We start from the raw sequence: 72,089 nt of genomic DNA, 5'->3' as shown, positions 1-72,089 counted from the left end.
CAAGCCGATGGATTCCTTATGGGTCACTAGAATTTTTGTCATGACATTTCAATCAAATAATTAATGGAATAATTGAGAATAACACTACTCTTACAAAGGATTATACAAAGGACTCTACAAAGTGACGTGGCAGGTGACATGGCATGCCACTCATCTGCCACGTCATCACTTGCCACGTCATCAGAAAATAATTTAACCCAAAATGTATCAATCTTCTTCTCCACGCTTCTCTTTCGCGCTCTTCTCATTCCCTACCGTGTTCAACTCTGCTCTTCTCCAGTCCATCACTGTCTTCATCTTCATCTCTCTTTCTCCATCGCTCTCTTCATCTTCGCGCTCTTCTCCATCTCCTCTCTTCTCTTCATCCTCTTCACCATCTCCATCGCTGTCTTCGCGCTCTTATCTCCATCTCCATCGTTGGTCTTTGCGCTCTTATCTCCAGCGGTGTAATACCTGAAGCGGCCATAGAACTGCTTCGAGGGTAGATAGCGAGGTTGAGGTTCCCACGCGGTAAAGACCATACAGAGTTTGATGCTCACGAAAGTCTTTAGTTCGCAGGTCCTTTTGATTTCCCTCTTGCTCTGTGGGAATTGAAACCCCTGTTTGCGTGTGCTACCCCCGTACCTGTGATTGAGCCTACACTCTCTCTATTCATGAAATATTTCATGTTGATTTTAGATATTCTTATAAGCCAATGGCTGATTTGTTTTGATTGTAAACCTGCTGTAGAGTAGGTCTAACAGCACGCAAACCATGTTATTATTTGCATTATGGCTCAATGAAGTTAGACCATTCCGGTAGTTTCAGTTTTACATTTTGTGTGCCAACTTTTCTGCAGTGCTTTTCCTTAGAATTCTGCAGCTCAAAAACCATAACCAATTATATATATTTAATCTAAAATAACAAAAAGTAGGAGCAAATTAAGTTTGAAACGTTCAAGGATGTATTAAACATAGTTAATAAAACCTTCATAATCTGAGAATTTTTGGGTTGCTTAGGATTTTGTTTTTATCCTCCTTAAATGGTGTTTGTATCTGAATTGTTTCGTTGCACATCATAGTTGCTTGTTATTGTCATGTTGGCCTATAATTGTACTTCCACTAGTGAGAGCTAAAACTTTTGTTCCTTTGTGGGACAGTTTTTCTCCTCTGATTTTTGTTCTTCTTCTTCATGTTTCTGCCACATATTTTGTAGAATGACCTTATATTGATGTCTAAGATGTTTTATAACATCTGAAGCAGATAGATTTTCTTTGTCTATGACATACTTGCAGCTTAATTATGGTCATATGCCTTAATTCAATTCTCTCTTACATTTAATATATTTATTAAACGACATAACTTGTAAGCCATGAATCAATTTTTGGTGTGCGCATCAAGGATGGAGGGCAACTTATGTTTCTCGTTTTGTAAGACATCACGTCTTAACCAGAAGAATTTTTTGGAGGAGCTAATTTACAAAATTATTGCTTGCTTGATTTGAATGAGCACGGCTATTAAATTTTGTTTGTTATCATTTTAATCTTTGCTTGAGAATTGCCTTTCAGAAGTTTAAAAAGTGAATTTACCATGTACCTTTTGAAACTTCTTACTTCTTGTAAAATCCTGAATTTATTGGAGGTAATGACATAACTTACCATAAATTTGCTTGAATGGAGCTGTATATGGATGAAGGGGCTTGTGCATTTGGATAATGTATCACAGTGATAAATTTTTTTTAAGAGCTCATAAGGTTCATAATTATTTTGTTTATATTCCCATTTAGTTTCTTAGTTACATCATTGACTCATTCATGTTAACTTTTCTACTGCTTGATGACTGTAGTTTATGAAAGAAGATTTTTTCCTCTGGAGCTATCAACGTTCTGTTTCTGGGTTTTTTTTTTTTTCAGATTGGAGACCTAAAGGGCTTTTTGGATTATTCATGGCTTACACACGAAAATGCTGAGAGAGAACTTTAATGTATTGGACTTGCCATATGGATTTGGAGGAGGTAGGTTGTTGAGTCCTATTCTGCTAATGAAATGCAAAAATGTCCCCAGCTGAATGATTATACACTTATGTTGGGTGAGCTCTGCACATATTTTCTCTCCGTTATAAGTGTAGTTGTTAGCATCTGATCCGTGAAAACCAAGCATCATGAGGATTGTTGATGAGCATTTCTGAGTAGTGATAATGCTTACTAAAATGTTCATCCTGTTGTACTGTTATTTTTGTATGCTTCATGTGTGGATGAACATGTTTGTTTGCTTCCTTGTAATAAGATAACATTGTGAATTCATGTTGTCACCTTAGAAAAGCGTCCGCAGGTGATTGTTTTTAGATGGTTTTTATGCGTGGTTGTGTTTATAACTATTTAAGCAGATTGTTATGATTAGCATGGACCAGACAAGAAGTTCCACAGTTTTACACAGCCTTATAGAGCCCATCTATATTTTACAGCTTAAACGAATTGAACTACAGCAGAAATAATAAGATAAAAGAAGGATGTAAAGTTAATTAGAGAAAGATATGTACATATATATACTGGATAACACAAATATTTTTGTTGGACAAAAAATGATTGGCTCAATGGAAGGCAGCAGTATCGAACGAGGAGGTGCCCTTCTGACACAAATAATGACTTGAAAGAACCTTAACTCACTGCACTACATAGTGTTACGGCCTAAAGCATTCTCCAACGTGAAGTAAGGTCTTCGACAATATCTCTGTTATAGCTGTCCCAACCTTTCCTGTAAAGCAAGAGCCAACCGAAACTTAAGCATTAGAGTTTCGTAAAATATGAATCAAATATTAATGCAAAAGAATCCTAATCTTGTTAGAAAGAATGAAATCGTCAGCATGACATGCAATTTTAGGAAACATGAATTTGTTCATAAAGATTATCATACCTGAATTAATTTCAATTCCAAAGCGGCATAAAAGTAACAAAATCAAAGTTTTATACCTAAGATATTAAAATTGAATAGTATAATAGTTTCAATCACACCAAAAGAGCATAACTTCACATTCAGCGAACTCTCCAGCTGAAATCCATGATCTGCATGCAAGGATATTATACCTATTTGCAGCAAAACCAAATAAAAGGACTTCACATCAAACTTTTTTAACCACTAAATGGCATTTACAATTAGAAAACGTAAATACAAAGATTGTTAGCCAAGAGTAAATTATGGCTCACATGGATATTAAAGTCGTAAGGCATTGATGCAGAAGAAGCTTCCTCAGCTGAAAAAACTGTCAATAAGTAAAAAATTATATCATATCACACAAAACAAAACATGCTGAGTAAATTATGACAACAAATAAAGCATAGAAACGAATATTTTCTTTGCGTAGTTAACAGTTGTAGAATTTTGAAAACATAATAACATGATAAAATTTATATGGTACAAGAAATGGTTCAAAAAATGAAAGAAAATAATAAAAAAAACCTGCTTTTTGTAAATAAGTCATAACGTTCTATTTTCTAATTACATAGACTCAATAGTATACATGTACAAGTACGCTCTATTTGACTATTTCTATAATTTAAAATTGAAATCTAATATAAGTAGAAACTTTTTTTCTCAAACAGTTATAACCACATCAAAGATTAGAGTAAGATATCCTAAACTCACCTCCTCAGAGTTTCAAGAAGTGGCTGCTTGTCTGTTGAACCAACCATCTGCTCAGTTATATGAGTTTCAATAAGTCATAACAGGCCCGAGCTTCAGCACAGACAACAAAACAGAAACAAAAAATGCAGCTTACAAGCTATAAATCCATCAAATTCTCCCAAAACCAAACTTCCCTACAAAACACTGTACATACATCAAAAAAGGTACAGTATTCAAGCTGCAGCAAAAACAGATATCAAAGGCACTAATCACGTATTGAATCCCACATGCTTCGACATTCGACAATGCTGCAATTTATAACAAAAGCCATGTTATCTATCAATAAATAGAATAAAAATAGAAAATAATCAAACAAATTGATAATTACTAATTTTTACCTTCAACTTTTTTATCCTTTGTTGTTTTCCGCAATTCTCTTCTTTTTTATTTTACAAAGAATTTGTTCAACCTTCGACTGCTTTCTTTTAATGAGGACGACCTTTGCTGCGGACAGCCCGTGGACTGAGATATTACAATTCCCTTCTTTGGAAGTATCTTAACACTTTCACAATTCATTCTACTATTAGCTGACATGTTTTCTGTTTTACCATTCTTGCCAACACCTTCATTCGACATCAATTTTTTTCTTAAGATCATTGATCACTTCTATCACCATATACAATCATCCTCACTATTTGATGCTAAGTTTGCTACAGTAGAAATAAATTAGACAAGTGATCAAATCGTTGTCCTTCAGATTGATGCTCCAATTTATAACTTATTTTAACCCTGGTGTGACATCTGTTTATATTTTTCCTCCATCGCCTTAAATGTACTTTCTGGTACATGAGAAATTTCCTTGTGAATCAACACCACAATTGCATGTCGACATAAGATTCCTTTAAACTCAAACAACTGACAATTGCAACGAACATCACAAGTTGTTTCGTTAAAACATACCACAAAAGGGACCACGATGTCTCTCTCTCTCCAACCTGAACATCTTCTTTTATTATAATTCCATATAGGAATCATTCTCTTTGAAAGAAGATATTTCACATAGAGCTTAGCATAAGCTCTTGTTGAAACTCTTTGAATTTCGCAATGGTTATATGCATCTGAAATTGTTTCTCATACCATAACTGCTTATGCAAGGGATCCATGATTTGAAAGATTTAAAATTAGCCTCCGTTCTTTCTCCACTTTATCACGCAATGCTTCTCATACTGTTCCACAAATTGTTTTAAGGTGGTTTTCGAATTAACAATCCATCAAGAATGCATGCATACTTTCACCGTTAGTGGTAGACATACCTGCCCAGAAAGTATCTTTTACAAATGCTGGCACCCAACGCCGTCTTTCATTATACAATCCAAGTAACCATTCATTGGCCTGAAGGTTATGTTCTTCAATGACCATTCCAGCGTTCTTCAAACTCCTCATGTGTCAATGAATCATACACTGCATTTTTTAAAGAAAACTTCATAGAATCATATTGGGTATAACCTTTTAACTTTTCAGGCAATTTCTTCATTATATGCCACAAACACCATCTATGTCGTGTACCCGGAACACGATCTCAATCGCATTTTGCATTGCCTTATCTTGATCATTTATTATTGCCTTTGGAGCACAATTCATCATACATGTAAGCCAAGATTCAAAAGCATACAAATGTTTTGTGTTCCTCGTTAGAGATTAACCCACAACCAAATATGTTGAATGTCCATGATGATCAACACCAACAAAAGCCGCAAACGGCATATCATACTTATTGGTCAATATTGTAGTGTCGAATGTCACAACATCACCGAATTCTTTAAATGCAGCCCTACTTCTTGCATCACACCATAGAACATTCTTTAATCGACCCTCTTCATCTAAATCCATTATTAGAAGAAATTTGAATTCTCATTTTGCATCTTCAAAAAATATTTTTGAATTGCAGAAGCATCTCCAACACCAAGTCGTAGCCTCCTAACTTTTTCAATGTAGTTTTCTACAATCTTTCTGTAGAAAAGGCAAATTCTCAGGACCACCACTTCTACTACAAGAATTGAAATTTTTATTGGGTCTAATCCCAGCCCTATCGTTTACTTCAGTTTCCTTTTGACGTATGTTTTTATTATTCGATTGGCCTTGAAAAATCTAGTTTTGCTAGGACTGCTGAGTTCATGGTTATGATCAAGGACAACTGAACTTATTTGCCAACTTCCATCAGAACGTAAAGCTGCACCAATCCGGGCCTTACAATCAGTTTTCGTCACCGGATGCATTTTAAAAGCATTTCTAAGATACATGTCGACTTCCCACTGCCACAAGAAAGTGTTGCATATTTCAACTTTCCATCATCTCCTTTGTTTGAAGATCTTATAATGCTTCAAACCCATTTTATTCCCATAGCTTCTATAGTATTGGAAAAGTCTATCAAATGAATCAAAATTCATTCCAGGCTTAAGCTCCAATTCCTCTTCTACATTCTTTGCATTTTCTATTTCTTCCTAATTAGATATATAATAGCCAGAATTAGAATAATAATACTTAACAAAAGGTGAAATAATACCATAAAAAAATTATTATATTAATCAATAAAAAGAGATTACAAAGAAATTACCTCAACAGCATTGAATTGAGAAGAAGAGTTCTCTGATTTATTTTTACTGCATTCTTCCATCTTTAGTATTATATGTAACAGATTACCCTAAAAAAATACGAAAAAACAAAAATTCATGTTTATAATATGTAAAATTCATTCAATTAAAAATAAAATATTAGTACTTCATTGATCTTCTAGAGCAAAACCACATTCAACCCAATTCCTAGAGCAAAAGTAATTTCAGTTTCTAAACATTCTACCCACTGCCACCACTTTAACACATCGCTGCACCACCACATTTTCAGATGTTTGAAATTGATTCATGGCTTACAATTTATGTCGTTTAATAATATATTAAATGTAAGAAGAATTGAATTAAGGCATATGACCATAATTGAGCTGCAAGTATTGTCATAGACAAGAAAATCTATCTGCTTCAGATGTTATACAACATACTTAGACATCAATATAAGGTCATTCTACAAAATATGTGCAGAAACATGAAGAAGAAAACAAAACTCGAGGAGCAAAACTGTCCCACAAAGGAACAAAAGTTTTAGCTCTCACTAGTGGAAGTACAATTATAGGCCAACATGAACATAACAGCAACTATGATGAGCAACAACACTTACAGATACAAACACCATTTAAGGAGGATAAAAACAAAATCCTAAGCAACCCAAAATTCTTATTATGAAGGTTTATTAACTATGTTTAATACATCCTTGAACGTTTCAAACTTAATTTGCTCCTACTTTTTGTTTTTTTAGATTAAATATATTAATTGGTTATGTTTTTGAGCTGCGAATTCTAAGGAAAGCACTGCAAAAAGTTGGCACACAAAATGTAAAACTGAAACACCGGAATGGTCTAACTTCATTGAGCAATAATGCAAATAATATACATGGTTTGCGCTGCTGTTAGACCTACTCTACAGCAGGTTTACAATCAAAACAATCAGCCATGGCTTAGAATATCTAAAATCAACATGAAAATTTCATTGAATAGGAGAGTGTAGGCTCACTCACAGGTCACGGGGTAGCACGAAAACAGGGGTTTCAATTCCCACAGAGCAAGAGGGAATCAAAAGGACCTGCGAACTAAAGACTTTTCGTGAGCATCAACCTCTGTATGGTCTTTACCGCGTGGGAACCTCAACCTCGCCTATCCCCTCGAAGCATTCTATGGCTCGCTTCAGGTATTACACTCGTTGGAGATAAGAGCGCGAAGACAACGATGGAGATGGAGATAAGAGCGCGAAGACAGCGATGAGATGGTGAAGGCGTTGGATGAAGAAGGAGATGGAGAGAGCGCGAAGATGAAGAGAGCGATGGGAAGAGAGATGAATGAAGACATGTGATGGACCTGGAAAGAGCAGAGTTGAACACGTGTAATGGAGAAAGAGCGCGAAAGAGAAGCGTGGAGAAGAAGATTGATACATTTTGGGTTAAATTATTTTCTGATGACGTGCCAAGTGATGACGTGGCAGATGACGTGGCATTGCCAGTCACCTGCCACGTCACTTTGTAGAGTTCCTTTGTATAATCCTTTGTAAGAGTAGTGTTATTGATAAATTGAATGGTCAACAATTTTTCTTCTCTCTAATTTTCAATAAAAGGGAAATTTTCCTTAACCCCCATGTGTTTCATATAATTATCTAAGCACCCATGTGTTTTTGAAATAAATTTTTGTTCAACTATTAAAGACATTTTTACCCTTTAAACTAAAACTAAGAATCTAAATATTATCCCAGATCTTTTAAATGTCATCAAATTTTCACAAAATTTATCAAATTTTTTTTTTACCTAAAAAAACTAAAAATATTCCCTTTTACCCAATAATCTTAAAATCCAATTAAAATTATTAAATTCAACATCTCCCATTCTCCTTCCATCCAACCCACCACAAAACCCACCATGTACCATTGAAAAAGCCACATGCAAAACCACATTATCATCATCACCATGTATCTTCACCAAACCAATTTCATGTAATATTTTCAATTATAAATGGAAGCTGCTTTAAACAAAACTTATAATACCCAAGATATCAAAAGTAGGTTCCTAACTCAAAATAGTCAATTGATGTTAATTTTATGTTAAAAAAAGCATAAAATCTAACTAGGGCAAAATAGTCAATTCATTTGGAATGGTATGAATCAATTATCATAGAAAGGTATTAGGGGCAAAATATTCATTTTTCCTATGGATAAGCATTGAAAAAGTTAAGGATGAGTAGGCTTATTGCATTTAATGGCATTAATTAAGTAATAATTATGTTTAGTTTGAAATGACCAAAATGCCCTTATGTAAAGAATTAAGGACTTATGACTTATACAATTAAATAATTGTGCCAATAGCAAATTTTGGAAATTAATGAAATATTTTCCTTAAAGAAGGAAATTTGTTCAAGTCAAGGGAGAGAGCATTTCTTCAACCTTTCTTCCATTTTGTCTCAAATCTTCCATGAAAGCTTTCTCTCTCTAAGTTTAAAGGAGTTTTGCATAATTTTTCAAGGAGAACAAGATAGGAGCCTTGGATCTTCAAGTTGAAGGGTTTAAGATAAGGATTAAAAACCCTAGTTTTGATGTGATTTGAAGCTTTGAAGTAGATGTTGATGTATAATGTTATATATTGGATAAAGGTGTAAAAGAAGACAAAGGCAAAGTTTGTTGGAGGAATTTTTTAAAAAGGTAAGGAAGAACCTCCCATGACTTGTGGATTAGCTATGTTTTCTAGATTTTATTGAAACCTTAAATTAAGGCTTTAAGGCATATAATTAGTTGATGGCAAGTGTAGTTGAACTCATTTATTTTATTTATTGCCTTTAATTCATTTACATGAATTTATTGCTTTTATGTTTTATGAATTGTTATATTTTATGAGTTGTTATGTTTGATTGAAGAAATAAAGTGTGGATGTTGATTGTACAAACTCTGTAGTATTAGAGGCCACATGGTATTGAATGATTGCTATTAAAGTGTTGATGTGTTGTTTGCATTAGCTTACAATGTTATAACAATAATGGATGATTATGGGAATGAGATTTTACACTTCCTTTAATGTTAAGACTATTACGGGAGGTTATTTTGATCCATAAGTTGACCTTTGGTTACTTGTCAATAGAATTGATGTGGCTAGTTTAATATAAAATTCAGATTTGGTAAGCTTAGGGGTTATGTTAAACATGCTTTATTATTTCGAACATAACTTGAGTTATAAAATCAAAATGAGATGATTCTTGAAGCATTGAAATAAAGACATAACCTTATAACTTTTATGTTTATGCCAAGGCCAATTCGTTTGAGAAATAGATGCAAAATGACCTGAAGAATAAACTTTCTGGTTATTAGTTTAAGATTAACATGATCAATTCTTATGATTATGAATTGATTTTAATGTATGTTGTAATTAAGCCATGTACTAATGTTGAACCATTAGTTAGATGATCTTTGAAAGATATACATGGTCATGGATGCAAATGCATGATTAATGTTTGAAATGGCTTGAAGATGCAATGTAATATATATTTTAAAATGATGAATGTGAGCAAGAGGTAATGTAATGGATTGATAATCCCTAGATGAATTAAAAGTATTAAGCTCACTAAAATATGTATTTCCATGCCATAAGATGTTAAGATGCATATAGACATGATGGAAACTGCGTAAACATATCATCATATCCCGGTTAGGAAAGATGATATATGCTTTAGATGCTAAATAACGTGTAAGCATGCCTCCTGATGATATGAGCTCTAGATGAATTTGAGGCTAGTGATAGAAGTGCTTAGGACACTAAGAAAAGTCTGATCGGCTACACGTTAAATGCTTCATATGCATTTAGTTGCATTACATGAGTTATGATGTTATTTACATTATGAGATAATTTATGCTCATGTTAGATGATATTTAGTGTTATATCATGATATGTAATGTGTGGTACTATGTTTACATACTTATTTGTATTGTATGCCTTGATGTTTATATAGTCATAGGATAAAATGATGAAAACATATGAATTAGAAAAAAAAAGGGGAAGTATACCTAGATGTAAAGAAAATGATGTGTTAACAAATATGTTTAAATGAAGGTCAAATTGCAATTTAGAATGAATGGATCATTCCTTACTGAGCGATTACGCTCACCCTTTCATTGTTGATTGCTTTACAGGTAGACTAAAGCGAAGGATGCTAGCGATAGCAGGGCTACATGGGAGGGGAGATGATTTATTGTCATCTTGATGTAAATAATGTAAATGATAAATGTTTGTGAAACACCTTTGGAAGCTTCCATCCTAAAATATGTTTTGATTGTGTATTTCCGGATAAATTCTTAAAGTTTTCTGAAATTATAAGTTTGGATCTTGCGTGCATCTTATGTGCATTTTTTGGATATTATTATTATTATCCTTTGCATGTTTTTTTCTAAATACAACTCGTTTTCCAGACATGTATCCTCATGATTCTCATTGAAGGATATTCAAAGGATACCTGACTGGAGGGGGGTTTCACACAACTATTGTTTAACAATTTAAAGATAAACACAAAAAATTAAAAAAAGAAAACAATGGAAGTTGTTGTGGTGGCCATGGCCATCATAGAGCAGTAAAATTTGGCCACTAACGTGGTCACATGTATAAAATGAAGGGAGAAAGAAAAAAAAAAAATTATGGTTCTTTTTAGAAGCTAAAAGGTCAAATTTACACTTTTTTCAAAGAGATATATCAATTATACTTGTCTCATCCTAGTTTTGAAAATAGCCTCTATCATTTACCCTTAACGGAATGAAGCTACGGTCCTATTTTCAAACTAGTGGGTACTTGCTTAATATTTAAAACACCCAAGTTTTTCTTTATTTCCCTTTTTGTGTTGATTTATATAGAACTAAATTTGAAATCTCTATCAACTTTTGTGTGTGTAGTCATGACAATCTCAATCAACTAATGGAGTAAATTGGACGGCTAATAATACTATTTAATATGGTCATGGCAATCTCAATCAATTAATGAGTCAATAGTTTTTGTTTGTTTAGTTTACCTCAAACTTGAAAGGTCATTTATTAAGTAATATTAAACAAAAATGATTAATTTTTTTTTTTCATTTTTAATCAAATTATATAGAAGAACAAAGTTTATTTTTTAATTTTTTCTATTAAGGGGTCAACTCTTTTTTTTTTTTTTTTTTTTTAAGTCATGACAACATCAATCAAGTGGCGGAATAAATGGAATGACTAATAATTTTAGTTTTGTTTTTTGTAAGTGATTTGCTAAAATATTAATAGAAATTATTAGGCATTTAAAAATTTTATATAAAAAAGGATCACTGATGATGATATGATAGTAATTATTTATTTAAATTAATTTACTACAAATATATATATGCACTCACTCACACACATGCAGGGAATTAATTACTTGACATTAAAACATTAAATGTATATATCATAAGACAACTTTGATAATCTTTTAATCCATTATATTTATTTATATAGCAATTGATATTTAAAATCACAAGTCAATTACTATTTTGGTCTTAACAATCTCAATCAATTGATGGTCCAACCTTTTTTGTTTTTTTAGTTTACCATAAATTTGAAAGCTCAACTAAAGACTTTCTCATTATTCACTCGTTAACTTTTATAATTTCAAACAAATAATGGAACAAATTGAATGGCCACCAATTTTTCTTCCTCTAATTTTTAATAAAAGGGAAAAATTTCCTTGACCCCCATGTGTTTCATATAATTATCTAAGCACCTAGTGGTTTTTGAAATAGATTTTTGTTCAACTATTAAAAGACATTTTTACCCTTTAAACTAAAACTTAGAATATAAATATAATCCCAAATCTTTTAAATGTCATCAAATTTTCACAAAATTTATTTTTACCTTAAAAAAAGCTTTAAAAATTTTCCCTTTTACCCAATAATCTTAAAATCCAATTAAAATTATTAAATTCAACATCTCCAAAGCAGTAAAATTTGGCCGCCAACATGGTCACATGTATGAAAATGAAGGGAGAAAGATTAAAAAATAACAAATTTACGGTTCTTTTTAGAAGCTAAAGGTCAAATTTACCTTTTTTTTCAAAGAGATATATCAATTATACTTGTCTCAGTCCTAGTTTTGAAAATAGGATCCTATCATTTACCCTTTAACGAAATGAGAGCTAGGGTCCTATTTTCAAAACTAGTGGGTGCTTGCTTAATNCAATGTGAAAGCAATGATTTAGTGAACAAATACTAAGGCTTGTTTGTTACACTTTTTAAAAAATGTTATTGTGATAAAGTGTTTTAAGTTGAGTTCAGTTGAATCAAATCGAATTGGATTTGAATTTGAAAATGTCTTTGATAAAATATTTAAAAATTACATCAGAGTTAAATAAAAAGCCGAATAGTTATTTAGTACATTTTTAAAAAAAAAAATTTAAGGCAGAGTAATTGTTTGATACATTTTCCTAAAATGTTTATTATTTGATTTTGAATTTTTGTTTTTCCACTTTAAATAATATTAAACAGTTTGGTAATTTTTTTATCATTAGATTTTAAAAAAATTCTCCATAATAATTTCAGCTTTGTACTGATACATAATTTAAAAACTAGAAATTGAAAACATTACAATACCGGTGCCATAAAAGAGTCATACAACGTATCTGAATAAGAAATGATACTCATACTGTATCATAATAATGATTACAATTGAAAATGAAAATGAGTTGATAATAATCATACTGATACTGTATTATAATAATCATTACATAATACAATCATTGGGATGTATAAAGATGAATATATCAAGGATCATATTCATACACAAATACTAACCGATCCAATGGAAAATTGTGATAATATTTTAGCCCATTTTATTGTGATAATATTTCAGCCCATTTTTAACTACCGATGCCAATTCAAACGGTCAAGCCTATTAAAACCATTCACATATCTTCTATGATCCATCCATGAAGACAGCACCATGGCCACTGTATTTCATAAACTTCTTCAGCAAAAGAACCAAAATTGCAGTCGTAAGTCCACCAGCAGCCCACGTGAACAGGCGATCATCAACAGGTTTTTGAACCCTCATCTCTGCCCTTGGCGGCAGAAGATGATCACTTGAGCCTCAAGCATAAATCTATCTTGATGCTCTAACCCCTGAAGGGCTGGGATTAGTATTGGCAGGAGCCTCTTGTGATGCTCTAGCTACTGTCGGGCTGGGATTAGCATCGGCAGGAACCTTCTGAATTTCTTCAGTAATCCTTTCACCCACAGCGGGATTTGGAAGCCCTTCCTGGGAGGGCATACCCCCAGCATCTTGGGAACATTCTTCGGCCTCACCCTCCCTGTTGCCAGGGTGTTCTTCAGAGCACTCTAAAGGGCTGAGTTGAGGAACAGGGGGTGCCTTGCTTAAGATATATTCATGAATCTGTCATCCAAAAAAGTTAATTAGACCAAAGCATGCATAATGTTAAAAACACACAAGAAAGATTTGGCTAAAACATACCTCATCAATGAGCTTCTGACATTCAGGAGTCCCAAATCTTTGGGCAGCTTCTCGAGATTTGATAGCCTAAACACACCTCTCTTCTTTCTTATAATCTAGTGGTCCCCATGCACCATTTGGGTTGGTAGACATGAATGCAATTAGTGCTACAAGGGCAGTACGCACTGCAACAAGGCAAAAATTAAGAATAAACAGATGTTTGTGCATATGCCAAGTTGAAAAATCATTCAGCATTTTGGAAAATAGACTTTGCAGCATAGGTTCAAGCAAACCAAATTCATTCCAATATGAGGCAGATATCTAACCAATCTGCGAAGCATTACCAGAACTAAACAAAATTCTATGCAGGCTNTATGGTTGTCGTGTTTTTCAGGTAATAGAACACAATTTCTTGGCTGTGCAGACTTCTTTTATTTATTTATTTGAATCCCATTTTGTTTGTTGAAACTATTATTTATTTTTCTTTTCAATAGAGTTTTGGAGCATTGTTCAGATGAACAACAAGGTCAATGTATAGTGGATGAAACTTTGGCATCTATGGGAACTATGTTACCCAGGTAGGTATTGTGTGCTTTGTGCTGTTTACTTAATTCTTTAATTGTTGTTGGATAGTATCAACTGTCTATTAAGTGCTTAGAAACAAGTCGATTTCTCATAAAATGGTGTGTTTTTGCTTCTTTATTCCAATCACAAATAGTTTATTGTTGTATATGCCTCAAACTGACTTCTTTGAACTAGTTGATCACCAATCTTATTTGCCTTGATTAGACTTGTAGTTGTCTTTAGCTTTTACCACTGAGTTCATATACTTTGTTAAATAGTTTAGCATTGTTGGCCTTCATTCACCAATGGTCTTATGATCTCACCAGTTGGTGATGTAGATGATTCTTCATTATTTATTTGGTAGTTATCTGTCAGGATGGTTTGCATATCTAATTTGTACTAGACAGATTAATTGATGGGCTAACAGCATCATACAAATCTAATTTTAATGCAGACTTTGTTTCCTGCACAAGTTCATATAAGGACTTGCATGTGGAGTGTCTTTTTCAGGCAATGTTTGATGGAGCAAACATATGGTGACAAATTTGCTCTAGAATTGAGATTTTTTTGGACTTTTCTACTCACAAATCTAATTTTTTTTTTTTTTTTTTTTTTTTTTTTGAATTTTGGATTTATTGATTTTTGGATTTTTTTTTTTTGCTTTGTTTTTTTTTTTTTTCTTCTCTGATGTTGGATTGAGAATTTCATGCCNTAATAGCAAGCTTCTGATAAGCTGAAAAAGGAAAAGTATATAAGAGCAAGTAAATATTAATTGTAGAAAAATAAGAGGCCATTCCAAGGCTGCTGATTAAAGTACAGGAATAAACTTGTAGAAATGATAAATGCGTCTAATTTGAATAAGATTACCACTTAATCAACCCAGTATGTATATAATTCAACAGAACATCTTTTCCAAACTTCAATGAGAGGATTTCTCCAACAAGGCAGCACAATCATCTTATAAAGTAAAATAGGGCATATGGGAAGGATCAAAGGGCTATTTAGTCCTTGTTTCTCAATATTTTAGAATTGAGTTGTCTTAATTAAATTCAACTTTTATTTCCATGTTTTGTTAGGATTAGAATTATTACATAGTGTTGTGAGTAGGATTTGGTTTCTTAAGCCTATGAATAAAGGCGTCTAACATTGACATGCATGGTTGATGAATAAATAAGATTATTAGTTTCTCCATATAGATCGTTATTCTGGATTTCTCCTCTTTCAAGTTGTTATCCATAATCTATCCTTCTTATTCTCTCTATCTCTTCTATTTCTTTTTTCTGGTTCTGTATCACCGAGTCTCTTCTTTATCAATAGCCTAGTTGATTTAGATCTCTTACAATTCTCACACTAACCCACAAGTTTAACTAGTGTTTATGCAAGGATGGAGTGGGGGTACGGTCTGTGAATAAGGAAACAAATGTTTCTTCTTCATTAATTTTGGATAATTCAAGTTTCCACCTAGCTGGATATATCATCAGAGGCCACTGTACCCAGAAGCAAATAGATCTGTTATTTTACATAGATCAAGTACTTAAGGACGGGAGCGAAACAAATCCCACCATAATATTTCCTCCAATCACCCACCCAAAGACCCAGAAAAGAAAAGTCGTATTCTAGCACAATAACCTAATGCTCATTTTTTTCAAGTTATGAAACTGCTTCCTTTTAAAAGCAACAATAAAAGGAAAACAAATTAATGTTAATTCTGCCACAAACACAAAACAAATTCTCTATTACCATGGACTTGAAAGAGCATAAGGATAATGTGAAATAAAAGTCTTATCATATACACAGTTAAAAAACAAAAAAAAACAAACATTGAGAAAATGTGTAATAGAACAATTTGGACAAAATAGAAAAGAAAAGAAAAAGAAAATCTACATACCACTTTTATTTCAGATTTACTGGCATTTTTTGACACCCCTAGGACAGAACAGTAGTCCTGCATGTGAGACAATATTAGTCATTAGCTATGTAATGGAACAGTTAAACAGCATATCAATTGCATTACAAAGTATATCAAACATACATCTAAAGACCCACAAAAAGTATAAACTAACTAATAAAAAATAGAGATTCCATCATCCCAAAAGAAAGCTAAAGCTTATTCCTATACTCACCGCAACAACTCTAACAACAAATCGTGCTCCTCTCTTATTCTTTTGGATTAGAGAAGTGAACCAATGACATTTACTTGAGTGAATCACTTCGCAGTTTAACCAACTAATCATACAAATATTAAAATGCCAATATTTAAGAGTAATACCATACCACTAAATTATCTATTCAAACTTTTTCACATAAACGTTTTCTTAAATATTAAAATTCCAATATTTAAGAAAACTAAGTTTCTGTTTTTAAGAAGTTAGTTCAGTCAATTAAGAAGTCCATGTCAGATTAATGAAAATGTTGACTTGGGTTAGTTACTGTAGCTTTTCCTCTTCAGAAACAATGTGTTGTAGCTTATATAAAATGAATTAAAAAAATACACACAAAGAGGACAAATTAAAAAAATACACAGCAGATTATAAAATGCTGAGAGTATTTGGCTACGGCTATTACCCTTTTATAAGACCTTATCAAAAGCATAATTTTGCTTATCACTCTTAATAACTCTGTATTCATTAGATATAGATTGGATCAAACCCACAGGCTGCTAGAACACAAAGAACAAAATCCCAGCATACAATATTAAAAGCTTTAGTAATGTCAAATTTGAGACCAATGTTGTTGCCTCTGACCTTCTTCCCTACAAGCTGAACATTTTCGAAAACCATGCCAATACAATAGGAGAATTATAAAGCTTCTTATAAAAATCAACAATATACTCACTAATAATAACCTCATTTAAAACAGTGACTCCATCCATATCTAAGCTGTGCATTTTGGACCTAGCATACGTCACTTTAGCATGGGCATGAAAGAAATGAGTGCATTTGTCACCATCTTTAAGTCAAGAGACCTTATATTTTTAAAATAAGCCAATCAAATCCCACGCCACAACAAAATTTAAACGAAGAGAGAAAAAAAAACACAAACTTCAAATTAAAGCATTTCCAAAGTCGAACAACAAACAAAACACAAAAACAAAATAAAGAATCAACAGCAAAAACTAACCAAAGAGATCGAGAAGAAAAGGGGATCAAGTGACTGATGGAAACAACGAACTGAATCTGTTCATTGCCCCAACATTGAAAACCCTAACCTATCGGAGTCATCTCCGATCGACTGAACACTGTGTTGGAGTATTGCGAGGAAGCTTTTGAGGCCGAGATTGACGGAATCATCTGAGCGGAGACAGTGCAAGAGATCGAGAGGCGAAAGGCTGTGGTCGAACAGAGATTCGCAGAGGTCTGATAAGTGTTCTACTGCCATATTAGAAAGAGAGAAGAAAAAGAATAGTGTTCATAAGGAGGAGTGAGATGAAGGATTTCGGAGGAATGAACAATTATAACCAAAGGTATACCCGGCGCACCCATAAAAAAGGATTGGAATAGGTAAAGCCGTAAAGGTCCAATTTTCATGGGTCTTTAAGAGTGGACCCGTACCCTATTTATATTTGTACATATGACCCGTTTTTTCTGGTATACCGATAATAAAACCTTGTCAACTCACGATGATGATAACTTAATTAATAAGCTCTCTAAAAGTGTGAAACCAAAAATATTTATTGTTGATGAGTGATTTTGACACCAACCAAATACACGTGTGAAATATTGAATTGGTCCAGAAGACACACGTGGATAAAAGAGTGAGAGCAAAAACAATGGAGAACAGCGTTTAAAGTGATTCAGATGCTAAGGAAGCAAATCCTACGTCCACTGATTTTGTATTAATGATAGTGGTCAGGTCACGTTCAGCGAACTGACTTACAAATGATTATACAAGAGAGAGAATGCTATTTTTTCTTTAGAGAAATTAGCTAATCCCTTAAATGAGAGAGGAGCTCTCAATTTATAGTGGGATGGATTAAGGTTATGATTACTAAATCTGTGAGTTAGTGGGATTATCCGTACAAATCCTTCTTTATGTCTCATTGCCCACCTTCTAAAGCGATTTATGCGATTTGGTGCAGTGATTAGACACGTGGAATCACTCTAGCTCCTGGCTGATCTGACGCGCACCCACTGCCCTGACAAGAGCATGCCGCCCCTGTCATTGTGTGACGTGGCTGCCTTTGAATGGCTGTGGACATACCTAAGCTCTGACTTTTCATGCTGACTGGGTCTTGCGTCAACCCTACTTTTTCAGGCATAACAGAAGTCCCCTAGTTTTGAAAATGCGAGAATCGGACCTTGGAAACTATAATTCATGCCGTGACAAGATGCCTTCGAGGAAATTCTTGTGATTCCAACCTGTTTGAAAAGAGGTCGAGACTGCGCTTTTGTGCACGCGACCGATACGATCTTCGCTTAAGGATGAACGACCTGATTTTAGACCATTCCGGTGCTTTGATTTCGGTTTTCCGAAGTTCACGACTTAATTATTCTTGGAATTCTCCCTTGGACAAGGGATTGGACTGTTTCGGAACTTAATACTCGTCGAGAGTCACGTCGTTTCATGACCAATGGGGTAGAATCGAGGAGTCACGTTGCTTCGTGACTGGTCAGACGAAGAGTGCTCTACGTAACGATCTCTTCAGGTGTTACCTGTTGCATTTTCATAATGGATGCATTTAATGAAACGCCTTCTGCTCTGACAGACGTGTCCTGTGCGCAATTAATGCCAGTCATGCGCATTAAATGTATGACATGCCAAAACGATATCCCCTATTAGAGCATTAAATGCAGATTGGGGCGCATTTAATGCGGTAGGAGAATCGTGCCGTCGCTTGGGTTTTTCAACAAAGAAGGACGACGATTTGGTTTTATCTTCTTTTTATTATTTTCAACTTTGTAGGTGTACAAAATGTTGGTGTCATCACGTTTTAGTACAGGGTCTAGGGTAACATCAATAATGACAAATAGATCACCAGGAGATCCACCTCTTCTTCCAACATTTTCTTCGCCGCGCACCCTTAAAAGGCTAACAGTGTCCACACCAACTGGAACTTTTAGACTGATCCATTTTGTTCTCCTCACACGTCCATCCCTAGAACATGTGTTGCATAGAGTAAACACTTCCCCAAGAGCTGGTCATTACCTGCTGGAAGACACCTAAAGGAGTCCTTGTTGATGAGACAACTTGCCCTTGCCCACCACAGGTAGTACATTTATATGGCTTTGGCCCTGCTTTCTCACCTGAACCATCACAAGTCCCACAACTCCCAAGGCGTGTTACCTCGATCTCTTTTTCAACTCCAAAAACTGCTTCCTTAAAATTTATGACAAGGCTGTAATATTCATCCTCTGACGAGACCTTTACAATACAGAACAACTTCATCATTTGAAAAATCAAAACAGTTCAGAGAATTAACCCTGGCTCAACCACAAATAACAAACTAAAATAACCACATGATTGAACTTTCTACCTCATATGCGTTGCTTATTTCCTTGAATTTCTATTCTGCACCAGGTTCTCTGCATAGAAATTAAAAAAACTACAAAAGAGCAACATTATTTAGATGGGTCTAAAATTTATAAAGACGATGTAAGTAGCAAAACAAACTGAGCAAGCTCAGACTACTAGTGTTGTAACCAGGAAAAAAAAAACAGATTAGAGAAATGTAGGGAACTTACTTGTTCACATCCAGGCGATAACTACTAGCAAGCTTATGATAAGCTGAAAAAGGAAAAGTATATAAGAGCAAGTAAATATTAATTGAAGAAAAATAAGAGGTCATTCCAAAGTTGTTGATTAAAGTACAGGAATAAACTTGTAGAAATGATAAATGCGTCTAATTTGAATAAGATTACCACTTAATCAACCCAGTATATAATTCAACAGAACATCTTTTCCAACTTCAATTAAATGTTTTCAACTACAAAGTCGATCACGCCGACTAGGCCACATAGCCCTCAAAGGTTTCAACTACAAGTCGGTCACACCGACTCAACCGCAAGCTCCATACAAGCTCCACTTGGCATACACCTTCAATCGGCCCATACCAATTTATTGATTTACACCTTCAATCGGTCCAAACCGATTTACAGTTTACACCTTCAATCGACCCAGACCGATTTATGAATTTACACCTTCAATTGGCCCAAATCGATTTATTGATTTACACCTTCAATCAGCCTAGACCAATTTAAAGTTTACACCTTCGATCGACCCAGACCGATTCATAAGTTTATGCCTTCGATCGGCCCAGACTGATTCATAAGTTTACATCTTCGATCGGCCCAGACCGATTCATAAGTTTACGCCTTCGATCGGCCTAGATCGATTCATAAGTTTACACCTCCAATTGACAAATCATCGACCCAATCCACACAACAGTCCATCCGACCTAACGAGCTACTATCACTAATCTGCTCAGTCTGCACTCATTCGATTAAATCTACACTCTAAGCTAAATACTCTTTAACTTAGAGAGTGGGGGGCTAACTGTTAGGGCCAAAAATTGTCTTAGGCTTGACGAGGCCCAATAACGAAATAAAAATGTCATGGCCCAAGGCCTCAACCCAATTCCGATTGGGCCTAGGCTTAAAATCACCTTATGAACTACCCATTCTATGAGTTGGGCTATCCTATAAGTTAAGCAAAACTGGGTTTTAGCCCATTAGCCTGCAACAGTCCTTAAATAGAAAATCAAAATCTCATTCTATTTTCTCTTCTACTAAAATTTCAAATCTTACTTAAACTATTAAACTTAATATGATAAAGTCAAGAAATCATATCTCTTTCATGATAAGAATTATCTCTCAAAATAGGGCTTAGTGTCCTATAGAGGTAGGCATTTGGGACTGGGTCCAAAAACCTAGCCCAAAAACCCGGTCCTAGGACTGGTACCAAAAACCCGGTCCTAGGACTGGTCCCAAAACGGGACTATTTTGGGACCAGTCCTAAGGAGGAGGGCCCAGTCTCTCCACTGGGCCCTCTTCCAAGGCCCGGGCCTGGGCCCAAATTTTTTTACTTTTTTTCATTTTAGTCTTTTGTAAAATTACGTAAAGTCCCCTATAAATTTTGGAATAAACATAAATTGTAAGGGTTAAAATGAAATTTTATAAAATATATAAAAAAATAAATTATCTTTTTTACTTTAATTTTAACCGTTGGTTGCNTACAGAACAACTTCATCATTTGAAAAATCAAAACAGTTCAGAGAATTAACCCTGGCTCAACCGCAAATAACAAACTAAAATAACCACATGATTGAACTTTCTACCTCATATGCGTTGCTTATTTCCTTGAATTTCTGTTCTGCACCGGGTTCTCTGCATAGAAATTAAAAAAACTACAAAAGAGCAACATTAATTAGATGGGTCTAAAATTTATAAAGACGATGTAAGTAACAAAACAGACTGAGCAAGCTCAGACTACTAGTGTTGTAACCAGGAAAAAAAAAACAGATTAGAGAAATTAGGGAACTTACTTGTTCACATCCGGGTGATAACTACTAGCAAGCTTATGATAAGCTGAAAAAGGAAAAGTATATAAGAGCAAGTAAATCTTAATTGAAGAAAAATAAGAGGTCATTCCAAAGCTGTTGATCAAAGTACAAGAATAAACTTGTAGAAATGATAAATGCGTCTAATTTGAATAAGATTACCACTTAATCAACCCAGTATATAATTCAACAAAACATCTTTTCCAGCTTCAATCAAATGTTTTCAACTACAAAGTCGATCACGCCGACTAGGCCACATAGCCCTCAAAGGTTTCAACTACAAGTCGGTCACACCGACTCGATCGCAAGCTCCATACAAGCTCCACTTGGCATACACCTTCAATCGGCCCATACCGATTTATTGATTTACACCTTCAATCGGCCCAAACCGATTTACAGTTTACACCTTCAATCGACCTAGACCGATTTATGAATTTACACCTTCAATCGGCCCAAATCGATTTATTGATTTACACCTTCAATCAGCCTAGACCGATTTAAAGTTTACACCTTCAATCGACCCAGACCGATTCATAAGTTTATGCCTTCGATCGGCCCAGACTGATTTATAAGTTTACGTCTTCGATCGGCCCAGACTAATTTATAAGTTTACGTCTTCGATCGGCCCAGACCGATTCATAAGTTTACGCCTTCGATCGGCCTAGATCGATTCATAAGTTTACACCTCCAATTGACAAATCATCAACCCAATCCACACAACAGTCCATCCGACCTAACGAGCTACTATCACTAATCTGCTCAGTCTGCACTTATTCGATTAAATCTACACTCTAAGCTAAATACTCTTTAACTTAGAGAGTGGGGGGCTAACTGTTAGGGCCAAAAATCGTCTTAGGCTTGACGAGGCCCAATAACGAAATAAACATGTCATGGCCCAAGGCCTCAACCCAATTCCGATTGGGCCTAGGCTTAAAATCACCTTGTGAACTACTCATTCTATGAGTTGGGCTATCCTATAAGTTAAGCAAAACTAGGTTTTAGCCAATTAGCCTGCAACAGTCCATAAATAGAAAATCAAAATCTCATTCTATTTCCTCTTCTACTAAAATTTCAAATCTTACTCAAACTATTAAACTTAATCTGATAAAGTCAAGAAATCATATCTCTTTTATGATAAGGATTATCTCTCAAAATAGGGCTTAGTGTCCTATAGAGGTGGGCATTTGGGACTGGGTCCAAAAACCTAGCCCAAAAACCCGGTCTTATGACTAGTCCCAAAACGAGACCAGGCCTAAGGAGGAGGGCCCAGTCTCTCCACTGGGCCCTCTTCCAAGGCCCGGGCCTGGGCCCAAATTTTTTTACTTTTTTTCATTTTAGTCCTTTGTAAAATTACGTAAAGTCCCCTATAAATTTTGAAATAAACATAAATTGTAAGGGTTAAAATGAAATTTTATAAAATATATAAAAAAATAAATTATCTTTTTTACTTTAATTTTAACCGTTGGTTGCCAACCAACGGTCATTTTGGGGGGGGGGGCGGGGGGGGGGGGGGGGGGGGGTGGGGGGGTTTCATTTCCCCCACCCCCACAATACACTATAAATAACCTAAAATCTTTCATTTTTTCCACACCACTCAATCTCACATTCTCTCAATCTCTTTACTCAAATCTCCAATCAAATTTCATTCAATTTAATTATAATTTATTCATATTATTTATTTATTTATTTATAATTCAATTTTTTTTTTCAATATCATCTCTTCTTCATATATTATTTAATTTATTTCTTTTTAATTATTTATTATTTATCATAAATTCATAATGGATTCCCGAAATGATGCATTCGGGAGGATCATCCCCAAATGAGTTTTACATTCCATCCACCGAAGAAATGAAGGGTTCAATCCATTTTCACCATTTCCTAGAGGTATAGCTGCAATTCCACAACCACATTCAGTTGGGACGAGGTGTAGCCAAACACATGCGAGCTGCAAGTCAACGGGCAGGCATAGTCCAACCAACCCCCCCCCCCCCCCGGGACCATCTAAGAGGGTCGTGTCCGATGTATGACGATACGTCATCAAATCAAAACGGCCAAAGACAAATGGGGAGGGGGAAGAATCGTGTGGGATATGTAATTTCTATGGAACCATTATTGGTGCTGAGAAGCAGACTTTGACGATGCGACGACACGTGGAGAAGAAGCACCCCCAAATAATATAGTTGCCCGATACATCTTCAAGCGGATTAGGTAGACAAATTCAAACTCAACTTAATTTTAATCCTCAACTCTCTCAACATAGCAATACAATGCACATGTTACACGAGAGGAAATAGCAAGATACATAGTTGCTACAGACTCTCCCATTTGTTTATCTGAAAATCCTTATTTTATTCTTATGATTAAAACTGCATTTTGTCCAGCATATACCCCTGTTAGTAGAAGTATAAGTAGAAGAGATATACTAAAACTTTATAACAAAATAAATAATAAACTTAAAAACGAATTTCAAAATTTTAGGAATATATCTATTGCACTTACATCAGAACACCGCGACAATCTCTTTATTTGAAAAGAGATTGGATCCGTGTGGTGAAGACAATTTTTTTCACCAGAGATGTGCTTGCCACATCATCAATTTGATAGTTAAAGTTGATTTAGATGCTATACATTTGAAGATGGAGAGGGTGTGCGCGGCTATCGGATTTATCATCGGCGATAATAATAAAAGATGGCAAGAGGACGTCAAATATTGTAGGCAAGAGTACGTCAAATATTGTAAGCAAGAGGACCCACCGGTTCGACCTTTGAAGTTATGTACAGACATACCTATCCTTTGGAACTCCACCTACTTGATGTTGGAAAAAGCTTTGCCAACCACGAAACAAATTACAGATTTCGTCAACCGGAAGCACTATCCACAGGAAGTTGTCAGATAGGATGACTGGGCGGTTTGTGAACTTTTTTATTCATTTCTTCAAATTTGTTATGATGCTACTAATACAATAAGTGGTATTTATTATCCGACTACTAATTTAGTGTTAGATATTTTACTTCAAATTGCTAAAACTTTTGCTAAACATAGATATAATAACATTTTAAGGGAAATTGTTTTAAAGATTGAAGAAAAATATGAGAGATATTGGTTAGATATTCCATTCTTATATGGATTAGGCCTTGTTCTAGATCCTAGGTTTAAATTATACGTAGTTAATTGTATTATTACTGAGTTAGGCCAGCATTTAGGACATGATTATACGTCTTATTTGAATAACTTTAAACAAAAGTTGGATAACATTTTTTCTTTATATAAGAACAGGTACAATGGAAGTGGAAGTGGAAGTGGAATGTTCAGGAGAGAGGATCAGAATCTTAATGCAGCCCTCCGTCAAGGATCGAGCAAGTGGACGTATGTGGAACGTGGCAGAAGTAGCAGCTCCAGCTCGTACATACATGGACCAAATGAGCTGAATCGCTACCTACAAGTGGACCTGTCCTTTATGACAATGAAGGAGCAACATGATATGGATATTCTTAAATGGTGGAACCAACATGATATGAATATTCTTCAATGGTGGAACCAACATGAAAGTCGATTTCTCATTGTAGCCCAAATGGCACGTGACATTTTATCTGTGCCGGTTTCTATAATTGCATCCGAGTCAACATTTTCAACGAGTGGTCGGATTGTTGAAGACAGAAGATGGTTTTTAACTGATGAGATGATTGAAGTGATAACGTGTTTACGGGATTGGACTCATACAGAAAGAACACTACAACAGTACCCTAAAGATCCCCGAACAACTTGAACTCTTTAGGAATACATATTTGAATGATGTAAATATTGTTGACGATGAAAATAAATAATTTAATTAAAAAAATTATTTAATTATTTAATTGTTTATTTGTGAAGTGTGAATGTGTGAAATGTGAATTTATGTTAAAAATTAAAATTAACTATTAATTTATTTATTATTTTTTTTAAATTAATTAAAATTTTAAAAACTTACTAATCTACCCTTGAAAAATATTAAAAACCCCCTATAAAATTTTATTTCGCCCCCAAAATATAAAAAAAAAAATCAGGGGGGAAAAGAAATTATTCAAGCCCATAGGACCGGTTCGGGTCCTCATATTACTCATGGGCTTGGGACTGGTCCCATGCCTATGAGCGATGGGACCAATCCCAAATGGGTCCAGGCCCAGGCCTGCTTGGGACTGGTCCTTGACCAGCTCTAGTGTCCTACTAAGATTCCAAATCTTACTTAAACTATTAAACTTAATCTGATAAGGTCAATAAATCATATTTCTTTCTTGATAGGGATTATCTCCCAAAAAAGAGGACTCAATGTCCTACTAAAATTCCAACCCCTTGGGTTCACTATAAAAACAAAGGCTTGCCCTCTCATTATGCATGCAATCTTCTATAGTCAATCTACACTACTCAAAACCATCTATTTGCTCCTAAAGTTCTTGCTCCCAAGAACCCGACGCCTCCACCATAGTCCTAGCTTCCGACAAGACTCTTGGTAATTTTCATCTCCTTAATTCTTATCAAATAATCTCTTTCAGCCTTGGTGACTTGAGCGTTGGAGTGCCTACGGCAAACACCACCCTAGTGTTTTCCGGAAGCTTCACGCTTGCCCTTTCATGTGTGCAGGTCTAACGGNATTGTGCTGAAACTATTTATTTTACAATTCTTGAAGTTTTGCAAGAATACTTATTAACCGATAGAGTTGTAACGGTAACGCTTGATAATGCAACTGCTAACACCGCGACAATCTCTTTATTTGAAAAGAGATTGGATCCGTGTGGTGAAGACAATTTTTTTCACCAGAGATGTGCTTGCCACATCATCAATTTGATAGTTAAAGTAGATTTAGATGCTATACATTTGAAGATGGAAAGAATGCGCGCGGCTATCGGATTTATCGTCGGCGGTAATAATAAAAGATGGCAAGAGTACGTCAAATATTGTAAGCAAGAGGACCCACCGGTTCGACCTTTGAAGTTATGTACAGACATACCTATCCTTTGGAACTCCGCCTACTTGATGTTGGAAAAAGCTTTGCCAACCACGAAACAAATTACAAATTTCGTCAACCGGAAGCACTATCCACAGGAAGTTGTCAGATAGGATGACTGGGCAGTTTGTGAACTTTTTTATTCATTTCTTCAAATTTTTTATGATGCTACTAATACAATAAGTGGTATTTATTATCCGACTACTAATTTAGTGTTAGATATTTTACTTCAAATTGCTAAAACTTTTGCTAAACATAGATATAATAACATTTTAAGGGAAATTGTTTTAAAGATGGAAGAAAAATATGAGAGATATTGGTTAGATATTCCATTTTTATATGGATTAGGCATTGTTCTAGATCATAGGTTTAAATTATACGTAGTTAATTGTATTATTACTGAGTTAGGCCAGCATTTAAGACATGATTATAAGTCTTATTTGAATAACTTTAAACAAAAATTGGATAGCATTTTTTCTTTATATGAGAACAGGTACAATGGAAGTGGAAGTGGAAGTGGAATGTAACAACTCCTCTTTAGTACTATTCTTATAATACGTACCATGTAAAATATAGATATGTATATAATATGAAAGATAGTGGGCTCAAATTTTTCTTTACTTATAAAAATATACTTCTTTACAAATACAAAATACCATGCATTAAAAACTTTCTAATTACTACAAAATATCATAGCTGGTGGACAGTGGTGCCAATACTCTTCGCTCCTCGACGTCCATCCGACCGCTGTTTCTATTTCCGCACAACACAGAGAAGAACAACGGGGTGAGCACAACAATGCGTAAGTAAATCCTCTACTAATATCCCCGCAACTCATCTTTGGTTCTTTCCTTACTCACTGTTCTGCTATTTCTACTTCTCATGTTTTCTCTTTCTTTCTAATACTGTTATTCTCTTTTAACTCTGTTATGCTCTTACTCTTTCTTTCTCCTGTTCTTTTTCTCTTATTCTTACTTACCATGAAGGAACATCATGGTTCTCTTATTTCTCATCATACTTACCATGAAGAAAAGTCATGGTTCTCTTTCTCATTCTCGTTATACTCTCACTAACCATGGAAGAACTCAGTACTATACATATATGAGACGTACATGTAAATATGTAAAGAACTGCATGTTTCTTTCTTCTACTCTCATTCTTATTAGCTTAAACTTTCGCATTCTTTCTCATACCTCTCTCTTTTATCTCATTCTTTCTCAAGCCTTCTCAAGCTTTCTCATCCTTTAATTCTTGCTATATCTCATCTCATTTCTGTTTCTCTTTCTCATAACTCTTTTCTGTTAACTCTCTTGTTAGTAGTCACGCCTCATCTTACGATGCACGGTCGGGACTCGCTCCCGCTCTATGTGACTTCTTCTCATTCTAGCCGATCGGACTTGGTTATGCATGGATTCGGAACCCTTGGCCATGTGAGCCTATAATCTCTCTCTCGGGTACTCGGGTATAGACCTATCCACATGCACTCTCACGGGCTACACCACTTCTCTATCTGATACTCATGCCGCCTCTCAATACGACGTACATGCGGGAATACTCTACCCATTACTCACGGGTTCCCCATGCATAACCTACTCTATGCTCTTATCTCTCTCTTATTTTTCTCATGTTTGTCATCTCTTTCTCAAACTAGTACTCAACTCAAGCTACTACTCATAATATAGCTTAACTCTTAGTTTTTTTTCTCATCTCTGTTCTATCTATTTCTTTCCTTCTCATCTTACTCATTGGAATGTCACGACCTCATCTGACCGGAGGCACGGCTGGCGCTACCACTCTACGTGACTTCCGCTAATTCGCTACCGATCGGATTTAGTTATGCATGGATTCAGAACCTTTGACCATATGAGTGTACAATCTCTCTCTCTGAATGTCACGGCCCCATCTGACGGAGGCACGGCTGGAACCTCGTGTTCCACTCTGCGTGACGGTCACGGCCTCATCTAACCGGAGGCACGGCTGGAACCTCGTGTTCCACTCTGCGTGACTCTACTCGTCACTCACAGGTTCCCCATCGCACAACTAACTCTATTCTCCTCTTTAACTCTTGTGCACAAGATCTCTATTCTTTCTCTAGCTACTCATCATAATGTAGCTTAACTCTTAGAGTAATTCTCTACTCTTTCTCAACTTTTCTCTTTGCTATCAGAGGTTTCTCATTCTCTTTACTCTTAAGAGTTGCTATTCAACATTCTCTACTCTTTCTTACTCAAGCTATTACTTATAGTATAGCTTATCTTCAAATTCTTTACTCTTAAGCTAGAACTCACAAGGTAGCTCATACTCAACATTCTATATTCTTCTAAACACTTCTTAATGCACAACTTATGCATATGGATGGTTCATACTTATTAATGCACTTTTGAAATGCAAATGCAAGATTTCCTCAAACAGTCATTCTGCACAGGTCACACTAAAAAGACCATAACTTTCATTATACACCTCTGATTGCTACGGTTCTGGTCTCGTTTTAAAGCTTAGAAATAGGGCTATAACTTCTATGTTTTGGTCTCAGCCCAGTTCAATCCGTAACATGCCCAAAAATCACTTAGAAAGTTACGGTAGTGACAGGGCAGATTTCACTTAGGCATTTCATCAAACAACTTATGTGCATATAAAAAACTCTTCTCTAACTACAACTCTCTTCTCTTTTTAACCATCCAGAATTGGAAGTAAATTCCTTCTATGGGCATAAACCCTATCATAGAAAAACACTCCCAAAATACATACTCAATCTCCTCCAACTTCACTCAAACTATTACTCATAAACACTTTCCATAAAGGAAATATCCAACAACATAACATAAATACTCTTCTCAACTCAATTTCTCAACAAATAAACATACATCTCTACTCAATTTCTCAATAAGCATATATACATGCATAATAAATCTCTACCTAAGAATTTCTTAAATTTAGCTGGTTGGATTTATTACCTCATACTTGAGTAGTCTCCACTAAAGCTCTCTACTCTTGTTGGATCATAACTTTCCCTTATTTCCTAAGCATAAACTTAGTAAGAACTTAACCTACATGATAAAATTCATCTCTAAGTAGGGATTCTTACCTCTTCTTGCTTAGGATCACTTCTTTGTCAATTCCAACTCAAAACTCTCAAAATCCCTTAGAAAATTGAGTGAGAAATTGAGAGAAAATGGGAGATGAAAAGGCGGTGGAAAGGGTAAAATAATGGGTTTAGAGAACTCAACCCTTATTAACTCATATAATATCCACTCTTTCCATTTTGCCCTTACTCTTTCTTGAAAATTCCATCTATATCCTTTGATTCTTTACAAATACACCCCCATCTAAACACAATCTCTATCAAATTTCCTTTCATTTTACTCCCTACTTTTCCTACTAATTAGGGGTAGAATGGTCATTGTGTCCCAAAAGAAGAATTCTCTAGAAAACTCAAGAATCTTTGTTTAGCTCGTCGCCGGGGCGAAGATTTTTCGTCGTCGGCGAAAAGGGCAGAAACCTACCCGTAATGCAACTTCTCCTCCTCGCCGCGGCGAAGCTTCTTCTTCGCCCCGGCGAAAACTGAAACTCCAAAATTTGCTAAGTCTTGATCAATTCCAGGGTACACACTCAACCAAACCCAAAACTAAACTCAACCAAAGAACATGAATCTATATAAAACTCATTTAGGGGCAATTCAGTAATTCTTTAGGCCATACCGTAAAAGTGGCTACGTATTTCAAGTGGGGTATTACATGGAACGTTCAAGAGAGAGGATCAGGATCTTAATGCAGCCCTTCGTCAATGACGAGCAACTGGACGTATGTGGAACGTGGCAGAAGTAGCACTCCAGCTCGTACATACATGGACCAAATGAGCTGAATCGCTACGTACAAGTGGACCTGTCCTTTATGACAATAAGGAGCAACATGATATGGTATTCTTCAATGGTGGAACCAACATGATATGAATATTCTTCAATGGTGGAACCAACATGAAAGTCGATTTCTCATTGTAGCCCAAATGGCACGTACATTATCTGTGCCGGTTTCTACTAATGCATCCGAGTCAACATTTTCAACGAGTGGTCGGATTGTTGAAGACAGAAGATGGTTTTAACTGATGAGATGATTGAAGTGATAACGTGTTTACGGGATTAGACTCATGCAGAAGAAGACTACAACCGTACCTAAAGATCCCCGAACAACTTGAACTCTTTAGGAATACAGATTTCAATGATGTAAATATTGTTGACGATGAAAATAAATAATTTAAAAAAAAAAATTATTAATTGTTTATTGTGAAGTGTGTGAAATGTGAATTTATGTTAAAAATTAAATTAACTATAATTAATTTATTTATTTTTTAATAATAAAAATTTTAAAAACTTACTAAATACCCTTGAAAAATATTAAAAACCCCTATAAAATTTTATTCGCCCCCAAAATATAAAAAAAAATCAGGGGGAAAAGAAATTATTCAAGCCCATAGGACCGGTTGGGTCCTCATATTACTCATGGGCTTGGGACTGGTCCCATGCCTATGAGCGACTAGTCCCATTGGACCTCCCAAATGGGCCAGGCCCAGGCCTGCTTGGGACTGGTCCTTGACCAGCTTAGTATCCTACAAGATTCTAATCTTACAAACTATCAACTTAATCTGATAAGGTCAATAAATCATATTTATTCTTGATAGAGATTATCTCCCAAAAAAGAGGACTCAATGTCCTACTAAGATTCCAACCCCTTGGGTTCACTATAAAAACAAAGGCTTGCCTCTCATTATGCATGCAATCTTCTATAGTCAATCTACACTACTCAAAACCATCTATTTGCTCCTAGTTCTTGCTCCCAAGAACCCGACGCCTCCACCATAGTCCTAGCTTCCGACAAGACTCTTGGTAATTTTCATCTCCTTAATTCTTATCAAATAATCTCTCTTCAGCCTTGTGGACTTGAGCGTTGGAGTGCCTACGGCAAACACCACCCTAGTGTTTTCCGGAAGCTTCACGCTTGCCCTTTCATGTGTGTAGGTCTAACGGATTGTTGTGGCTCAACCTCACGGGATCAAACCTTATTTCATAAGAGTAGATTTTTTGATCTACAATATATATCCCATCAACTTATCCCTAACAAGTCAAACCAAAATCCGAAATTTGCTCAAAAATGGACAAATCATGAATACCGGCAACCTAAAAACAGCCCATGCGATATGAATTGTGATCCATGACAAGTATTGTAAACAGAGAACTGGCACATAATTTTTTTTTCTATGATCAGCGTGTTAAGATCAGCTTACACACACCTCAACTAATTCCTCTAGACCCTGAAGTTGAAACTGGCACATCAGGGTGTTGAGGCAAGCTTGCGCACACCTCAACTACTCTCTTGGGCCCTGAAGTTTACCGCTGGGTAAATCTTTTCAGTGTTCACCCCTATTAGGGACTAGGTGGATCGAATTCATGACATCTTGAGTAATATACTCAAGAGTTCTAGTTGACCGTTGGGCAACCTAGTGGTGGTTAACTGGCACATAAATTACACCTTTAATTAAACAAGTATATATATATAAATTGATATTAAATAATGTGAAATTAATACAAGTAGTATCAAACAACAAAGTCTTTGTTTTCTCGAGTTCGAGTCCCTAGAATTGCCAATAGTTGTGGTATTAAAACTCTTATTCGATGATAGTTCAAAATCCCTACAAATAGTCTTTTGGGCATTATTTCACCATCCTATCCAAAATTATATTTATTTCCCTATTCTAAAAATCTAATTCTATTTTATTAAATATCTTTAAACCACCTAAGTTTGTTAATTTAACTAAACACTCTCTATAATAAAAGTTTATATGATAAAAAAACCCTCACCTACTCACATATCCTGACAGTCAATTGGTTGTCGACATTTAATGGGTGGATAGGGTGTTTTTGTTAATTTAAAATTTTTATTGTATGGGTGTTTAACTAAATTAATAAATATAGGAGTTAAAAAAAAACGCATTTTTAATTTAAATCTTACCTCGTATAATATAAACTCAACTTTTTTCAAAAATACTAATCCAAATAATAAAATAAATACACCTATAAGTGTGCACAAACTATAGAATACTCTAGTCATAAAAAAAAATAAAAATAAAAATAAAAATCAATAATATTGATATGGAAGTCTGAACCCACAAATGCCAGTTCATCCCACGTGAACGGGATTATTTATAATTTCCGAATATCACAATCAAAAAATAATTCCCATTAAATAAAATTTAATTATCAATTTCTACAATTTTTAATAAATCATAGCCGTCCGTCCCATCACAATCAGTCCAGCTTTCCCTCTCTTCCACCGTTGCTTCAAATAAACTACCAAAAACAGAAACAGAAGAAAACAGTTGAGCATTCTTCTTGTAAAACCAGTCAAAACACAACACAACAAAAACTTCCCACTTGTTTATTTTTCTAATTTAAAAAAAAAAAATATTTTTCTTAGATTTCATCGCTACTCAGTGTCCTTTCTTCATACATTCATTCATTTTTTTTTTTCCTTCGTTTGTAAAGTCTAATGGATCCTCCTCTCAGCCCCAGCACCTTCTCTAACAGCTTAAAGGTACATTTTTCATTCTTTCTTTTCTGGTTTCTTCTGCTGCATTAACATAAACCCACTTCTGTGTGACTTGATCCAGTTGTTTAAGTAAACTCAGTAGCTCTGGTGGCGGGTGAAATGTTTAGAATGGACCTCTGAGACATTTGTACTCTAGGTGCAGTTTGTGTCAGTTTTTAAACTTTAGGGGTTTTATTGATTTTTGGATAACAAAGAGTGTTTACTAATTTACCTATCCATGAAACCTTTTGGATTAAGATCATATGATTATAATGTAACTAGTTTGCTTCTTTCTACTGCATAAACCCACTTGTGTGTGTTGAATGAAATGTGAAATGTTTGTACTTTTTGAGGTGATTTGTGTTAGTTTTTAAGGGTTTTATTGTTTTTTGAGATAATTATGAGGGTTTTTTAAGCTATCCATTGATAGTTATTTGTGGAGACTTTTGGATTTAGATCATATGATCTGATGGTAGTTATGGATCATTAGAATAAACCCCATCAGTTTCAGAAACAACAGAAATTACTCTTATGATATGTTTGTACTTTCAACTTTCTAGGGTGGATTTTGTTGATTTTAAAACTTTGGGGATTATATTTTAGTTGGAATTATTAAGAGAGTGTATTGTACTTAACATGGATAACTATTTCTGCAGCCTTTTTTTAATGTTGTCGACCTGGCATCAAATTTTGTTCATGTAATTTTGCAATGGAATATGTAGCTACTTGAACTGACATAACTTGCATTACTGGCAACTCTGTGTTTGAACAAGTTTATAAACCTTGGATTGTCCCAACTAAGTAAATGTGTTTTGAGTGGAGGATGTTTATGTAAAGCTTAAAAGCAAATCCGTAAGGTTTAAGGAACTCTAACTGTGATTGCAAAAGCACAAATTAACTGATTTACCACTCCTGTTTGAACAGTGTCTTACCAGCTGCAGATAGTCGTTTCTAGTCTGAAAATAAACCTGATCTGATTGAAGAGATAATACTTGAGTCTTCTCAAACTTTTAGATGAGTTTTCTGAAGATACTAATCTCTGTAACATTTGATCTTTATTGTAAATTATATACAAATTTAGCTGAAGCTGGTTTGTGTTTGAGCTTATGTAAATCTGAAAATGTTTGATAATTATACTCTGCCAGTGTTATGTTCTTCCTTGTTTGTGGATACATAGCAAGTGACCTCACAATTGTCAGTGTATTCATTCTTCTGTCCATCCAAACCCAATCATTTTTTGACTGCTATATCAATGCGCCTGCTGTACTCAGCTTTCGTGCTCTGATGTTTTTTGCTGACTTGATACTCTGCAGAGGGAGTCATGGAGGTATACACTCCTTTTATCCTTCCAAAGCATTGGAATCGTTTATGGTCGTCTGAGTACCGCTCCTTTATATGTCTTTGGGACACTTTTTACAAAAGGGGATCGTCCTTCACATGCTTTCAAATCAGAGGAGACTGTATATGAACTCTTCTCCTTTATTTTCTGGACTCTGACCGTTGTTTCATTACTGAAGTATGTCCTCATTGTTTTGAAGGCTGATGATGATGGAGAAGGTAACGACTTTTTTCACTGTATGATTGAAAGAATCAGTTTTGCAGGATTTCAGTTTGATTTTTTAGCATATTCTTGCAGGTGGTCCTTTTGCTTTATACTCATTATTATGTAGGCACGCTAAAGTTGGACTGCTTCCCAATGACAAGAGTGTCAATGAGGTCACGAGCTATGATGTGGGAAGCCCATTTAGGATCAAGGTTGAATCTAGAGCTAGAAGGGCCATTCAAAAACATAAGAGTAGCCACTATCTAATGCTGTTTCTGGCACTCTTCGGTTCATGTATGATGATTGGTGATGGGGTGCTCACTCCAGCTATTTCTGGTTTGCGATCTGATAACTTCATTGGCCTTCTATCTGTTTCCTGTTTTCTTCTATGATTAATGGATCAACGGAGATGATTTTTTTTCCTTTTCTTTTTCTATTTACCAGTGTTATCAGCTTCACAAGGTCTTCAACGATCATTGTCAGATATGGCGCCTATATGTAAGAGCTAGAAACAAGATTGAGTATTATTAAGACTAAAAACATAGGAGAAAGAATTGTTCCATAATGTCATATCAAATCTATTAGTCATCCTTTCATGATCTAAACCTTGTTGTATCTTGTGATCTTTTCAGTTTCTTCTTCACCTGATAAACAGGAGGAATTATCAGATCAGTTTAAGAAATGTAAGTACTCTTAATGTGAGGCAAATTTCTTTCATTTGAATCTCTTTCACACGTTTTTGTTTCATTTCAATATGTAACGCTCGAATCCTACATATGTCATGTGCCTTTCATTTGTTTGTTCTTTATGTGTCTCTTTTGGCTTGGTCCATTCTGTGCGTTCTGTATGCATTTGAGCTTGGTCTACGTTATACAAGAGATGGCCTGTTAGTAGTCTGAAATATTAATGTTTTTTTTAACTGACATGGATAATTGTAGTTCACAATACTAATCTGTGAATTTGCTTGACATTTTTGTTTGTTTCAGATGTACCAGTTCCCTTTGCATGTGCTATACTGGTATGCCTTTTCACGCTGCAGCATTATGGAACCCATAAAATCGGGTTCATTTTCGCTCCGGTTGTTATTTTGTGGCTCTTTTTTATCGGCGGAGTGGGTTTCTACAATATTCTCGTCTGGAACCCGCACATCTTTTGTGCAATCTCCCCAACATACGTGTATAGATTTGTAAAAAATATTGACAAAGATAGTTGGAGCTCATTGGGCAGTATTCTACTTTGTGTTGCAGGTTGGTGTTGATTGAACTGCTTGTGTGTTCCACTTGAGTTATATTTCATTTTACATGTCAGGGCTTCTTTGAAATGAATAATTATCAATTATTTTGACTAGTTGTATGTGAAAATTTTCTTGTCTACAGGATCAGAGTCAATGTTTGCGGATGTAGGTCATTTCTCAAAGAAATCAATTGAGGTACTAAATAGAGTTTACCTTCACTCATCTCAGTTCAGTAGAAGTTGTACTCCAAACAGTTATGAACAATGTGTTTTTACTGTCTACATTGCAGATGACATTTGTCAGCTTAATTTATCCGATTCTAATTTTATGCTATGCTGGTCAAGCTGCATTTATCTCCAAACACTTGAATGCTTCTGATAACTTTAATCATCTCAGTACATCAATGCCTAGTAAGTCAGATACTTGTTTTATTTCTGCTTCTTCCAACTGCTTCCGCTGAGAATTTGTTTTGCTAACTCATGGAAACAATATGGCGAGTCCAGGATCTATCCGCCATATCTTTGTAGTATTGTCTCTAATTGCTTCAGCCGTTGGAAGCCAAGCTACCATAACAGCCAGTTTCTCCATCATAAACCAGTGCCTCGCATTTGGTTGTTTCCCCCGAGTAAAAGTTATACATACATCAGATAAGAAACATGGGCAGGTCTATATTCCAGATTTGAACTGGTTATTGATGATTCTTAGCCTCACTGTTACAATTGCTTTCCATCAAGTTGTGCGAATAGGAAGTGCAGCAGGTACACTATGCTTACAAATCTCCCCATTTTTCCCTCACAATTCTCTAAATTACTATGATTGAAGCTGGTGAAGTTGTCAAGCAACCGTAAAACGGTTGAGAAGGATTACATATCACACTAGAGAAAGGAGAAACAGATGTATACAAGGAGTATACTTCGTGCATCAGAATTTAGCTTTTTATTCATTATGTTTTATAACACATTGGAAATAACTGTGAAAATTCAAACATGCATGCATAAATTTGAATAGTGATTTTGGCACGGAATTTCACATTGTGTCGTGCGTATTCTGTCATAATAATAATTGGTTGCATCCCCTGCAGGTTTGGCAATAGTTTCAGGAATGTTAGTGACAACGTGCTTGATGTCACTTGTAATTGCACTGTACTGGGAAAGGAGCTTGTTTATATCTGCTTGCTTTTTGATATTTTTCGGCTTCATTGAGGTCATGTATCTCTCGGCTTGTATGCTGAATTTTCACAAGGGAGCTTGGTTTCTAGTTGTCCTTTCTGCAGTGACCTTGACAATCATGCTTTCGTGGCATTACGGAACCAAGAAAAAGTACGAGTTTGATTTAGAAAACAAGGTATCTACAGAGTGGCTCACAGATCTTAGCCCAGGCCTCGGAGTTTCCAGGTTATCCGGAATTGGCTTTATCTACACTGATATAGTCACAGGAATTCCAGCTTTTTTCTCTCATTTCATAACTAATCTTCCTGCATTCCATCAAGTGCTGATCTTCGTGTCCTTCAAGTCACTACCAGTGCCTTATGTGCCCTCAAGTCGGCGCTATCTTGTAGGCAGGGTCGGGGTGAAAGATTATAAGATATATCGCTGCATTGTTAGATATGGTTATTGTGATCGCGTTAGGGACACAGATGATTTCGAGGATCAAATCATTAAGTCAATTGGAGAATTCATTTCTGTGGAAGAAAATGATTCGGAGTCCCTAACATCAGCTGAAGGAAGAATGATTGTTATTGGAAAGCCATTGCCGGATGGAAATGCTTTAATACCTTTGCATGAAAGCTACTCCAATGATGAGCATACAAACAACAACGAAAGTCAAACAAGCCCATTGGCGGATTCATTCGAGAGGGATTCTGCTCCTGCCAAGTGTAAAAAGGTCAGGTTTGCTTTGCCAGCAAATAGTCCTAAAATGCTGGTGTCAGTAAGAAAGGAACTACAAGAACTAATAGACGCCAGAGAGAGCGGTACTGCATATTTCCTGGGGCAGTCGCATTTAGCTGTGCGCAATGGTTCCAACTTTCTGAAGCGTTTGCTTGTGATGATCTATGTTTTTCTCGATAAAAATTGCAGAGAGCCTCCGGTGGCATTGAACATTCCTCATGCTGCTCTTGTTGAGGTTGGTATGGTTTATACAATATGAATTATAAAGCATAAATTAACTTAGTATTTTGGTTCGTTGTATGTAAATAAGGCGAAAAATGTAACAATCTTGATGCTCTTGCTTAGTTAATGAATCATTTGAATACCATCCAAGTTTACTTCACTACATCAAAAATGCTTATTTCCGATTACTTTTATTGAGGGATGTAACTCGATTATGAGATCAATTCCGTGGTTTTTTTGAATTTTCTTCGAGAGTGCTTGTGCCTACTAAAGATGCACCAATGAAAGCCAAATGGAATAGCTGCATCTATGAACAAAGGAGATAAAATTGTTCCAACAAAAGCTAAGAGTTGTTCATCAAACCATTTTCTATTTTTACCTTTCAATGAAGGGTTTTATGACAACTTAAACACTTAATTAAGATTGAACTTGAAAATTAATCTTGCCCTTTGTTTGATAATTTTTTTTCCTATTAACCCACAATATTTGTACCACTGGAAATAAGGCCTATCCAACCCAAATTCGGAGCCCAAACTCAATTTTTTCTGCAATGGAGCAGGCCTTCCCCAGTGCATAAGCAGGCGCCAGCATTTTCAACCATATCACAAACACAACATGACAGTTTATTAACTTACTCTCACAAACGGAACATGGTAACTCGCATTTAATCAAATATGACCTATTATTGAGCATGTGGAATCTATTATAAGTTGACTAATTACAAACTAACACATCGTATTTGTGAGAGAAAATAAGTAAGAATGGTTTATGAGTATAATATTACCCTATTTGCTTGGATAGGAAAAAAATGCTGATCCACAAATAACCAATGTCGATTTTAGAATCTTTTGAACGAATGTGTTACTTAGAGGAAGCCATAGGGATGAAAATGTGACTTTCCAGAGTTCAAAAATGGGGAATCTTTTAAACCACTAAGATTTGTTTGAACTGTTTGTTTGGAAGAGTTTGTGAAACATTCGTTGGGGCATCCATCAGTGAGAATAAAAACAAAAGACTGGTGAATAGTATGAGTATAAATAATAATAATGACGATACAGCATTCGAAACAGTAGCGAATTTGGAAGACATGCTGCTGGAAAAAGTGGGAGAATGAGCAGAATAATTTTATAAAGAGAAAATATAAAAGGCTGAAGAAAGATTATGATAAAAATTTAATTGTACTATCAAAGTTCCCCAGTATTCGAGAAACCAACATTGAATTGTTCCTTTCGATTATGGTAAAGGACAAATTAAAGATGATGAAAGTAAGGGTCACTACATTCAATTAGTGGTTTCTGACAACATAATTACATTTTGGTCCTTTTGTTTTTGGTCTATTACCAATTTACCATTATGGATACTTATCTTAAATACTAATATTGTGATTTTTTTTAATGATTTATTTGATTATTAGTTGACCATTAGCTGATTTAGAAATTATACTAAAATGATGAAAATAACTATCTAGAAATTAAAGTTAAATTATTTGATTGAGTTTGTATTTATGCAGAGAACAATATTAACTTCAAACTCTTGATTGAAAAGCAATTACATTTGCCTTCTTTAATTAACTTCAAATATTTCCCTATAAAATTAGGGTTTTTTCTATTGAAGATTTTTCATAATTCAAATTTCTCACTAATCTTCCTCCTATGCAAATAGTAACTATAATTACATTTTGGGCATTTAATAACTGGAGCTAATGTTGAGCTCTTGCTCTCTGATAGGAACCCACTTCAATAACCTAACAATTAGGCTAGGCCATGGGTCTTTCATGAGCTTGGGTAGAACTCTCCTTGAAAAACCGGCTTGTCAAGAGAGAATGCCCAAACCCTTATAATCCACATGCCCACCATTTTTCCTTTCAATATGGGATCCTAACATTCCACCACACTTTTGTAGCTGAAATTCACGTCAGACTCTTTATCCCTTGAGTGACTTTGCGGATCTCCTTTCCCTCAGGCCTCCATGCCCTTTCTCGAAGTAACAACCAGAGCCTAAGGTCAGCCTGCCACATAGGTGACGTCCACATGGACGCAGGATCATGCTCTAATACCAATTGATAGGAACTCACTCCAATAACTCAACAATTTGGCTAGGTCATGGGTTTTTCATAGACTTGGGTAGAATTCTCCTTAAAAAACTAGCTTGTTAAGGGAGGAAGCCCAAGCCTTTATAACCCACATGTCCACCCTTTTTCCTTCCAATGTGGGATCCTAACACTCTCTTACTCTCTCTCACCAGTCCATTGTTCCATTCTCTTACCTTTCCTTCCTGAACTTAGGGTTCCCTATCAACTTGTGCCATTTTCTCTCTCCCATATTTCTTTGATCTTTGATTCTAATTTCAACTTCCCCATAAATGTAAGTACTTGTGAACTATGCTCCTCTAGTAATTGAACAAACACTTTATCTACTCATATTGTTTGTGTAAATCATTTTTCATTAATTTCTAGAAGTGGCATTTTCGTCATTTGGATATACACCGCACAAGTTACGGAACAAGCATTTTAACACAAGGATTAAACTATCAAACAATGTTTCGTTAAATTAAAGGAGTATGATGCTAGTATTTTTTTACTTTTTTTTTTTTTTTATGACCGAGGGTGTTCGGGTCAACTTATGCACACCTTAATTAATCCCCCAGGATCTTGAAACTACCAGTCAAATAAAAGTTCTTGTGGTTACCCCTATTAGCAATCGAGAAGGGACTCGAACTCAGGATCTCTTGAGTAATACATTCAAGAGTCTCTATTGAACCACTCGGCTACCTAGAAATAGTTAAAATGCTAGTATTTGATAAAAATATATTTGAGTAGTCGAGCAAAAACACAGGGACTAAAATGTAATTATGTAGATTTCTGACGAAAACCAATTAATATTTGCATGCATGTGTCAATCGAAAGAAATTGGGAACAGTTGAAGAGAGGTACTGAAATATTTTACCATACATAGAAACAAATACCCAGCTGTGCAGAACATTCAACCAAAAAATAGGAAAAGCCAATGAACTAACCTCAGCTCTACACTGTATATAGAAAGAGAAGAAGAAGAAGAGAAATAATTAATAATGGAAGCTGCTAATAAGAGCAGCAGCAGCAGCAGCAGGAGGGAAAAGGAAGAAGAAGAAGAGAAAGATCATAATAAAGAAACTCTCAAGAGAAGAATCTCAAACCATCCTTTGTACGGCCTCTTGATGGAGAGTCACATGGGCTGCTTAAAGGTCTTTAATTTCTCTGTTTCTCTTTCTCTCTTTCTTACTGTGTTTCTTTTGTTTTTGTGCTTAAACTGAAGGATAAACATTATTGGTTTAGAGAGAGATTAGGATAATGCTATAATAGGGCTTTGCTTTGTCCTCTGGGTGTAAACTGCAAACTTTCAAAGACTTTCAAAGGTTTAATGTGTAACAAAGATCCCTTAATCCTCAAATCTCGGGATGTTTGTGTGAAAAAGTAACGTATGTTTATGAAGTGATCAAGGATCCTGATCAGAACATTAGGGTCAAATCTAGTTGAAGCTTTTAGATAGTAAACCCTGATTAATATTCTTAATCTTGCTTTAAATTTTTATTTTGGCAGTTGGGAAGCATTCCGAGTGCAGAAAGAGATGAAGATCAAGAGCTTAATTATAAGCAAGATGATGAAAGCAAGCCCAGTAATAGCCTGCATAATCTTTCAGAGCTTGACCATTTCATGGTAACATCTGTAGATCTCCATCAATTTTCTTTCGATAGTTATTATATAATTGTTAGGCTAGAAATTTGCAGTGAAATTAGGTTAAGCTCGTTAATAATCATGAACTTGTTTTTGGGAATACAAAGGGACGAGCCTAGAAAATTGATCCTAAAGGGAGCCAGCCTTGAAGATTGACTATGTAATTAATTTCATTATAATGAACTTGTTTTTGGGAATACAAATCAATAAATCATAGTAGATTTGAGATCTATATTTCATGTGTGCAATTTCCCTTGCATAAAGATTATTTAATAATGGGTGCAGGAAGCATACTGCTTGGCATTGGGCAAGCTGAAAGAAGCCATGGAAGAACCTCAACAAGAAACCCTAGCATTCCTCAACACCATGCATTCACAGCTTAGGGAGCTCACAACAACCACCGGTCCTCCACCTCCTCATACATCTTCCGGTAAGCTAATTTTGTTCTGGGTAATCCCTCTATGTAAAACTAGAAAAAACAGCATTCCTTAACTGTTAAAAACAACACAACATAACCAACAATGGGTTAGCTAAGTGATAAAAGCTTAGGACCAAGGGGTTTCTTCTGTGGTTTCGGGTTTAAATCACAAGAGAATGATTGTTAATATTGTCAGTTACGGACCACAAAGCTTGTCTTGTTTCGGAAGCCTTGTTTAAAACCAGAGAATTAGTTGAAATGCAAGTAAGTTGGTCGGATAACCCCAGTAACGAAAAAAAAAAAGCGTTTAATAACTGGAGCTAATGTTGAGCTCTTGCTCTCTGATAGGAACCCATTCCAATAACTCAACAATTGGGTTAGGTCACAGGTCTTTCATGGGCTTGGATAGAACTCTCCTTAGAAAACCGGCTTGCCAAGGGAGGATGCCCAAACCCTTATAATCTACATGTCCACCATTTTCCCTTCCAATATGAGATCCTAACATTTCACCACACTTCTGCAGCTGACATTCACGTCGGCCTCTTTACCCGCATTGGCCTCTTTACCCTTTGGGTGATTTTGCGGATCCCCTTTTCCTCAGCCTCCATGCTCTTCTCTAGGTAACAGCGAGGGCCCAAGGACAGCCTGCGACATAGGCGACATCCACATGGTCACATGATCATGCTCTAATACCAATTGATAGGAACTCACTCCAATAACTCAACAATTGGGCTAGGTTATGGGTTTTTCATAGGCTTGGGTAGAACTCTTCTTAAAAAACCAACTTGCTAAGGGAGGATGTCCAAACCCTTATAACCCACATGTCCACATTTTTTCCTTCTAATGTGGGATCCTAACACTCTCTTACTCTCTCTCACCGTTCCATTCTTCCATTCTCTTACCTTTCCTTTCTAAACTTAGGGTTCCCAATCAACTTGTGCCATTTTCTCTCTCCCATATATCTCTGATCTTTGATTCTAATTTCAACTACCCCATAAATGTAAGTACTTGTGAACTATGCTCCTCCAGTAATTAAACAAACACTGTATCTACTAATATTGTTTGTGTAAATCATTTTTAATTAATTTCTAAAAGGGCATTTTCATCATTTGGATATACACCACACAAGTTACGGAACAAGCATTTGAACACAAGGACTAAACTATCAAACAAAGTTTTGTTAAATTGAAGGAGTATGATGCTAGTATTTTTTACTTTTTTTTTTATGACCGACGGTATTTGGGTCAGCTTATACGCACCTTAATTAATCTCCCAGGATCTTAGAACTATCAGTCGGATAAAAATTCCTGTGGTCACCCCTATTAGCAATTGAGAAGAGACTCGAACTCAGGATTTTTTGAGTAATACATCCAAGAGTCTCTATTAAACCACTCAGCTACCCAGAGATAGTTAAAATGCTATTATTTGATAAAAGTATCTTTGAGTAGTAGAGCAAAAACACAGGGACTAACATGTAATTATGCAGATTTCTGACGAAAACCAATTAATATTTGCATGCATGTGTCAATCGAAAGAAATTGGGAACAGTTGAGGAGAGGTACTGAAATATTTTACCATACATAGAACCAAATACCCAGCTGTGCAGAACATTCAACCGAAAAATAGGAAAAGCCAATGAACTAACCTCAGCTCTACACTGTATATAGAAAGAGAAGAAGAAGAAGAGAAATAATTAATAATGGAAGCTGCTAATAAGAGCAGCAGCAGCAGCAGCAGGAGGGAAAAGGAAGAAGAAGAAGAGAAAGATCATAATAAAGAAACTATCAAGAGAAGAATCTCAAGCCATCCTTTGTACGGCCTCTTGATGGAGAGTCACATGGGCTGCTTAAAGGTCTTTAATTTTTCTCTCTCTCTTTCTCTCTTTCTTACTGTGTTTCTTTTGTTTTTGTGCTTAAACTGAAGGATAAACATTATTGGTTTAGAGAGAGATTAGGATAATGCTATAATAGGGCTTTGCTTTGTCCTCTGGGTGTAAACTGCAAACTTTCAAAGACTTTCAAAGGTTTAATGTGTAATAAAGATCCCTTAATCCTCAAATCTTGGGATGTTTGTGTGAAAAAGTAACGTATGTTTATGAAGTGATCAAAGATCCTGATCAGAACATTAGGGTCAAATCTAGTCGAAGCTTTTAGATAGTAAACCCTGATTAATATTCTTAATCTTGCTTTAAATTTTTATTTTGGCAGTTGGGAAACATTCTGAGTGCAGAAAGAGATGAAGATCAAGAGCTTAATTATAAGCAAGATGATGAAAGCAAGCCCAGTAATAGCCTGCATAATCTTTCAGAGCTTGACCATTTCATGGTAACATCTGTAGATCTCCATCAATTTTCTTTCGATAGTTATTATATAATTGTTAGGCTAGAAATTTGCAGTGAAATTAGGTTAAGCTCGTTAATAATCATGAACTTGTTTTTGGGAATACAAAGGGACGAGCCTAGAAAATTGATCCTAAAGGGAGCCAGCCTTGAAGATTGACTATGTAATTAATTTCATTATAATGAACTTGTTTTTGGGAATACAAATCAATAAATCATAGTAGATTTGAGATCTATATTTCATGTGTGCAATTTCCCTTGCATAAAGATTATTTATTAATGGGTGCAGGAAGCATACTGCTTGGCATTGGGCAAGCTGAAAGAAGCCATGGAAGAACCTCAACAAGAAACCCTAGCATTCCTCAACACCATGCATTCACAGCTTAGGGAGCTCACAACCACCACCGGTCCTCCACCTCCTCAAACATCTTCCGGTAAGCTAATTTTGTTCTGGGTAATCCCTCTATGTAAAACTAGAAAAAACAGCATTCCTTAACTGTTAAAAACAACACAACATAACCAACAATGGGTTAGCTAAGTGATAAAAGCTTAGGACCAAGGGGTTTCTCCTGTGGTTTCCGGTTTAAATCACAAGAGAATGATTATTAATATTGTCAGTTACGGACCACAAGGCTTGTCTTGTTTCGGAAGCCTTGTTTAAAACCAGAGAAATAGTTGAAGTGCAAGTAAGTTGGTCGGACAACCCCAGTAACGAAAAAAAAAACACGTCTTATACCATAGATGCTCTCATCTTTCATAGAGCAATTAAATAGTTTATGATGACATTTATTTATTTTGTATCACAGCACTTTCTATACAAAGATTTTATGTATATTTATCTGATTTTTTTTTTTTTTTTTTTGGTTGCAGGGGAAAGTGATTACTAGTGATATGAAATAAACCACCAAAAATGACTTTGGTTTATTCAATGTGCTTACTATATATACATTGAGTACCTAATATGTGCAATGTGTAGTAGTAGTTTTGTTTTCAATTTGTCCTTGAACTGGCACACTATAACCGATATTGAATGAGTGTCTGTGAAATTAATTTCATGAGGGATTCAATTTAATTACATATGTTATTTGGTTAAAGTAGACACAAAAGAAAATTGGTTTTTAATATTAAATTATAGTAATTTTTTTTTTTTCTTTTTAAATTGTTAGGTACATTTAAGAGAAAAAAAAAGTTTTATGGGTTAAAAACATATATATTGACATAACGTTGCTCATTTCTTATACCATTTTAAAATAAATGAGGTAATATTACATATACAAACTTTGTATACGAATTTATATACAAAATAATGCTATATTATTCTTTCATTGTTATAATATTACCTCCTATTTCATTGACTTCTTCAGTACTTTCACTCTTTTCGGTCACCTTCTGAAAAGTTTGTATAAAGAGTTTGGAAGTGTTTTTCAACTTATGGGTTTATGGCTTCATCACTTCTTTTGTATGGTGTAAGCCATATTATCCACCGTACGTTAAATTAAGAAAAATGATAGAGTTACCGAAAATTACATACCGAATCCATTCACTGAATGACGTAACAAAATCATGACCGTTGATTAAAATTAACTTATAATGAATCAACAGTCAGGATTATGTCACGTCATTCAGTGCACGAATTCGATACGCATCCTTCAGTAACTGGAGCATTACTCTTAAATTAATATTGTTTAAATATATATGAGTCGAGAACTGTCTCGGTACAAACACTATTTCACGTTCCGAATGATATCTTAAAATTCTCATCCCAACATCGATAGTTGATTGTCCTTTTGGCACAACCAAAATTAAGATTCAACTCCTTGTAAGACTAAACTGATTCCCAGAATCTGAATGCTTAAAAATGCAATTTCGATGTATTTGAGAGGAGTTACTTGACATATATATGAACATTACTGTTATTTATACAGTCAAGTTAGGTTCAACTCACAAGAGAGATGAGTTTAGAGCCCAGTTTATTTGAATGATACAAGAGCAAAGGCTGATTGCAGTTGTGAAAATCAGTTAGAAACCATGCTTTCCGTCTCATTCACGAAGCCATCCCCGGTCCAGTCTTTGTCGGATTGCAATCCTTTCTTCACGGCTTTCCTCTGTCGGATCGCTTCTTGCTGTCGCTGTACTAAGTCTGTGTGAGTTGTGAAATACTCTAGAGAAGCCCTAAAAGTCCACCAAAGAAGAAGAAAATAGTATCAGTATACCCTGCAATTATCTTAAACTTTCTTAAGATTGGTGTCTCAGATACAGAGCATAATGCATACCCTCGGAAATCTTCTATGGTTGAGAAATTGTGCGATCTCATGAAGTCCTTCAGCTCTTCACAAAGTTTCTTCACAAGGGGATATCCGTGCATCATAACACCAGTGCAGACCTATAAACAGAAGTAATGGCGTAAACAATGCGCCAATAATAAAGAGAAATAGTTTGATCTTAAGTCTTCGTGATGAATAGAAAATGCATAGAAAAATGGAATGTTTTGAGTCAGATATTTGGACTATCAATTAATTCAGCATTTCTACTACAGCAGATCATATATAATATTAAATACAATGAGAATTCTAAATTACGCCATTGCTTTTACGGAGAACTGCAAATTCTAGTAATTGTCAATGAATTTATGCACTGAACATTTACAAGCATACCAAAAGTAAAAATTAGAAAGATTCCCATCACTGTTGATGTTCAGTCAAAGATTGGCATTTGATGGCTGTGAACATAAACATAGATCAAGAACCGTTTCTTTACACAAAATTTCACAGTCTAGGCAGCTTTCGAGCCAGTGACCTATGTCTTGCATGAAGACCCCAACACAACATATTTGTTACACATAAACATGTCTAAAAACCAAGTAATGAACAAATTAAAGCATGTATTCATGTTCAACCAAACAACCAGAAGAAAAAAAAGATTTACTGAAAGAAGTAAGTAAAGGGGTTGACCAGTATTGAGTTGGAGAAAAAGCCAGAACTTGGCAAACATAGACAGGTCAAACAAGAGGACGGTTATCTAAACTTCTTCGGTCATGAACTACAAAACTGTTTTATGAGAACAATATTAAAGATTCAAAGTTAACAGTTTGCGAAGAAGCTCAAAGCATAAACAAATTACAAAACTTTGTCAAAAATCTAACCTTTTCCCAGTAAATCAGCAATAAATCAAGGTAATAATAGTCATATAAAGCAACTGAGAATGAAGTCAAATTAGAGCAATTGTAAGTTCCTTCTGGTGTGCAGATGTCAAGCTCTTGAGAAATAAAATTACTGTACAAGTTAAAATCATATTCAAGGAAAGAAAGAAGATTATGAAGCCTACGAATATGGAACTGCACTAGATGTCCATATAGCATTTTGAATTACAACTACAAACCAACCATATATATAAATGCGCAACCGAGATACTAAAATTTGACAGGACATTAACGATGAAAAACATTGTTATTACCAAAGAAAACAGCTAGAGAATTATGTTTTGGACCTACCTGAACGGTATTTGCTCCAAGAAGAATAAATTCAGCAGCATCAGCACCTTTCTCAACACCTCCAATACCAGAAAGTGAGTAATCCCCATCATTAAATTCGGCTTTCATCATTTTTGCAATATTCATCACTTTTGCCAGTGCAATAGGATGGACTGCCTTGCAAGAATAGCCTCCAGGCGTAGAGTATCTAATAACAAATTTTAAATAAATCAATTTCTTTAAAAATTTAAAAAAAAAAAAAAAAAGGAGAAGTCCCATATTTTGCTCAATTTGAGAATGCCAACCCCTCAACACAAGGTTCAGGTCGCAAAGTCTTGAGATTGATTCCCATAACACTCATGATTGTGTTAATAGCAGCTATCCCCTCGCATCCAGATCTCAGAGCCACCCTCGCCGGCTATAACATATCAATGTAGGATGATGCATCAGTTATCAATAAAATAATGCAATAAGCTTCCAGAAAAATGTAAAAGAATATGCAAAAAAAAAAAAAAAAAAGATCTTCAATATACATCTAGAATATCAAGAATTTCTGAAAAGGTGATAGAAGGAAAGTATAACTGATTATAGTTTATCCCAATCTAAAATCATCCTAAAAGACGAATTTTCCACTACAATCTCATCCACTATATCAATGCACTACATGATGAAGGTTAATTTAATAAGTAAATTAAGTCGTGTTTTAAAGCAGACCTCAGTAATGTCAGTAATGTTAGGAGTCATCTTCGCCCACACAGGAACAGTAGCTTTCGCATTTATCCAGCCACAAACCTCTTCCAGCAGCCCGCAATCTTGGCCAACAGCCGCCCCCATTTTTCGCTCCGGCATTCCATGAGGGCACGAGAAATTAACTTCAATAGCATCCTACACAATGATAATACAATCCGCAAAGAAAAATTTAGAAATTAATGCTCACCAGTAAACAAAACAAATTTCAGAACACAAAAACTAATCATTAATCTTACAATTCCTGTTTGCTCGACTCGATCAATTAGCTCCTCCCAAGCAGCCTTGTTATACTCCTCCATAATTGAAGCAACGAGAATCCTATCCGGATACTCTTCCTTCAATTGCTTGAATTCTTTCAGCATTGTTTCGAGTGGCCGGTCACTTATCAGTTCTATGTTTTCCCACCCAATAATCTGCCCTTTGGCAGAGCCATTGGCGTCCGCTCTCAAGCGGGCATATCTTGGCGTTACATTTATAACCTTTGCTGCATCTAATGAAACCTATAAATCCGTATTGAAGGTAAACATCCATAAACTAGGGGCCAGAATGTAATGAAACATAAATATAAGGGGCTAAGAGAAATTAAAAAAATAAGAACAACTCACAGTTTTTGCGATCACGGCGCCCCAGCCTTCATCAAAGGCTCTCTTCATGACAGTATAGTTGGTTCCAGGAGGCCCCGACCCGATAACAAACGGATTGGGCATTTGAAGTCCATTTACTTTAACACTCAAATCCGGTTCTGAGGAAGCCTGAGCTTGACCCAACACTCTGAACCCAACTCGGCCAGCGGGTAAACTCAAACTGGGTCGAACCAGACGAGTTAAAGGGAACTCAGCAAAGGCAGAGTCCCCTCTGATGTGGCTCAAATTCAGAGACGCCATGGATGAAAAATCAGAATATAGAGAATTTCTTTGAATTGAATCTGAGTTAAAAGATACTTTTGGGATCTGGGAAAAGCTTGAAAAAAGAGTTATAAATTTATAAGTTAAAAGGAAGAAGACGACGATAAAGATGGCATGGCATGTGAATACATCATTATTTTACGTGTTTATTTAAGCAAACGTTTTGAAATCTAGTGAGACATTGCGTGGGTTTGTTATAAGAGGGAGAATTTAACATGGGTTTGATTGAAATTATTGAATTGTTGATCCAAGAGTTTGACAAATTCATAGCTGGCTGTTATGGGAACTGAAAAAAATAATACATTGAAGATAAATCAATCGAGATGATTCGGTGTGTAAAGGATATGTTTGAGAGGAGAACATGGATCTCCTTGGCCAATCATGGAGAGACAAATAGCTTAGGGTGTGTTTATTTTGTCCTTTCATACCCTATTCCCAAAATAATTGTTTGTTTTATTATTTAGGAAATAATATTATATTTTATTTAATTATTTTAAGTACTCTTAAATTTATTAATTTAATTAAACATCTCAGAAAAAAAGTTTAAAAATTAACAAAAACAACTTCACCCACCCATAGTTACCAGATTTCAGCAACCACCGTCAGTGGTGGTTAGAATTTGTCACAACGGCCTAAAAACGACCGAAACTAGCTGTTTATTCACCAATCTAACATTTTCTGGCCAGATCTATGGTAGATCTGGCCGAAAGATCTAACTTTTTGCAGTCGTCGACGGCCAAATCTGACCGTTGATCTAGCCAAAAAGGTCAAATCGACGCACCACTGGCCAGATCCGACTAGTCTGCGTCATAACAACAGATTCCGACCAGATTCTGACAGTAGTGGTCGGAATCTGACACTGTGGGTGGGTGGGGGTGCTTTTGTCATTTTACAAATTTTTTATATATTAGAGTGTTTAGTTAAATTAGCAAACCTTGGGGTTTTTTGTTAAATTTTACATCGTAATAATCACTTTATTCAACTACCCAATATTATTCCCAAAATTTTATCTAAAATAACAAAGCAAACACACCCTTAATAATGACTATTTTTATTTTTAATTAAAGGATGTAAAAGTCTATAACATCACGGTAATAATATAATCACCGTATCATAAGTTAGTATTTACATACGTATCGTATCAATATTTTTATATAAAAAGAGAAAAAATACAAACATGACGTGAAAATATTGACTTATAATATGAATGATTTGTTACTTTATTTTATAATTTTTCTTTAAGAAATTGACCATTTTAACCACCTTCTATTTGTTTTCGGTTTTTTCTTTTTAATTGAGATGGAAATATTCTTCAATGTGATGGTGTATAAATTTTATCCAATTATGACATATAAGACCGTATAAACATAGTCTTGCCTCTAATGGAAAAATCTCACATGTATTCGACGGACGGAGAAGTTTTGCCTCTAATAAAAAAATCTCACATGTACTCGATGCGACGGAATATATAATTCAGTCTAATAACAGTTTAATATGTGTTGATAAATATTTTGTTCCGTATTTAATAATATAGACATGACATTAATTTTAGAGTAAACGACATCTTCCCACCCAAGGTTTGACGACATCTCAAGTTAGTATTATTAGTTTTATTTATTGCAGATTTTCACCCTTAAAGTGACGGAAAAATGTTTGATATAACGGTAAAAGGGTAAATTGATCATTTTACATGGGCGGCGCACGTTAGCAGACCACCGCCTCTAACAATCCTCCGGTGCACATTAGCAACCGTCATTCCCGACATTTTTAGCTCTTTTTCGGTATTCTTCCATCCAAAATCACCCTTGTCATCACCATTTAAACCCTCATCCTCCCCTCTATAAAACCATACCATTCACAACCCCTCATCACTCGCCGATCGCCGGCCACGGCAACGAAAAACGACTGATAAACACGAACTCTCAACCAGCGAATGACGACGAAACGGTTGCTTGGACATAGGGGTTTTATAGATTTGGAGACGGTGGTTGCATTGGTAGTGTCCAATTGGATTTTCACCGTCGGAATCGATCGGAATCCGATGAAGAACACCGAAACCCTAAGCCTAACGATGCCAGCAATTGGAGGGGCAAATGAGTCGGGTACCAGAGGGGTTTTGGCATACGGGCTACAGGGAAGGTGATGGAGGTGACCAGAGGGTTCGACGTCATCGGAAACAGCCCGATCGTGTACAGTGACCGAGGGTGTTTTTGATATAATTTGAAAATAAAATGGTAAGTTTTTTAATTATACTAATTTAGGGGTTAAAACATAATTTATTAATTTAGGGTTAAGTGCATTATGGTAATTGCACCCTCTAAACCCTAAAAATTTATATTATTGTTACTTTAAGGGTGGGAATTTATAATAAATGGAACCAATGGTACTAACTTGGGATTTTGTCAAACCTTGGGTGGGAATATGTCGTTTACTCTTAGTTTTACAAGCTATTTTTGGTAATGGGTCAAACTACGCTGTTATCAAAGGATGTATGCACTAATTGATAGTTAATATTTTAATAAAATTAACTAATATTTCAATCAAATAAAAAAAATAAAAAAAGTCTTAATAGCTCAAGCCCTAAAAAACAAAGATGACCATGGACCAACATGAGGGGTTCAAAATGAAAAGGCCCAAATTGCAAAGCCTTGTTCACAGGCTGAATAGGGCTTTTAGTGGAATCATACCCAAATTATTTCTACGCGGACAATGTTGTCGGATTCGAAGTGATTTGATAACTATCTAACGATCGATCAATATGACTCATTTCTCAATTTCGTTCTTTTGAAATGAATTTTATGAATTTATTTTGTAATCAATCTTAGTTTATATGAGGATATTTTTGTAATTGTGCTTTTACAAAATCAAAATTTTAAATGTTAATTTGCTAAAGCACTTGGATTTTATAAAACTATGTACTAAAAAGAAGTAAGGGTTTTGATCAAATCTTTTTTGTCTAGTATGTCAAAAGTCAAGCCATGAGCATTGAAATTTCTCTCTTGACGTCTATCCAAAAGTCAAGCCTTTAGGCTATGGGTCATTTTCTTCAGCCTTCCTTTACCATAAATGCAATATTTTGAGTATTTATTATTATTATTATTATTTTGTAGTTTGATCTTTTTTTGTTTGTCTGTTGAACATTCACTCTAGCTTGGGAAATACAATTCCCTCATTCCATAACTTCCAAGAACGATCGTCTGAAAGTCCGTCAAATTGTATTCATCATTCTTTTCGTTCGTCCAAAAACTAGTGTTAACGAATAAATTATTTTGGGGATAGTATTGGATAATTGTATATGGGAGTATTACGAGGTAAAATTTAAAAATTTATAAAATAACCCCCTAAGTTTGCTAATTTAATAAATATCCTAACATGTAAAATGATAAAAATACCCCCACCACCTGCAGTGCCAGATTCCGGCCACCACCGTCGGAATCTGGTTAGAAAATCGTGTTACGATACAGACCGGTCGGATTTGTATCGTAACGCATCGTTATGACCTTTTCAGGCTAGATCCACCGCGGATCTGACCGGGAAAGGCCAGATCTAAGGCTTGCCGTGGCCGTCGACAATCGAAAAAGGCTAAAACGACGGTCATGTTTGGCCTTCAGTGACGGCCGAAGATATGGCCGTCGTTTTCAGTCAACGATGGCCAAGATTTGGCTGTCGTTGACCTCAACGATGACCATTTCTTTGGTCGTCGTTCACGGCCAGATCTGGCCTTTTTCGGCCAGATCGGTGAACTTCCAACCATTTATGGTAGTCAGGTAGGCCGTTGTATAGATTCTGACTACCACTGACGATGGTTGTTGGAATCTGGCAAGTATGGATCGTGGGGGTATTTTTGATAATTTTTAAACTTTTTTTCAGGGTGTATTTGATGAAATTAATAACCTTATGAGGTCTAAAAATAATTAAAAAATAAGGTAATATTTCTGGAATAATATGTCAAATATTATTTAGAGAATAAGATTAAGAATAGGGATAAAAATAATAAACCAAACATGACCTTTGATATTTCTTTTAAAATAATATAAAAATAACCGTATTGTTTTAACATCGTTATCCTTATTCCTTAACAAAAAAAAAAAAAAAAAAAAAAAAAAGGTAATCGTGACATAATCTCATGACTCAAAGGAGATTAACCACGTTGTATGTAAAAGATATTGTCCCACTAAGGTTGGATTTGGTAATCTTGCCTTGCACGGGATTTAAATTTAAAAAGTAGAAATGGGAAAGCAAATGACATCATGGATGATGGTGGCAATATCTTGGATTTTTATTATATAAAAAGACAGGCGCTCCCATTCATGCATTTCCCCACTTAAATAGAGATAGTGATTTGTGGTGACTCATTTTCAACTTTTAAAGAGAGATCCAGTATCCTTGGATTCCAGCGAACCTCTCAAGAAAGATCCTTTTTCCTTCTCCTTTGTCATCATAAGAATTCACGACCGTAGAATTTTATTTTTTTTTTTCGAATTAGTGTCGACTATTGAATGGAGTACGACTGTGATATACAAAAGAAGAATAACTTAAAATGACGTTGGTAATATATATTTTGTAAATCTATCATAAGTAGACAACATAAATACATAAATTCATATACTTCGATTGAAAAAAAATAATTTAAAGGATTATGTATTGATAAAAATATATCTCGAATGAATTCATAATTATAGATTTTTTTTCGAATTAGTATATTGTCGAATGGAGTAATGATGTGATATACAGAAATTAGGATACTCGTAAAATGACATGGGTGATTTATGTTTTTTCATGCAATTTTTTTGTAAATTTATGGACAGAGTAACACCATAAATATGTGAATTCATATATTTTGATTGAAAAAGAATCAAGTAAAAGGATTATGAATTGATAAAAATATACTCTCGAATGAATTCATAATTGTAGATTTTTTTTTTTTTTAATAATGTAGATTGTCGAATGGAGTACAGTGTGATATAACAGAAAGAGATAACAGTAAAACGACATGGGTGAATACAATTTTTTCATGCACTTTTGTAAATATATGAACATGTAAACACATAAATACGTGAATTTATATTTTGATTGAAAAAGAATCAATAGTAAAAGGATTCTGAATTGATAAAAATATATCTTGAACGAATTCATAATGTAGATTTTTTTTTTTTTTTTTATTAGTGATGTTGTCGATAAAGTAGCAATGTGATATGCAGAAAGGAGGATAACTGAAAATAACATGAGTGAATATAATTTTTTCATACATATTTTCGTAATCTTGAACAGATAAACATAAAATACGTGAATTCATATATTTCGACTAAAAAATAATAATTGTAAAAGGATTATGAATTGATAAAAATATACTCTCGAACGAATTCAAACTATATTTTTTTTTTTTTTTTAATTAGTATAGGTTATCGAATGGAGTAGCGAGGTGATATACAAAAAAAGAGGATAACCGTAAAATGACTAAGTGAATATAGTTTTACATGCATATTTTTGTAATTTATGAACAAGGTAAACATAAAATACATGAATTCATATATTTCAATTGAAAAGAATATAGTAAAAGGATTCTAATTGGTTGGTATATATCTCGAAACGTTCTGAATTAATGGATGTTGTCAAAAGGATGGCGAGTAGCAATGTGATATAAAAAAAGGAAGATATTTATGGAAAAATGAGCAGCGAATAGAGTTTTTAAACATTTCATTAACATATGAAAAAGGTCTATTTAAAATAGAAACCTATAATTCATACATCTTGATCGGAAATAATCAATAAGAAAAAACAATCAAAATTGATCAATAATTTCTTGAAACAAAGTATAAATAAAACATTCAAAACCTCAGATCCATATACCGTTCCAAATTAGTGGATACCACCGATCGAAGGAATATGCAAAAAAGTATGAGATCATAGAGTCGTAAACATTAAAAATCCATGAACACATAGATTTAAGATTCATACACTTTCCTTGGAAGGAATCAGAATTGATTCTATATTTCTTAAAGGAAACGAAAGATTAAACATTCTAAAAGATTGTTTATCAGTGGTGATGAAAACCAAGTGCACTTGATTCTAAGCAACAATGTAGAGGATTTTTCATTTTTCTTTATAATAATATTGCACGTCCACTTCTTATCTCATGTCTTGATGTCACTCAGAGTGCGACTCGCTGAGTGGAGAGGAATCTCCCTGGAACCTTGTGGATAAGTTGAAATTAAAATATCTATATTAAATGGATATTATCCCACCCCTCCCTTGAGGTTCAGTTTGTTTGTCATACCCCAAAGGTATAAATTAACCCTGACTTCCCTTAACATTTGGAAACTATCCAATACCTCCCTCCATATGGTTTGGTTTCGTTTAATCTTATAAGATTGATAATATTAAACCCATCCATTTTATTCCAAAATATTAAAACACCCATGCCCATAGAGATATGTTAGGATTCGCTTCAATTTTAAAAATTAAAATACTCTTCCTATCACTTACCACTTAAAAAATATTTTTTAATTCCTCCTGCTTGTTTATTATTTAGGATTTTTTATAATAATTATTTTGTAAGTTCAAAGGTAGATTTTGTGGATTTAGATATTTATTGAGTGAAGGTTTAAGAAATTTAAAATATTTTTTAATTCTTCCTATTTGTTTATTATTAATATTTTTAATAATTATTTTGTAAGTTCAAGGTAGATTTGTGATTTAGATATTTATTGAGTGAAGATTTAAGAAATTTATTAAGTTATAAGTGATGAAAGGGTAAAATTGACTTTAATTTAAAAATTGGATACTGTTGCATATTAGTTATTACTAACAACAAGGGTGTTTTTAATACTTTTTAAAACAAAGTGTGAAGTGTCATTTAATTGATCTCATAGGGTTTTATATGATGATAGTGAGGCCAAGCATAAGAAATCTATCAATTAAGGCCAATAAGGGTAATCCTCTCAAATATGAGGGAGATCATGGATATTATTCAGACCTTGGGGTGTCAATGACTAATACTGATACCTGAGGGGAGGTGTGGTAATAATCCATATATATATATATATAATAACCACATAAATTACACTATTTATAGGATTTTTTTATATTATAATCAAATTGACTTATTTTAATATAAAAGAAAGATAATAATTTAAGAATAGGAGAAACAAGGAGTACAAATTAAAGGACATTTAAAAAAAAAAAAATAAAACAAAACTAACTATCCGTTACTATCCACAAAACTCAAACCCCGGTCCAAAACTTCACGGGCATTCGGGTCAAACCTATCCACTAATCACTCGGATCTCAGATCCTTTCCCAGAAACGGATGGTTCAACAGCTGAGAGGCCGCCATCTCTTACTAACTCCCTTCTGCAGGCAACACTCAACTACGAATTCCTCGGATACCCCGTCGGGTAAACTCGGGGGATCTCGAAGCAAATCGCGCACATAAGGGTAGCCCAGTCGGGTCGTTGACCCGTTGTAGAAACGGAAAATGACCAATAAAGCTCCAGCAAAGTCACCCCAAGCTCCAAATATCGCCGGCGTAACCATTGTAGTTTCCGCCGTAAGTTTCGGGATCGAACCGCTCCGGACTCATGTACGCGCAAGTTCCGACGTAAGAATTGCAGGCGTCCAAGCTCCTGCACATAATTTTACTGACGCCGAAGTCGGAGATTTTCACTTGCATGTACTGTCACAAGAAGATTCGACGGCTTATATCGCGATGAATGATTTTATGCGCGTGCAAATACTCAATCCTTTCAGGATTGGGCGGCGATGTGGGCGGTTTTTGTTCAGAGAAAGTCCCTTTTTTTGCGTAATGTGTCGAGAGTGCCGGCGTCCATGTACTCCATCACCATGCATATCCCCTGACGGTTTTTCGAACACGCCGTGGCACTGGACGACGAAAGGAGAGTCTGTACGGCGGAGGATTTCCATTTCGCGGAAGACTTGGCGGCGGAGGGTGGATTCGCTCTCGCCGTGGACAACTTTCAAAGCAAATATCTTGTCAGTCCTTTTATGACGGACTTTGTAGACAGTTCCACCATTTCCGTGGCCGAGGACTTGTAGCCTGTCCAAGTCTGCGCAGTGTTATGGCGCTGCCGCGGCGCAGAATTGCCGGAGGGGGCTGCAGCTGAGGGAGAGGTAAGGGGAAACGTGGGCAACGGTCGGATTCGGGTAAGAAGTTCAGATTCAACTGTCTGCGCTGCCTGACAACTGCCATTAATACAACTTAGAGCTTCCAGTTCAGTTTGACGAGATAAAATGAAGTGAAGCGAGATAGAAGGATGAGCGAGAATTATATATAATTTGAAGGGAGAAGAAATGAAGATTAATGAAGTGAGAGAGCTAATTGGGGAAGTTGAAGGAAGGTGGAAGGATACAGGAAGAAGGGGGGTCCCCCTTCCAAATAAGTTAAAATTTGGGTGATTGCCTTGATTGGTGGCTTTTTTTTTTTGTTTGTTTTTATTTTTTTAGAATATAATATTATATTTAACATGTACTATAAAGAGCCACCAAATTTTTGGCAAGCTATGAGTAGAGTTTGGTGGCTAGCCCTATCCTTATCAGCTCAACCTTTATGCACAATATTTAAAATTTAAATTGAGAAAATTCTTTATCTAATTTAAGTCATTTTCAATTTAGAGAAAATATGTTTTAAAAGTTTAAAAAGATATTTTTATGCATCCTATCATATCAACCGATTAATTAGATTATTACATATTTGATAATACTACTCTTTCTCCATGATATCCCGAATTTCTATCATTATATATTTGGATAAACTACTTTTTTTGGATGATATCCTAAATTTCTTATCAAAATGATGTATTCCATCATATGTCGATGATGTGTAAATAAAAAGTTGAGGTATTTACGATGGTCAGTGCCACATGAGATGATACAGTAGTTGGGATAGAAATTTTGGAATACCGTTCGCGAAAAGTATTAGTGTAATGTTTTTACAGTTTTTTATGTAAAGAATTTGATCTAATTTTTTTTATTTTTGAGTGTTAGGTGATAGTATAACCATTAGATAATGCAATAACAAGGCTAGCGTTTTAAATTTACACGACCATTTGAGACGGATTGTACAATAATAAGTATTAACCCCAAGGGGTTGGCGTGGCGATTAGAAGTTTTTTCCTTCCTTGAGTTTTTAGATTTACATTTGAGTCATCTACCACAATAACATTGTGATTTACCTGATCCTTTGGACTTGTAGGATCTTCAATGAACTAGGAAGATTAATTAAATATGTGCAAACTGGCTCGTATACCCTAGTTACCAAAAAAAAAAAAAAAAAAAAGGTAAAGTTAATTAAATTGTATGTTTTATAGCACAAGTTAATGATGTATTTAAATTTGGAAGTATTTTCCCCAGATGAGTAGACTTGTTACGCATGTTATTATTGCTAGTATTTTGTTTTCTATTATAAGACTTCAAGTTAGGTGGGTAACCTGTTTGAAATTAAGATTCTCTTCCTTCAAGGAAACCAACAAAACTTCATTTCAATATGTCGACGACTCAAGGTACTTAGACAATTATATATATATGGTCATTAGATGTGTCGGTCAGCTTGTAGGCACTTTAACTAATCTCTTGAGGCCTGAAGTTAACAATCAGATAAATCTTCGAGTGGTCATCCCTATTAGCAACCTAGGTAAATCGAACTCAAGACTTCTTAAATAATGTACCAAAGAGACTTAGTTGAGACCACCTAATATGGTTGACCTTAGACAATATAACAAGATAACATAGATAGCAACAAGTTAGTGTGGATTGAATGTATTAAATTTAATCGGTTGTTGGTATAAATGTGGAGCCCTAAGTTGAGTGTGTGATTTTTAATTTTTTTAAGGTTCAACTTGGAGAAAGACCTGACTAAAGCCTAAAGGGTCTCACTACGTCTTATTAAAATTAATTAAATATCAGTAGTAGTTATTAAATAATTTAATTGTAATAGCTAGGGTTACGCTATTTTTAAAAACAATTTTTTTTTTTTTTTTAACGAAAGCCTTTAATACAAGTCTTAATTAATTTCGATACAATCTATGAACTTAACAGAAGATAGAGTTAATTATTTTTATGTTAACTCAATAATTCTAATTGTTGAATTATATAAATTAAAAATTTGTATTAAAATTTTAGTATGATCTATCAATTGGAATGCTATGCATCCGGGGGCCCATACATTATCGCTGCTCACCCACGGATTAGAGCAGTGGAAAAAGACTTCAACTCATTCTAATAATCTAATTGGGTTTTTATTTCGTTGCGTCGTATGAGTAAAGCTCAAGTCAAAACGCTCCAATGACTAATAGATTATTAAATATTCCTAAGATATCATAAATCCCTTTGTAATATCAAAACCCCACTAAGGATAAAGGCATTTAATTTTTTTTCGAAATTACTGTTAAGGTAATAACAAGTCGAATTGAATCGGTAACCAAACCAGTTTTTTAATTATTTGGAAAAACCGATTCGGTTTAATTCAAAAGAAATACAAAAATTGATTTATCAGTTTATGAGAATATGGGAACCGATCAACCAAAACCGGTTTATTATAAAAATATTTAAAAAAATCCGGTTTATTATAAAATATTAAATATTAAATTAAAATTGATTCAAACTTGTTAATTGGTTTTTTCCCTAATTGGTTCAGTTTTTGTTCAGAAAATTCTAAATTGAAAAACCGATTTGGTTCACAAAATCGGTTAACCGGTTTTGAACACCCCTAACTACTGTGACATTTTTGGCTTAAACATTACTATGGGAGCTTATGAAATTAGCCTTCTCTTTCCAAAAGCAAAATTGACTACCTAAATTGGGATTAAGACTACACGATGAAAGGGGTATATATTTAGACAATAATACGATGCTTACAAAGATTTAATACACAAAGTGAGGTGAATTGTTACATCATTTGTATAGAGATCTTTGTAAGATTCTTCCCCTCAGTGGAAACCAACAAAACTTCATTATCAATATGTATGGAACTCAAGGTCCTTAGACAATTATATATATATATATTGGTGACTGGAGGTGTCCAGATAAGCTTACGGATACCTTAACTAATCTTTCGGGGCCCTGAAGTTGACAACCGGGTAAATCCCCAGGGTGGCCACTCCTATTAATAACCCAATGGATCAAACTCAAGACTTCTTAAGTAATACACTTAAGAGTCTTAATGAGCCACTGAATGGTGGGGTTGACCCTAGACAATAAACAATATAAAATAGATAGGCACCAAGTTGAGTGTGGATGAATTGTATTAAATTAATATGGTTATTTGGTATAATTGTGGAGCCCTAAGTTGAGAGTGATTGAATTGTATTAAATTTAAAGGTTCAACTTGGAGAAGATCTTGACTAGAGGGTCTCACTACGTCAGTATAATGATACAATGAATTTGTATTAAAATTTTTCTACAATGTCAATTATTATATCATGTGAGGATCAGTATGATCTGTTCAATTGGAATCTATGGGTCCGGGGGCCCAATACATTATTAGGCTGCACGACCCCCGGATTAGAGCAGTGGGAAAAAGGCGTAGTTCATTCTAATAATCTATAAGGTTTTATTTACGGGTGAGCGGTCCGGGTATCCTACATTTTTCGGAGAAAATCATAATCGACACGCATAGTGCAGGTTTCCTAAAAAAAGGAACAAACTGAACTGCACAGTACCTGTTCTAAATTCAGGAACTGGAACCTAAAATCAAGGTTTCGATCCTTGCCCGGGTACCCTAAAAATCATTATCCCCTATTAGTTTAAAAATAACAAATACCTTAAAAATTTTACAAATATCCCCTAACAAATTTTGCTTACTCATTCATTTGTGTCCAATGTTAGCACAATCCTCTAATCTTAGGCAACATTTGAATCAATCAATCATCACAATTCACATAAAATGATCAATCAAAACCAAAACACAAAAAATTAATAAATTAATTAAACATCATACTATAATCTATAAGTTAATTTATAATTAATTAAATTTATAATAATTTAATTAATATTGTATAAGTTTACAATTGAATTATAATTTTAATGAATCATACTATAATCTATAATGTAATGTTTAATTATTAACTTTTTAATAATTTAATTAGTAATAACGAATATAGAATTCTAATATTTATAATATAATGTTATAAATTATAATGAATTAAGTAATCATTTAACTTTGTAATGTTATAATGATTATAATATAAAGAAATATTATATCAATTAAGTATTATTAATTATAATTTTAATATTTTTGATTATTAAATTTCTAATCGATTATTAAGTATTATACTAATGTTATAATAGAATGCTACAATTAATTAATTTAGGAGCATTTTAATTAAGTAATCATACTATAAGTTTATAATGTAATATTATAATTAATTAAATTTCTAATAATTTAATTAGGTATTGTGCTAATGTAGCAAATTACTAATGTTTATAATATAATATCATGATTAATTAAGTAATCATTTCATTATGTAATGTTATAATTAATTATGTGTTTATTATATAATGTAATGTTACAATGAATTAAATAATTATACTATAAATCTTTAATATAATATTATAATTAATTAAATTTCTAATAATTTAATTAAGTATTGTACTGATGTTTATAATGAAATGTTATAATTAATTAAATAATAATTTGTTTAGAATAATGAAATGTTATAATTAATTAAATAATCATTTGTTTAGAATGTAATGTTATAATTAATTAAGTAATCATATTATAAATTTATAATATAATGTTATAATTAATTAAATTTCTAATAATTTAATTAAGTATTGTACTAATATAGTAAATTATTGATGTTTATAATAAAATGTCATAATTAGTTAAAAAATTATTTCATTATATAATGTTATAATTAATTATGTGATTATACTATAATGTAATGTTATAATGAATTAGGTAATCATACTATAATTCTTTCATGTAATATTACAATTAATTAAATTTTTTATTGTTTAATTAAGTATTTGTACACGTAAAAATCTACCTGTACGGAAGGGGGGTCTGATTCCATGAGGTTGATGCCACTAGCGATCCGCTGCACCTGCACATGTAGAGAAACAAACGCGTGAAGCAAACGGGAAACACCAGGGTGGTGTTTGCTGTAGGCACTCCGACGCTCAAGTCAGCAAGGCTGAAAGAGGCTAGTATAGTGAGGGCTAGGGAGTAGAGAGGTTACCGGAGGTCTAGTTGGAGACTGTGACTACGACAGTGATGTGAAGCTCTCAAGTAGGAGCTTCGGGTGTGAAGGTGTAATGTAATATTCCTTGTGAGAGGGCTGACCTCTGTTTATATAGCGACTGTCCAGTCTCCCAATCCTGGTGGGAGTAGGAGTCCTAGTGTGACTCTAATGCAAACCCTAGAACAATTAGGGCCGTGGTAAGCTGTCTTACTAGTGTTCGGATAGGAAGGTGATTCTGATTAGGAAAGTAACTTCCGAGTAGGAAAGTGTTCTGAACAGGAAGGTGACCTCGAATAGGAGATTGTTCAGGAATAGGAAAATATTCTGAGGGGGTCGTGGGCTCTGGACTCATCCATGGACCTAGAGAATGGACTGGGATTAGGAGGCTCGTGCCCAGGTGGTTTGGGCCGGCTGTATCTTGTATCAAATGGGCCTAATCTAGATTGGGTCACATCGGGATTGGGCTTGGCTTCTCCTTCATTGTCAGGCCCGTTTTTCAATTTAGGCCAAGGATGATTTTTGGCCCTAATAGCTTGCCCCCCACTCTCTGAGTTAAGAGTTTCTGAAGTCAGAGAGTAGAAAGTGATCGAGGGGTGCTCGGTCTTCCTTCCTGGACGACCGGTGGTTGGTGTAGCTGATCTGATCATTGCAGGTGATCCTTGGTCGGGGTCACTCGATATCCATTACTAATCCAGAGTATAACATCATTTGAGTGGTGTGCCCGATCGGTGTGAAGGGCCGAAGGGACAGGCAACGAGGCTTCGGGGGCTCACGAGCTCGTTCGGTACGTCCCATCGACTGAGAGATGAGGTCTGTTGCCGCGGTGTCCGCTCGACAGGTTAGGCTGAATGAATAAGGGCATTAAACTGAATGTGTTCACTTGGTCGGGGTGCTCGAGCGATCGAATGGAAATGTGCCAAGTCATTCACCATTGGTTGTTCATTCGTTCACTCTGGAAGGATGAATGGGCGAGGCCTTCACCTTTACCTACAGAGAGCTCGGGTCGGGCCGTTCCAAGCTGGTCGACCAGTCGGGAGGCTCGCACCGGCTTGTGAATCATAGGGCCTATTGGGTCCATTCTGGCAGTCGTGTGCTAGCTTGGTCGGGAAGGCATGACAATGGAGAGTGGCTTTTGTTGCAGTTCCCAAGGTTGTCTGGATCCCTGCCATGTGTACGGTGGCGATCCGCTTTTGGTTTTCGAGGCGGGAAAACGAAAAGATGCGTTGACTCCCGTCCAATCGCAAGCCACCACGTGTCTCGATCTATCAGACTTTCCTTTTAAAAATGAATGGGCAGACTGTTCGTCTGCCATTCGCATTCTTCATCATTTTTCCTACAAAAATCTTGCTTTTCTTTTCCTTTTGCCTTCGTTTTGGTTTTTCTTCGGCGGTAGCAGTTCTTCTCGACAGGCTTCAATTTTTCTTCACGATAAACGTCTTTTTGCGTTGTCTGTTCGTTTCTTTTATTTTTGTTTGTGGTAGTTTTGTTGAGTTTTTGGAGAATAGGGTGGAGTTTGTGTAATTTCAATTATTTTTTGAGGCGTTTAGAAGTGTTAGTGTTTTGGTTTTCTAGAATAGGCTTGGATTTTTGGTTTTCGGTGAGTTTTCAGCGTTTTTCTCTGGTTTTCTGGTGCTTTCTGGAAAAAGGGAAGACGAAGTCAAGTTAGGTACAATATCACACTATTCGGTCTGCCTGACCGAATAGTGTGATAGCTTGGGGAGTTGTGGGGGAGATAGGTCATCTGGTCCATCCGACCGAGTGGTAAGGGAGCGTGCGGAATGGAGTGAAGAGGTGGTCGGTCATCCAAACCGAGTGGGTGATTTTGAGTTGGTGAATCGGTAAGCGAGGGCGAATAGGCTTAGTATTGAATTTGAAGGCGAGTCGGTCACTTGAGGCGAGCGAAGTAAGACTTGAATCTAGGACCAGGTCGGTCAGTAGGGAGGGTCAACCAGGGTTTAGGAGTGAACTTGTTTCTGGGTAGGTCGACCGGTACTAAAGGGCGAGTGATAACTATGTTTGTGGGCTTGCTCGATTGGTATCTCAGGCTGAGTGGTCGCTTGACACTTAGAATTTTTGGGAGTTAGGAGCAAGGCTTGAGTCGATCGGTCAGGTTGGGCGATCAAGCCAATATGTCAGATTCTGAATCAACTAGTTCAAGCGGGATTGTGGCAGACTTAGGGGATGAGTACGAGCGTGCTCTTACCATGGTGATGATGCCTGAGGATGTTCCGATGGGCGTACCGATTGGAGTTAGTGTAGCTGCCTCAAGGACGAGTGAGGTTGGCCCGAGTGGCTCGGGCAGGCATGAGAGAAGTGGGGAAGACTCCAAAGGGGTCGGTAGTCCATCCTCATCCAGTAGTATCTTTGAGGAAGAGCCGAGCCAACAGGGCAGCGGGATTTTGACCAGAGATTATCTGCCCGTGCTGAAGGATAGTGATGTGTGGCGCATCCAGACCTTGTATCATATTTCAAATTCGGTTGATATACGAATGCCGCGGTCATATGCACGGGTCGACTGGGAGGCACAGGGCTGGATTAGTGTTTACGAGAAGTGGTTTCATGATGGGTTGAGGCTACCCGTCCCTCACCTCGTCTGGGAGGTGTTGAACCACTTCATGATTGGCCCATCTCAGCTTATGCCAAATGCTTGGAGATTGCTGATGGCTTTGGAGGACCTCTGTGTTCGAAACAAAGTGAGGTTTGGGCTGCACGAGCTGCTGTATTTGTACTTCTTGAAGGAGAATGATAAGGAGAAGGGTCGGTATTTGTTGAACTTGAGGCATGATCGGTTTCACCTGGTGATCGACCTGCGGTCTAGTGATAAGAACTAGAAGGACTGATACTTCTTCCTGAGGGCTCAGGCTATTTTTGGAGAGAGAGGTCAGGGCGAGATCCCGATTGGCTGGCGAGCTACTGGTGGGAACTTAGTTGTTTCTTTTGTACTTTTGATTACTAAATCCTGATTGTGTTTTTTGTTTGCAGAGCTTGAGTTCAATCAGAGCGGAGACGGTTTGGACGTTACGACCCAAAAAGTGTTAGCCATCCCATTTACAGTAGAGGGACTAACGAGTAGTGCTAGTAGAGTCCAACCTGAGGACCAACATTCTTTGGGCAAGAGTAGAGGTGATCTAGAGAGGTACTCCCTTCCCCTCGCTGAAGCAGACTTGGGATGTGTTTCTGAGTCGATACTACAACCATATCATTTTTGTTGAGTCCAGGTTGAACCCACTAACCGTTGGAGAGTTTACACTTGCAGAATCACTGATTCAGAAGTTGACCGTCTCGAGTGCGAGCGAATCCATCACCCGGTGTTGAGAGAAGAGGAGAAGGGAGTCCTTGGCCAGGGAGGACAGGAGAGCAGAGGATCTGTTAGCGACGCCGCCGAGTCAATAGCTGCCGAGTCAGCAGCCCGCAGCTGGAGCTGGGTCATCCCAGACCGCAGTCATGAATGAGGAGGCTGGGACAATTACATTCACGATTCCAACTACTGCGTCAACTTACTCTGATGCGACTACCATGAGTAAGCTGGCTGACTCTTTTTTGTTCCCGGCGAACGAGGTGCGTTTGAACCAGATAGGTGCAGTTGCTGAGGCTGATTGGGAGGTAGCCCATGCCGTTTAGGTATGATAGTAGTATTCGATGATTTTGTTCCTGAATTTTGTTCTGATGGCAATATTTTGTTGTGTAGGTACTCACTAGCAGTCTTCATCTGAGGAAGTCTGTCGTGGCGCAGGAGAAACAGATACAAGATGTATCCAAGGCCAACACCAGCTTGCGCTAAAGAAAGGCAGCAGTCTGGAAGGCTGAACAAGAGTTTTGGCAGCGTCTGAGGGATAACAAGCATGAGTTGGAGCAGTTAAGGCGTGAGTTGGTCGAGAAGACCGCAGAGATCAAGTCTCTTAGGGAGCAGTGTATTTCCATCACTGATGATGCTATCATCAAGGCCCGTGGTGAACTCATGCTTAAGTTCAAGGAAGGGAAGACCTTTCATTGGGATCCGGATGAAGACATCTAGCTCATGCGGGAGTTGCTGGAAAAAGGGAGACGGTCATCCAGGAGGGTAGAACGAGAAACAGATGTCTGACCTTTCTAGTCAGTCAGGGTCGTCGGATGTTGGGGATGCGAGCGATCGGGCTGTTAGGACGGGTGCTGGCGGTATGGACATGATGACCAAGTCGGAGATGGAGGAGGCGACTCATACTGAGGATACTTAGCTTAGTTTTTCCTTGTATTTGGGGCTTGCGATGCCATTTTTCTTGGCGTGTGCCGTCTTTTTGTATTCTGAACTAAGCCATTTGAGGTTATTTGTATTATACTCGGTTGTTCTAACTTCTGATGCTTTCTTCATGGATGAATGAGTTGTTCATTGTTTCTTTACTTGTAGATGCACCAAGTTGTGTTTGTTACTTTAGTGTGGCCCAGTGGTTAAGACATGTAAGCCTTATGTTGGGCTAGGTTGTTGCTTTACTTATTGCTGGTGTAAAAACCATTCACTCGGTTTGGCCGACCAAGTACAAAGTTTCTTGGATTGGATGAAGTCAATCCGGAGGTGTGAATTCTTGGGTGGGACAGGTTCGACTTGAAGGTGTGAATCATAGATTGGGCTGAGCAGATTTGACAACCTCATTTCGTGGATCGAGCAGGGCCGACCGAAGATGATTCCGTGAATTGTGAGGGGTCGATTCGAAGGTGTTTTCGTGAATCGAGCACAGTCGATTCAAATGTGTTATCATGAATCGAGCGGGGTTGATTCGAAGGTGTTATTGGCAAATCGGGCAGGGCCAATTCGAAAGTGCGAAATCGTGGATCGGACAAGGCTGATTTGAATGTGTAATCATGAATCGAGCAGGATTGATTCGAAGGTGCGATTTCGTGGATCGGGCATGGCTGATCTGAATGTGTTACTAATAATTAATCGACCAGAGTCGATTTGGAGATGAAAAATTTCTGAATAATACTTTATTAATATTTGGCCATGAGGCCGACTGTCTAAGAGGAGGGGGATAGGCCCACTCATCCCTTTTAAAATAAATAAGGAAAACAGAAAACAGATAATTTCACCTAGAAGTAGTAGCGTTTGAGGTGAACGATATTCCAACTGTTACTGATGTCTTTGCCCTCGGGGGTTTGGAGTTTGTAAGCACCATTCCCTGCTTCTTTGGTTATCTTGTAGGGGCCTTCCCAGGTGGGGCTGAGTTTGCTAGAGTTGATCTCCTTGGTGTTTTGGAAGACCCTGCAGAGGACCCAGTCGCCTATCTTGAAAATCCGGATCCTCACGTTGCGGTTGTAATGTCAGGCAGCCTGTTGCTGATAGACTGCATTACGGATACTCGCCCGTTCACGTAGCTCGTCGATGGTGTCCAGGTTCTAGCAAAGGTTCTAGTCGTTTGATTCCTCGTCCGCCCATTGGAGCCTGGTGGACGGGGTTGATACTTTGGCTGGGATGACTGCTTTAGAATCGCATGTCAGGGAGAAGAGGGTCTCACCCGTTGACGAGCGAGCTATGGTTCGGTATGACCAGAGGACTCCGGGTAGCTCATCTGCCCATGCACCCTTATCTTTCTGTAACCGCTTCTTTAGTGTCTGAATGATGGTCTTGTTTGACGACTCGGCCTGGCAGTTAGACTGGGGGTTGAGAAGCTCAATTTTATTTCCCACATGTCATAGAAATCCCTGAAGCCTGAACTGATGAACTGGGATCCATTGTCGGTGATAATCTCCTTTGGTATCCCGAACCTGCAGATGACATTCTTCCAGATGAAGAATTTTACCTCTCGATCTCTGACTTGTGCGAAGGGTTCGGCTTCAATCCACTTGATAAAGTAGTCTGTCACAACTAACATGAAGACTCGCTGTCCGGTTGCAGTCGGTAGTTTTCCCACGATGTCCATTCCCCACTTCATAAAGGGCTAAGGTGTGAGGATGGAATGGAGTCGCTCGGGTGTGAGGTGTGAGACATGAGCAAACCTCTGATAATTGTCGCACTTCTTCACATAACGCACTTCTTCACATAAGCGGTCGAATCGGTGCATATGGTCGGCCAGTAATATCTAGAAGTGATCACCCGGTGTGCAAGGCTGCGTCCCCCAGCATGGTTTCCACATTCGCTTTCATGTAGCTCGGCAAGGACACGTTGGGCCTCCTCTGGGCTTGTGCACTTGGGGTAGGGGCTCGAGAATGATTTTCTAAGGAATTGGCCCTCATGTATGGTGAATCTGGCGGCTCTTGCTTTTAGTCGTCGTGCCTTGTTCTTCTCAGTTGGGAGTTCGTCGTGTTCCAAGTATCTCACTATCGGAGTCATCCAGCAGTCGGCTAGTTCAACACCCATGGCTTCCTCAGGCGGCTTGTTTAGTAGTTGTCCCTTCCAGTTGGCAGGCCACTGCATGAATAATAGAGGGATAGATGACTGGGAAGAGCATTTGAGGGCTGAGCCGAGATTGGCAAGGGCATCAACGTGAGAGTTCTCCACTCTGGGGATTTGGAGGATGGAGAACTCATCGAATTGGGCCTATAGCTCCTTGACCATGCTCAAGTAGGATGTCATCTTTGAGTCGCGTGCTTGATACATGCCTTACAGTTGATTGACCATAAGCTGGGAATCAGACTTTACCTCTAGTTTCTTTGCTCCAATTTCTTTGGCTAAGGAAAGTCCAGCTATAAGGGCCTCATATTCAGCTTCATTATTCGTGCACTTGAACCCACACTGTATTGCCCGCTGGATGATGTCTCCTTTTGGCACAACCAGTACCATTCCAAGTCCGCTTCCATTTATGTTACTCGAGCTGTCCATTTGGAGGGTGATCCGTCGTATGCATAACAACTCACTTTCTGCTTGGGTGGTGGTATCCGGGGTGAAATCAGCAATGAAGTCAGCTAAGACCTTACTTGACGGCGGTGCGAGGCTGGTATGATATGTCGAACTCACTGAGCTCTATTGTCCACTGCAGGAGTCGGCCTGATAGCTCTGGTTTGTGCAGTATCTTCTTGAGTGGGAAGGAGGTGAGTACAACTATTGAGTGGCACTGAAAGTATGGCCTAAGCTTCCTGGATGCATGGATGAGGGCAAGGGCTAATTTTTCTAGTTGACTGTACCGTGTTTCCGCGTCAATGAGTGACTTGCTTGCATAATAAACCGGCAACTACTTCGTTTCTTCTTCCCGAACTAGTATTGTTGAGATGGTTGTCTCTAAGACCGCTAGGTAAGAGTAGAGCTTCTCCCCGTCCACAGGTTTGGAGAGGAACGAAGGGTAGGTCAGGTACCTCTTCAGCTGTTGCAAGGCTTCTTCGCAGGAGGCGGTTTACTCGAACTTCTTGGACTTCTTGAGAGCATGGAAGAAGAGATGACACTTGTCGATTGACTTGGAAATAAAACAGCTCAAGGGGGCTACTTGTCCTGCGAGGCGCTGGACATCTTTGATGCAAGTTGGAGATGGTATACTAAGGATTGCTCTAATTTGGTCGAGGTTGGCTTCTATCCCTCGCTGAGTCACCATGTAGCCCAAGTGACGAGACTCCGAATGAGCACTTGGCTGGATTTAGCTTCATGTTGTACTTCTTGAGGACGGTGACTGCCTGGCTTAGGTGGTCGAGGTGCTGTTCGATCATCAGTGACTTCATGAGCATATCGTCGATGTATACCTCCATGGTGTCTCCGAGGTACTCAACGAACATCTTGTTGACCAGCCGCTGGCAGGTGGCCCCGGCATTCTTCAGGTCGAATGGCATCACCTTATAGCAATAAGTTCCCCTTTCTGTGATGAAGGCTGTCTTCTCTTGGTCATCTGGGTGCATCAAGATCTGGTTGTACCCTGAGAAAGCGTCCATGAAACTAAGGAGCTCATGACTTGCAGTTGCATCGACCATCATGTCGATATGTGGGAGTGGGAAGGAATCCTTGGGGCAGGCTTTGTTTAAGTCCGTGAAGTCGATGCACACTCTCCATTTCCCGTTCTTTTTCTTTACGATCATGACATTCGCTAGCCATTCGGAGTAGTGGACCTATTTGATCATACCATTGCTCAAGAGCTTCTCGACCTCTTCATTGACAATTCGGTTACGCTTTGGTGCAAATTTCCTTCTCTTCTGTTTCACTGGTGAGTGATCTGGGTCTACCTTGAGTTGGTGGACCGTTGCTTCCAGACTGACTCCGGTCATGTCGGCGTAGGACCAGGCGAAACAGTCTTGGTTCTGTTTGAGGAATTCTATTGGCTTCTCTCTTGTCTCGGGCTTGAGGCGGGACCCTATATGTGTCTTTCTCTCGGGGTCGTCCGGATGTATCTATACTTTATCCAACTCTTCCATAGATGGTTAATCTGGCTAGGTCGGTGGGGTTGTATGAGACTGTAATTACTATGAAAAGATACCCTTGTCTTTGAAGGCATTCTTGTAGCAATCTCTGAAAGTTTTAGGGTCGCCCTTGATCTTTCGTACCCCCCACTTGGTTGAAAATCTGATCGTCTGGTGGAAGGTAAACGGGACTGCCCGCATGTCGTGGATCCAAGGTCGGCCTAAGATGGCGTTGTATGGTGAGGGGCAGTCGATTACCAGAAAAATGGTCTGTTTGTTCACTCTGCCGGCGTAGATAGGGAGGATGATCTCTCTGATAGTATACTTCTGCTCAAAGCTGAAACCAACTAGTAGCGTCAGCCGCCTATTGATGTTTGCCTCTTCCAGTCCCATAGCCTTCATTGCTTCGAGGAATAGGATGTTTGCTGAAGAGCCTCTATCTACGGATACTCTTTTCATTAGGATGTTGGCGATCTGCAGGGAGACGACTAGAGCATCGTGATGAGGAGCGGCCAAGGTGACCGGCTTGTCATCTTCAAATTGAATTACCTGATGGATGTGTGACCGTGAGACCGGATGGATGGACTGGACTTCATGGTGGTGGTCGGCTCGGGCATATCGCTTGGCTGATGAGTAACTTACCCTACTAATCTCTGATCCTCTGGAGATAAGCGAACATAATCCTTTTGGTGTAGGTTTTCGTGGAGGTGGTGATGGTTCTTTTGAACTTTTATGGCTAATAGTGTTCTTCCCCTTAGCGGTTAGCAGATCCCGAAGATGTTCCCTCTTTTGAAGTAGAGCGACGTCTAGCCGCAAGGCGATGCAGTCTGCG

At 36.4% G+C, this 72,089-nt stretch overlaps 3 protein-coding genes, 1 long non-coding RNA gene and 2 pseudogenes across 4 annotated transcripts; 2 read left to right on the top strand and 4 right to left on the bottom strand.

The window, feature by feature from the left end:
* Positions 1-13,061: 13,061 nt before the first annotated feature.
* Positions 13,062-14,020, bottom strand: LOC116137917 (annotated as a pseudogene).
* A 5,466-nt stretch (positions 14,021-19,486) lies between these two features.
* Positions 19,487-21,766, bottom strand: LOC116137901. Its single transcript, XR_004129246.1, has 3 exons — positions 21,715-21,766; positions 21,508-21,576; positions 19,487-19,595 (listed from the first exon to the last, which is right to left on the bottom strand). It is a non-coding gene; the product is annotated as an uncharacterized LOC116137901 (long non-coding RNA).
* An 11,421-nt stretch (positions 21,767-33,187) lies between these two features.
* LOC116137918 (potassium transporter 1-like) lies at positions 33,188-38,287 on the top strand. Its single transcript, XM_031423614.1, has 10 exons — positions 33,188-33,298; positions 34,606-34,849; positions 34,929-35,171; positions 35,280-35,333; positions 35,468-35,518; positions 35,822-36,082; positions 36,212-36,264; positions 36,359-36,479; positions 36,573-36,827; positions 37,151-38,287. Exons 1-10 carry the CDS (start codon positions 33,254-33,256, stop codon positions 38,215-38,217), a joined length of 2,394 nt encoding a protein of 797 aa, XP_031279474.1. The 5' UTR covers positions 33,188-33,253; the 3' UTR covers positions 38,218-38,287.
* A 2,894-nt stretch (positions 38,288-41,181) lies between these two features.
* Positions 41,182-45,704, top strand: LOC116137898 (protein KNATM-like). The gene is made up of 4 exons (XM_031423594.1): positions 41,182-41,402; positions 41,758-41,874; positions 42,178-42,322; positions 45,519-45,704. Exons 1-4 carry the CDS (start codon positions 41,250-41,252, stop codon positions 45,533-45,535), a joined length of 432 nt encoding a protein of 143 aa, XP_031279454.1. The 5' UTR covers positions 41,182-41,249; the 3' UTR covers positions 45,536-45,704.
* A 793-nt stretch (positions 45,705-46,497) lies between these two features.
* Positions 46,498-49,751, bottom strand: LOC116137926 (dihydropyrimidine dehydrogenase (NADP(+)), chloroplastic). The gene is made up of 7 exons (XM_031423622.1): positions 49,473-49,751; positions 49,104-49,367; positions 48,832-49,002; positions 48,423-48,535; positions 48,139-48,325; positions 46,922-47,031; positions 46,498-46,820 (listed from the first exon to the last, which is right to left on the bottom strand). The coding sequence occupies exons 1-7, from the start codon at positions 49,749-49,751 to the stop codon at positions 46,664-46,666; spliced, it is 1,281 nt and encodes a 426-aa protein (XP_031279482.1). The 3' UTR covers positions 46,498-46,663.
* Positions 49,752-56,979: 7,228 nt separating this feature from the next.
* Positions 56,980-64,140, bottom strand: LOC116137883 (annotated as a pseudogene).
* Between the last annotated feature and the right edge of the window lie 7,949 nt (positions 64,141-72,089).

Source organism: Pistacia vera, unplaced genomic scaffold (genome assembly GCF_008641045.1).
Source record: "Pistacia vera cultivar Batoury unplaced genomic scaffold, PisVer_v2 Contig337, whole genome shotgun sequence".
Classification (NCBI taxonomy): Eukaryota; Viridiplantae; Streptophyta; class Magnoliopsida; order Sapindales; family Anacardiaceae; genus Pistacia; species Pistacia vera.
Note: the sequence above shows the minus strand (reverse complement) of the source record. Positions and strands in the feature narration are given on the sequence as shown.

Coding starts and splice junctions, on each gene's coding strand:
- LOC116137918 (XM_031423614.1), top strand. CDS start 33,254: ATGGATCCTCCTCTCAGCCCCAGCACCTTCTCTAACAGCTTAAAG. Junction 33,299..34,605: donor CCTTCTCTAACAGCTTAAAG/GTACATTTTTCA, acceptor GATACTCTGCAG/AGGGAGTCATGGAGGTATAC. Junction 34,850..34,928: donor GGCTGATGATGATGGAGAAG/GTAACGACTTTT, acceptor ATATTCTTGCAG/GTGGTCCTTTTGCTTTATAC.
- LOC116137898 (XM_031423594.1), top strand. CDS start 41,250: ATGGAAGCTGCTAATAAGAGCAGCAGCAGCAGCAGCAGGAGGGAAAAG. Junction 41,403..41,757: donor GTCACATGGGCTGCTTAAAG/GTCTTTAATTTC, acceptor TTATTTTGGCAG/TTGGGAAGCATTCCGAGTGC. Junction 41,875..42,177: donor CAGAGCTTGACCATTTCATG/GTAACATCTGTA, acceptor TAATGGGTGCAG/GAAGCATACTGCTTGGCATT.
- LOC116137926 (XM_031423622.1), bottom strand. CDS start 49,751: ATGGCGTCTCTGAATTTGAGCCACATCAGAGGGGACTCTGCCTTTGCT. Junction 49,368..49,472: donor GCGCCGTGATCGCAAAAACT/GTGAGTTGTTCT, acceptor ACGGATTTATAG/GTTTCATTAGATGCAGCAAA. Junction 48,326..48,422: donor CCTGAACCTTGTGTTGAGGG/GTTGGCATTCTC, acceptor ATTTGTTATTAG/ATACTCTACGCCTGGAGGCT.